Raw genomic sequence first — 72,089 nt, forward strand, 5'->3', positions numbered from 1 at the left:
AATTGAGTTCCAGCTTATTTGTCCTTTGACTCCTTCTAGAGAGATGGTCTGTAAAGTAAGAAACAAAGAAAATTACATTTAAGGTACTGTGGCATTTTTTCAATTTGAGCCAGAATGGAAACATTCTCTCACTCTACTTTTATATTTTCTTTTAAGGGAATATTTACATATCCAAAAAGAAGCCTTTTCCATATTCAGAGATAAGTACTTTAATACAGCCACTTATGTTGTGTATTTATGCAGGTGTTTTGCAAAAGAGCAAAATACCTGCTTGTAACAGGCTGTGATGACATGGGCATCCTGATAATATAGATTTTTATGAAGAATAGGCCCCTTGGTAATTACAGATGTGTTAGTGACTTTCTGCTTTCACTAAGAACACATTTGCTCTGCGCATTTCTAGTTTGCAGGGATTTTTAAAGAGTAGAGACGACATTTTACTTTCCTTCTATAAATTACAGTTTATTCTGGGAAGCCATTTCATGCTTTGTTTTTATTTATTTCTAATACTGCATTTTTTGTCAGGCTCCAGAGTGGGAAGAGATAAATTAAAATTTGGAGCTTCAGAACTTCTTTTCTAGTTCTTTTTTCCTCTGGCTTCTTACTTTGTCTTATAATTGTCATGATATGTCAGGTAGTTGAGAATTCAGTTCTCTGAAGTCCCAGTAATCTGCCTTCCTCACTATGGTTGAAGACCCATAGTTAACTTCCTCTCAAAGTCAAATTGCCAGGTTGATCTCCTCAGTCATGATTTTAGACCTTGTTGATAAAAATGTCTTCTACCATGTAGCCTGCCTATGTCTTGGTCAAATCACCTTTTTCTCTTGGGATTTATTTGCACCTGTGTTTGCTGAAGTAATTCCCAACCCTCTTCTATTATTTTTTATGAAAGGTGGCCTCAGTTCTTCTGCATATATTGATGGCTTGAATATCTTGTTGCCTCTTTTAGACACTGAATTCCCTCTTCAGGTGCGTGGGCAACCTGTAATCCTGAACTCCTTGACAGTGACTGCCCATTTCTAGACTGATCTCTACCTTTTAAAGTAATTTCTCTTTATCCACAATGCTGTACTTCTGGCCCCTGGACAGAGCTGTCTCTTTCCAACATGTTTTGTTGATGAATTCAGTCATTCTCTCCATAAAGCTGTGAATGTGATGGGGCAGAGTGGTATAGTGATTTTTTTCCCTTTTTTTCCTTCTTTTTCTTTCTTTTTTTGGGAGGGGAAAGAATTTATTTGCTGGAGAAATGAAATCGCTGGCAACTCAGAGCTATTTGTGACTTTCGTTTCAAATCTGTGAAGTAACTCTACCTGAAGACACATTTAGAAATATGCAAAAAGCACTGCCATTGACATTTTGCTAACTGATAAGGCCTGTAGCTCAGACTGCTCAGCCACCTGAGGCGACGTGGAAGGAGAAGAGGCAAATTCTGCCCCACTGCAGGGGCTGCTGTTTCACTCCACTGGTCCAGGAAGGAAAATAGCAGTGAAATCAATACGGTGGCCTCTTGGTTGATTGGAATCAGAGCTCTTGTTTTCATTGAGAACAGCATTACCAGCAGAGGATGTTAAGAAACCCATCCTCAAATCTCATATGGTATCGTGATTTTTACAGATGTGACAGAAGGAAACTCAGTCTGCCCAGGCAGACGTACTGATCTGAAATTATGTCTTCCATGACCTGGGGAAATAATCTAAACACCCTGACATTGGATAAAAGGGGAGAAAAAACAAACTGGGATCTCCTTAAACACAAAGTCTTGGAGGATAAAACAAACAGTCACAGAGTTTATTAGTAGTAAAGTCATCATCATGGCTAGGCTTCGCGAACGAAGATTTGGGAAGGGCTCTACCCACGATTCTTGCAAGCGCGTTGGTGGCTAAAAAGGCCAATACGAGAAAGGCAAGTCCGGTTGCAAAAGACACAGCAGAAAGACTCCTTAGATGGTATATTCTGCAAGGCTCGATTCTTTCTGCGTTGTCTTTTCTCCTCAAGAGTGATCCTGCGTGCTTTCTCAAAAGCATCAGCAGCGTTATAAATGGACTGTCTCCAGGCCTCCCGGTTAGAGGCCAGAGTAGACCAGTTATGGTGATCAATATGCCCGAGGCTGAGTTGTTGCTTCAGGGAGTCCTTGTATCTTTTCTTCGGAGCTCCTCTCTTGCAGCAGCCGGAGGCAAGTTCACCATAAAGCAGGATCTTAGGGAGGCGGTGGTCCTTCATCCTGGAAAGTAACATCTGTTAAAATGCATCCCAGTCATGTTCACATTCCTGGTTTTTAAGTGTTCATGGAGAACATACAGCTTAATTGACAGGATAATCAAAAGCTAAAAAGGAAAATACAGACACAAAGATTGCAAAAGTTTTTGCAGAATATGTTATCGCAGGGCAATGACACAAACAGAAGAACAGTTTTCTATTGTTTGCCACAGTTACCAATAATCTTGCCTATCCTTCCACATAGCATTTGATCACTCCTCTTAGATTATCTTCTTATGTTCATAGCACATCCCACATAAACTTTTCATTTGATTCTTCATCCGATACTCTCACCTCTTTGGATTACAAAACACACTCTGAATATTTTGCAAAGGTACATTTCGTGATACAATAGTAATTTAATTGTGATATATGAATGATGTTAGAAATGTTGATGGGTCAGTCATGGACATCAAAAATTCTCAAAAGTCGGGGAGCATTAAATGAAATTAATCCAATTGTGTACTTTTACATAATACGTGACAATATCTGTAATCCCCATGAAGTTTGGATATTCATAACAGGGACTGATCTCGGTGCCTCAAACGGCAGACTTGCTTCTCTCATAAGCTGAAGGTGTTTGTCTTCCAAATGCCATTCCTAATATTCAAACCTGAGCCTTGTAAAAACTAATGTCTTTCCATCCTGGATGCCCCATTGCCTTTGCTCAGTGCTGGGCATAGAAACAATGAACTCACTTTTGGTTTCACAGGCAGGATGAAGGAACATCAATCTTAGTCACTCACAAACAGAAGGTTGCATTCAAGATGTTGGTTCAAGAAAAACATAGAACAAAATGACATCTATCAGTGAAGATAAAGGAGAGCCTGATTCTGGCAAGCACAGTGATGAAATTATTTGTGAACAGTTCATACTTTTTTGTAAGTGACACCCACAGGACTCATTATTCCTGCTCCCTCAAAATACATCTAGGGTCAGTGAAACACAGCGATATCATCTATACTGTCATTAAACTGGTACCTTGTCAGTTACAAAAAAAAAAGTTTTGATGCTTGTATTTCCATAATTGCTCTTCCTTGTCCACTGGGCCGAACAATACCATCTCTGCCCTTCTTCTCCCACTGTTCCTCTTTGTCCCTCTCCCCACTGTCCCTCACACAAATATCTTTTCAGGCTCCTTTTGGACTTGGCAATCCTCTCACTGGGGCTAGCTAGTGGGGTATGCCAGTGTCGTAGGTTAGGAATTCAGGAGAATTTTTCTTCCCCTGCTCCACTACAAGAACCTGAGTGAGTGGGGGAACAAAACCAATTAGCTTCACAAAGGATCTGGCCGAATTCCTGGTTAATGGCCCATCAGAGACTGGGGGGTTGCTGGCCGCCCTCACACAGGACAGTTGTTTTTGCTGGGTGCTCTCTCTCTCTGGAACAGAGTCTGTGCGTGGGCTCTTTTAGAGAAAAAGCCTGGAAGCCAGGCTTTCTGGTTTCTCGTCCTGGTGAAGCCGGATCACTGGTCTCGACTGGTTTTTGCACACTGCCTCGTGACTCCAGGCGGACCTTGCTGTGTTTTCATCGGAGAGTCTCTGTGCTCGCTGCGAGAAAAGGAGGAGCTTTTGGGATGCTATCAACTGAGAACCACAATGAGTCCTGTTGGGGGTGAACTGTTCTCCTTACCCCTTTCTTCCATTGGGGGTAGGGTCCCCCATCTTCTTTTCTGCTCCTCCCGCGACCCGAGAGCAGCCCCCAGACCCCTCTCCCCACGTGGTGACCGCCAGAGCCCAACAGCGCCCCCTGCCGACCGTAACAGAGAACTGCAGGCTCTGCACCTGCAGAGCCCAACAGCGCCCCCTGCAGGCCACGATTAGGACTGCACTACAGGACAGAAGTATTCACCCAGACCTTTTTTTCTAGGATTACTGTCTAGTTTTTTTTGTGTTCTGTTACTGTTTTTTGCTAACATATATATCTTTTAATAAAGGGTTGTTATCTCTTCTGTTTTCCACACTTCCTCGATTAAAGCCCTGTAATTTCTAATTCACAATTGCTGAGAGAGAGGAGTTTTGTCCCATAACTCATCCTGTTTAGCAAACCTTCCAGTCTCTTCAAACTGAGACAACCAGTTTGAGGGGAACTTTAGACATAATTATGCTTTAAAATACACAAAATCCACGCTTATGAATCATAAGAACTGTAATTTAGCAGAGTGGAGACTATACAATAATGTCTGGGAGCTTCATTTGTAGGTGGCTGTGAGTATTTCAACTTGGGTATGTATTAAATCTCTCCAGTGGTGCCCAGCCCATTTCTCCGGGAATGTTTGTATCATTGACTCACAGTATTTTCTCTGATCATTCACTAGCTTTAAGTATTATGAAAAAAAAAGCTTTTCTGCAACTTTCATCTTCTATGCCTCTGCTCTCCACACTGGTTAGACATTTTTCTGTACTTGTTTCCAGTATAAAGGAGTTCCTCTGAAATTGCCACAGTGTTTGAATTTATGGACCTACTCTTCTAAATTACTTGCTGCTAGTGATGTCTCATGCTTGATCAAGGGTGACAGCTGCGTTCTTCAATGGGATGATTATGCTCAAGACGTTCAATAGGTGTTAAGTGAGCAGTTGTTATCTACTGGTGGTGGACAAGACCTACCAAAACAGTAGAAGTGCTGTTGCTGCTGCTCATCTTGCTTGCTGCAGCAGTTGGCAAGCACTGCTAGTTAGCAGGGAATGGTTAGGGGGAAGGAGACCCAATCAAGCACCTTGTAATTTACATCTGATCGATGAATGCATGGAAACTGTGGAAACACCAATAGATAGATGTCAATAAAACTGTGGCAGCAAAGGGTTTGGGATGAGTTGTTTCTCTTGCCTTCTGCCTCCTGAGTGTAACCAAGAAAACTTGGAAAGTCTGACAGTTGAAAGAAATTCAAAAGTTAAACTGTGTGTGTGTGTGTCCCCAGCTCTTTTTGGATTGCATTACGTTGTTTGTAATATTTTACAAAATGGATTGCAAAATGTTTAGTGAAACTTAAAATGAAAATATGATTTTTAAGAAAAGGTAGAAATTATAAACCATTTATATTCTCATTCTGAGTATAGTTCATAATTATAATAATTATCTAGAATTAACTTTTGATGTGTTTTTGAAAATTTTTATTCAACTATAATAGAAACGTGAAATAAATTTACTGTGTTTCTTTGTTTAGAATACACTGCTTTTAAATACATCAAAATAATTTTTCAGATTTTCCATACTGATGGAGATAGTCTTACTATAACATTCTGTCTTTAAGCCAGGATTGCCAGTGCTATGATTTTGATCCATATGACCTGCTTTATGCAGTCTGAATCCTTCCTCTCTTTCTGGTTTTTATGTGTGTGTTCCCAGTAGAGTGATTGATATCATTTATCTCAGTATAGAAGAATTGGAGTTGATATTGATTATGCTATGTTAGATTTTGAAATTCCTTTGTAAATGTGTAAAGCCTGTAAACATCTACCAATCCCAGCACTTAAAAAAATCATCCTTCTTCTGACCGCATAATTGTTAAATTGTGCATGCAAAATGGCTGGAGGATATTCTGTCCCTTTTCCAGCAGGTTATCAGGGAAAACTTGCCAGAGAACATTGTGTTGTTTATATATCCTCCAGGTTAAGAACTCTAAGGTCAATAGTTGCCAAAAGCAGTTTCACTTAGTAACTTACTACTTTTCCCAAGCTCTGCAACCTGCCTCAGCAGTGATTCTTATCATTTATTAGTGTAAGTGTACATATGCAGCTCCTAGAACTTTACCCATAGGCAAGTAATCTTGGTTTACTGAAATAATCTGTCCACTTTCTAGTGTAATTAATCATGATGATTAATTACCTGCATAAGCAAATATTACTCGTAAATACACTGAGCTTATATTGCAGTGTTATAGTTTCCTAACACTTCTAACTGAGTGAATCTACAATGCAACTTGATTGACTGAAAATTTTCCCTTGGTTAGATTTCGCCTTTTTTTTTGTCATTAAATAGCTAAGAACAGGATTGTTTTTTTATTTTGTTTGCTTGATTTTTAAATAAAAAAATCATTATACTAAATTTTCTAGATCGAGAGAGAGGGTGTTATTAAATATTTAAATTACATCTGTTTTCAACAGCTTAATTTTGTCTGTAAATACTTTATGAGACCTTATTGATTTAAAGGAGTTGCTCCCGTTACATGCTGATGGAATTGAAATGAAAATTAAGGTTATCTTTTCTCTTTTTTTTCGGCAGGGAGAGCTTTTTCCTTCATTTACAGGCTTTCTAAACTGTTGATTTAAAAGGAATAAAAAAATCCCCAATATTTCTCATTTTAACAGTAGTTTTAGAGGACACTTCCAGGCAGGAAGTTCTGTTAAAGTTGATAGATTTTTGCTTAACTAAAAGGTATTCCAAAGTGCTGATAATAGTTCTGTCCTTGGCAAATACTGTTAATAGTTCTGTTCATTTCACAGAAGTTCTGCTTTTTTCCTGAGCACTTGCCTTTGGTAATTCTGGTGTTAAGATGAAAGCATCTTTTAGTCAAAACTATCTAATAATTATTGCTCAAACCAATTCTGTGCTTAGAGCACCCAGATGAAAAGATGAAGAACAGAACTTTATTTTAAGTTTTGTAGCTTATAAAGTAAAGGCATTCATGCTAAATAACTTCATAAAACATCTAAGTAAAATTACCTTGGTGCTGAACTTTGCAGATCAAGTGTGTACATAACTTACGGATTTTGGAATACTGCTTTTTTTTAAAAAATATGTATGTGTGTTGAAACAAACAGTCTCCTCAAAACAAAACAAACAACTAAAACCAAACTCAAAAATACAGAAGCCTTTATATTTTATCTAGAGTGCTTACAGAGTAAATGTAAGATTCTGTTCAAATAGACTTGGACTTGTTTTCTTCAAATTGTGATGGCATCATCAAATCAAATAGTATAGTTAATGAACATTAAAACCAAGAAGAAAAAAAGAAAACAAATGGACAGTGATGGGAAAGGAGTAGATGCAGTACAAGACATTAATCTAAGCAGATAAAGCAGATGAAATATCATGGAACATCTGAAAGAAAAGAAATGAAAACAGATTGTCGTCAGATCCTTTTTTGTCCCCAAAAGTTTGATACCATTTCTTTAGGGAATAGTTTGCAAATTATATATATGATATAGGTAACACTAATATAAACAGGCATGCAATTTGCCTCACTTACAATCTTTTTCATGATCTTTGTTCATCAAAAAAAAAAAGACAAAGTGCAGATCTTGGAACAAGAGGATGGGGAAATAAATCAGAGCTGCAGTTAATAGAACATGTTTGGGACATTAGAATTGTAAATTCCAGGATTTATGCTTACTCCTGCTTTTCAGTGTCTTTGTGGAATGTTTGTTAACACATTTTAACATAGGTAATTAGCAAACAATGAAGACAATATGGATAGAGTCCTTCCCAAATCTTCGTTCCCGAAGCCTAGCCATGGATGGTGGAAGATAATTGTGAGAAATTGTGTTATGTATGTTAAAATCTGGATTTTTTTTCAAAAATAGAAAAATTTAAGGTAATGTCATTGTGACATGGGCAGCAAAGAATTCATCCTCTGCTTTTGCTTGGGCTTTGTTAGATCTTTTTGACTGTCGATAAATGAGCAGGAGTAAGGAGAAACCTGTAGTGGAGAAAATTACATATCTGAACTATTAACTGGTGTATTCAGTGCTGCTTACAGTTTCTGTCACCAAACACATATTATTGTCAGGTCTGTAATTGAGCTGTACTTAGAATTTTATGGCTATAACTACCTTCTTTTTAGCTAAAGTTTGCTCTGCACTGTCCATGTGTGAGAGGGAGGGAATGTGACCCATAAGTTGCTGTCAGAGGATGGGAAAACAAAATCCCATCATCTTTGCTGCCCTAGTTCCACTCTTCCACTTCAACCATCCCCCAATCACTCATAGCAACTTGCCTCTGACCTCTGCCTCATGCCATTTTCTTTCCCCCTTTGAGGTTACATGTGTGACTGCACTGAGCAGCACTGCATTTGGAAACTGATTGTACAACACTGTCCAGCACAAGTTGTGCAGAAACAGGAGCAGCTCTGTGAGAACCTGGAACCTTCAGAGGTGGTCAGCCCAGACATGCGGCTCCTGACAAACCTTGCTGTGCCTGTTACAGGCTGCAGAATCACTGGAGTGGAAATGCGAGATGTGCAGCTTCGATGAGAATGGCTAAGGCGATGTTTTTATCATAGACTTTGTGCTCTTTATGCCATTTAAATTCTGCTTCTTACTGGGACATAGCTGTGCCTCTTCTCTACTCTTGCTTTGCCCACACCCCTTCATCGAACAAAACGGTCACTACAATCAGAGAGTATTCTGTGTTATAAAGGCTGATGCAGTGATACTCTTGATTCTTCAGATCTGTTTAGTGAAAAAGTCAAATATTTATTGCAGATAATGAACATTTCAGGGGGGAAAATGAAAATGGCAGCAGACAGTAAGAAATGGTCTTATCTGGGTTACTTAAATTAATTCCATTTTAATATATATCTGAAATAATTCATTAAAAAAAAGTCAGGTGACTGACTCCTCACCTACACACAAAGTAAACAACAGTACAGTGAAGTGATGGTATAAATAAGAAGAAAAACCCATACCTTGTTTAAATTTCTAGATTTGATTATACTGCCCATGTGTATGCACAGTGATGACTGAAGAACAGTCTGAAATGATTAATGCATATGCCAGTTGTTCATTTTTACCCTTAAATAAGGATTAAGGCCTGTGAAATAGGAACAGAAAGAAAACATGCAGTATAGAGCTGATTACACAAATAGTTCACTTACTGTTTTCCATTCATATTTAAGCAGGATTTCCAGATATGTGCTTGAAAATAAACCTACCTCTGTCAGAGATAATGGTAAAACTTGTACAACATTTTAAAAATTAGTATTTGAATTTAAAATATTGGAGTTGGTGCCATCTGAAATAAAATTTTTGACCGTTCATCTGAATAAGATTCAGAAATAAATTTCTGTTTAGCCTCATATTAGAAAGAGAAAAATGTGAAGCATGCTTACAATGTGACAGCTGATTGACTGTGCACATGGATGCTGTGATTTTTGTGTCTGGCTTCACCTGCCGAAAAAAAGAAAATCAAATAAAACGTGAGAATCTGTAACAGGCTAAAATGTAGTAAAAATAATGTCACAGGCTTACAGTATTTAAAAATATTTTTTAAATAACAGAAAATGTTTTATTCCATTGTAATGTTGAACACAGCATTATTGCTCTATGGCTAAACATGCAAGATTCATGAAAAGAAAAAATAACGCAGTTGTCTTAACTTTGTTGTTTTGTGCATATGCCTTACAATAGAGGCATTTAAATACAATCAGCTTCACATATATAGTTACATATACCAGCTTCTCAGCTTGCATGTATTAATGCAAAATATTACATAGTTTTGCATATTAATCATAGGGGCAAAAATGCCGTTTTTGTATGCTTGCAATAGTGTTGTCATAATCATCTATCTGATCTATCTTAATTAATTCTGGGTCTGGCTGAGAGTTGCTTAAAGAGTACAGTGACCCAAAGAAGAGTTGTCTTTTTGCAACATTTATAGACTAATGTAAAAATTATTATCTTCTTTGGCCTGATAACAATTAAACCCACTGTAGGAATAAAGTTCTTTGTGTATGACAGCTACCTTTGCTCTGCTTGGATTCTGATTTTTTTTTTTTTTGTCTTTTGACCTATCTCCCATATCATGTTTCCTCCTATGGTCCTATGCTCTAGCATCTCAAAATATTAAACTTGCTTTCATATCACTTTTTTTTCTGGTGGAAATATTCCTGAAAAAAGTGTAGTTTGGTAACCAGAGATACTAAGGACTGTTAAAATCTCATTAATTTTCCTCACTATTACTCTTTCTTTTGTCTCCCTATCTGAGTGACCTCTCAGTGTCTACTGTTGAAGTATTATTGCTGTTTATCACAGATTCGTAGCAAGTAGGTCTGGAAGGGAGCTAGAAAGAATGTTCAGTCCCTCCTCCTACCCCAAGGCTGGACCAGCTGTAACTAAATCTTCCCCGACAGATGTTTGTCTATCCTGTTTTTAAAAACCTTCAGTCTGGGGATTCCAAAAATTCCCTAGGCAATCTATTAATTTACTTCACTGTCCTTACAGTGAGAGAAACTGTTACTTCTTTTGTCTTTTCTAATGTCTAAACTCAGTAATAAGCTCCATATTGCAGTTTTCAGCATTATTATCTCCTGCATCTTCAACAAACATGGAGTGCAATCTGCTGTCTTTCTCCTTGAAGCCACCTTTCTTGTATTTGAAGATGAGTACTGGGTTTTCCCTGTCTCATTTTTTTGTGATTGAATAAGCCCCCTAGAAACTGGCTTTCTACTCTTGTACATCCTCATTTCCTTCCTTCCTTCCTTCCTTTCTTCCTTCCTTCCTTCCTTCCCTCCCTCCCTCCATCCATCCTTTCCTTGCAACTAAGCAGTTTTTTTGATAAATCTTATGATTTGCATCCAGTATATCCACATGAAGCAATAATTGCATGAGGCAGTACTGAAATTTGATGTGGTCAGTGCAGGTCCTATCCTACAGTGAATGTCTACATCATTTATACAGCCAATGGAAAGGCCAAGCAGCTGGCTTCCTGAAGGAGATTCTGAGTTGGACCTGCATTTAGGTTTTTAAAGAGCAGGTCTTTTGGAGGAGCAGTGGACAACAGTGACTAAAGTAGGAAGAAGGAATGAAAAACATAACAAGTTATGTGTAAAAATAGGAGAGAATACCTACTGGTAACCAATCCTGTAAACAAAATACTCCATGCCCAGAGTCCTGAGAAATAATTGTCTTCCTTGACATCAGATTCGTGTATTGAAGAACAGAGGGGAGAAGATCCATCTGTGGAATCATGGCCCTATTAGAAAGATTCTGCTAGATGCGAGAAAAGGTCTGAACCTTCATTTCGCCCTCTTAGACAACTACAGTCACTGCAGGGGCTGCTAAATAAAGTGATGCTGTGTGATTGCTCAGGGACAAGCACGGGAAGTCCTAACTTATTTGCACACTAGTATTCAGTCCATTGGATTTTTGGGTAGATTTTTGTAGTGTTGTAGTTACAAAAGAAAAATAAATGCCCTCTATTTTTTGTTTTTCCTTTTTAATGCAGCTCACATAAAAAACAATGGAATTCAATTTTTGAATAACCATTAATATGTTACTCGCATTTCAGACGATCTACTTTGTTTTGGGCATATTAGATTGTGTTCTTTTGATATGTTTAATTTTGCAATTGAAGCTTTCTAAACTCACAGTGAGGTATTTGTAGAAAGTTAATTAGCCCATGCAAATTCACTAACATCTGTTTTCTACTTTAAAGTAATTGAAATTGTCTTTTATTGTACAGTTAAAAAAATTAAATAATTAGTAAAATTTTCTGCTATACAAATGACCCAGGCTGTGTTAGAGTCTTCAGATAGGTTTGATAACTTTCTTAGCCTACTGATTGGGAAAAAAAAATCAATTTTACTAAATCAAGTAGCATATTAAAGACCTGATAGATACCTTGACAGATAAAATAAAGACAGACAATATGTTCCCATCCCTTTCTGTAAAACATGTTATCAGTCTTGGAGAAAATAAGTCTGAGGTAGCTGGTGTTATTACAGTTTAAATATTGATCTTGCACAAATTAGGCCATAATCTTGTTATCAAAGTAATATAGGAGGAGGTGGACATCTGAAAGATCAGGGCACAACAGTGTTTTCAGTAACTAATCCCAATACTATTTATTGTCCTAATCAGAACATGTTTGGTCTGAATTTATCCCATTTAACTGCAGACACCAAAGTGAAAAATGTACCATAGCAGGGGTCCCTCTGCAACCTAAGAAAAAAAATATCAGGAAACTTCAGAAGACCAAATTCCAGATGTGAAAAAAATCTGTAGCCTGAGATCATTCAAGCACTCTGCTAACAACCTCATCATATAGCAAGGAAGTCTGTGAAAGCTGTCATAATCCAGGTTAGGGATCCAGGAGATACTGCAGTCTTTTCCCATTACTTGCATTTGAGTATTTTTATAATGTTCAACAGTTTTCCTAGGAAATAAGGCACCAAACTCAGATATTTAGAGATCTGAAGTAAAAGTATCAAAATTTGGTATGGTTATGTTTTCTCTAACAATATATTTTCTGTTGTCTCAGCATAGCATTAAAAATAGACACACTTTTTAGCAATTAAGGGAATTTCCCTTAATCTTTCCAATTTCCAAATGATCTTTCTCAAGGACATTGCTGTGCTATAGGGTTATTTATGCATTTTTATATACCTTGTACAAGATAGCTTAGAGAATTATGTATCTTCTCACACAGTCTTTACAGTATGAATATTCAATATAGGGGTGGCTACCAGTGACAACAAAACATTCACCGAAGTATATGAAGAAATATTTAGAGGTGGAAATCCATAGTGCTGTGGAAATAAATACTGCTGACCCCTGAAGAGTATTTCTGAGGAAAATAAACAACTGTGTTCTTAAATAATTGCAACATCAAATATTATAGCCACAAACAGATGGAAAATGTTCCTGAGAATATAGCTGTGATTGTACTGGTCAATATTAGAAGTAAAAATGCCTTTCAGTTTCTTATGATAATCATTATAGAATGGTAGCAGCAGAAGGGGTGGGTATGCTTGCAGGCACCCCTCCACGCTGTTTGCTGCTAGAGGCTGCCTGTCTCACTACCACCGTCCCCCCTTGCTGAGCAAATGCAACCACAAGGCTGCACATAAACATTCTCTCTAACTTACACTACTTGGCAATCAGTTGCAGCAGGGATCCACCCAGATCACCAAGTTGCGAATGTAACATAACCCCTCTGCCAAGTGTGTAGCACTTAAATGTAAAATCTGCATGGTTCTTAAGAATCCTTTAAAAGACTGTCACCTATTTGGCTCAGTCCCTGATTGATAGATATATGGCTTAGAAACTTTAAAGAATAAACATCTGGAATTTCTTGACAGGTGATTTTTTCCTTACTTGTAAAACACTTGGGAATCCTTCAGTACATGAATAACTTTAAGTTGGAAAACATAAATAACAAGTTGTGTATTAAAATATTTCCTCAAGAAGTACACGAGAGTAATGACAGTCTTCCTAATTTCAGTTCATATTACTGTCTAGCTTATGGGTTAAGCCCTAGAGACAGACAGAGGACACAATAAGGTGCACCCTCCTCCATCCTTTCTGCTGCCATTCAGTATTGGGCACCAGCTGCCTTGTGATCAGCTTCCAAAAAACCAAGCAGATCAGCAGCTATTAGCTCTGGATGGCAAAGCCCCCACATCAGGTCACCTTTGGCCAGTTGTCTGAGGTTAAGATTACTGCGGCCATGGATCTTGCAGTGATGTTTCAGGGATACCACCAGCTCAGTTTTACCAAGGTTTTGGCAAGAAACCATAAATTCCATATTGAACAAAATTGATGGAATTTGAACTAAAATTTGATAAAGGAGGTGAAAATGTATCATACAGAACCAATTTATATGTATTCCTTGTATGTCATCTACATTTATAGGCCTCCCATGTGAAGAAACCCATACACGTATGATTTAGGTTGTCCTGACATTTGCACTTTTTGCTGTGGCTATTCACTTGTACTTGAAAAGTGAATCTTGGTTTCAGATCCTTCCTCTGGAAATAGCCAGGAACAAAAAGATTATGACCAAAGAACATACAGCTTTTGCTGACTTTCTTTTAGGATAAATGAATACTAATATGATCGTATATGGAGCTCTGGAGCATTTAGAGGAGGACTCGAATTTTTTAAGAATATAACTTCACTGGTTATTGATGGAATCTGAAAAAAATGTTACCATCACTCTGTTTGAAAGGAAAGCAAACTTAAATTTCTGTTTGTCGCGCACTGATCCTGATAATTCTGACCTATATTTGTTCTTAAATTCTGATTATTTACTCCTGAAACGCTTAAATAACTTCAGATTTTGGTGTCAACAGATTTTGCAGTGGAAGTTTCAGAAACACAAACTGCAAAGATTTTGGCTCAGACTGCCAACATAAAGAGTTTCTTCAGGCAAGGATATAAGAAATCTTTTGCTTCAAAGAAGAAATCTGACACCTTTTTTTTCACCTTTTATAGAAAAAATGACAGCAACTTCCGAATGGCATACTGAATTTCAGTACTTCTAAAAGTCATGAAGTTAAACTAATTGTAACTCACTTATCCCACTCCTTAACCAGTGCCACCACCTAACATTTAAATAAAGAAGACACAGAATATTTACAGATTATGTCAGTGATTTAGGAACATGACTGTTATTGAATTTTGCATAGTCTTTTGTTCCTGAATCATTGTTTTGCTCTTAAAAATCTTCAGATCTTTCTTCTTTTTGCTTTCCTGTATCTTTAATCCTGAAAAAAAACCCAAACATATTTTAAATACCAATAGTACTAGTCAAGCAGTTTGCAGAAGCAACTACAATATGTCTGTTTTACCACTGAAACTAATAGCATTCTTTACTTAAAGCAAATGATTGTGCACTAATTTCTCAGTGCAAGAAAAAGCAATGAAAAAAAAATTGTCCCAAAACAGCATGGTATCTTAACACAGTAATAATATTCTTAAAAGTTTGTAAATTATGACTTTATTCACTTCGGAAGACAATCTATCTTCATCAGTGAAGATGCAAAATGTAAAATCAAGATTGTAATAGCTACTTACCCACCCTTTCACTCCTACACATACTATTTAGAAACAGTAGAAGCTAAAATTTCTGCCTCTGCTGTGGAATAGATAAGTATTTTTTCTTACTTCAGATACCTGAAAAGGTGATTTATCAAACTCCTTCTTCTTCATGTGATACTATAAAATCAGATAGCATATTGAACTGATTGCCATAATTCGTCAAAGTTTGTTTTCCTGAGCGTAGCAGATGCATATCATGAGCTGTTTAAATATCAAAAAACATTACTTGTGGATATGTTATTACATTCCTATACTTTTGTTTCCCTCTCAATGACAAAATATGCATTTGCATAAAAAGTTGTGGTGATAAAACTACTTCAAGGTAAAAACCTAATTGTTTTAAAAGCATTTATCAACAGATATCATTAGCAAAATATTTTAATCACTACAGTTTATGTAGACTAAATGTAAGCATTTATTAATACAAGCTAAGAGCTTATTATAAATTTGCACAGAAAATGATGGAATATTATGTATGAAATGAATCATTAACATGGACCATTAAGTCCTCTATTTTCTTTTAATTGAATTTGTCACTAGTACCCTCTTTAACTGAAAACCAGTCATAACCACAAAATTAAATAATAATTAAAGAAACAACTATTCAAAGAGTTGCTTGGTAGCTAAGGTACCATTTAACCAAAACAGCAATTTAATGTAAATTGCAGCCCATGTAGACGTAGTTCTGAAAATTATACATCCTGTGGTTCGTATATGTTTGAATTAGCAAACTATTTTCAGCATCGAAGTCTAGATGTTCTTATAGTGGTTCTGTAAGCATAAAGAAAAACTAAATAAATGGATGAAAATAGGTATAAATAGACCTATGGCAATTAAAGTTAATTAAGACTTTACAGAAATAAATTGCTGGCTCTTCAGAAAATTTTAAGCAGATTAGAAAATGCACCAACTTACAGTATAGGCATTCTGTCTCTGTACACAGTCACTTAGTAAAGATGTACTGGATGTGGAACCAAAAATAAAGCTGTGTCCACCTATTTTTTTCTAACTTTACCCAATTATTAAAAAATATAGCATACAGAAACTTTGTTACACTATCCTTTTCACACACACACAAAGAAACCCTGAAACCAAACAACTAACCACCCCACCCCCTTCTTTCCCCACAAGAAAACCCAACCAACCAGCAAACCAAAAAAACTCATACAAAAATAAAACCCCAAGAACCAAAAAACACCACTGGCATGTTTGAGAGAAAGTGGATCTTGCTCTGTTTGAGTAAACAATGACGCAGCTCAGAGGAGGTCCAAGAACCTCCATTGTATATATGGAGATTTGCCATTGGTACTTCATAATAAAGACTGGAACTTTCTTATTGATGATGATTTTCTCACATAAATTGCCTCTAGGAAGATGTGGGTTTTTTTATTTACAGATTCTGTTTTGCACAACCAGCAGGGGGAGGCAAGATTTAAGGAAATAAACTGGGAAAACTTCATGGAAGCAAGTACTTTAAATAGGAGAAGGTGGTGGAAAGCTGTGAATAAAAGAGAGGTGAGTAATACAAGACATGAGGGCTAAGCTGGTATTTTGATTGCTATTCTCATGTAAACCAAACCATAGCATGCAGTTTCCACATGAGAAAAGTTTTAAAGAACTCACATCTGTTTGTCCATTTTCCCAATGCAACCACTTCTGCTTGCTATGAATATACAGCGGTAGTAAAAATGACTTAGTTTCTATTTTCTAGTAATATAAGCTAATATGAAAAAACAGAGCTGAAAGTAAATGATGTTACAAATTTCAAAGACAATGTCTCTTGTTTAAATATTTCACAAAATTGACTACTTGTGTGTAGGAACCAATGAAAGAAATGCACAGCCGGACTGAATGCCCTAAAATTATTTTCAGAAACATTCATTGTACTTTCAATTCTTACTTACACAGTTTTCATTCTTCTGCAGAACAATTTATTAAAAAACTTGCATAGCTATTACGGTTAAATTTTGAATCTGCTTAAAGCATTTCAAGGTATTTTCAGACAGAGGATCAAACATTTTGCTGTATATTCATGTCTTCTCCATGACTGTTATAATTTAGGGACACAAGCTACATGGTAAAGACTGTGTCAATATGTGTACTTATTGCCACATAGAACCTATTTTGCAGAACAAGAAAGGGTGCAGACCTGCTGTGAACAGCAGGGCTGTTCACCTCTATGTTCTCCAACAGCCAGGGCAAAAGGTACAACCAAGCCCTAAGAGCTTCCTTGGTAAACCTCCACATGCAAAGCTGCCTGCTGAAGAACTGGCCCATGAATTTCATCAGCATTGCTTACAGGTTGCTGGGTGAACAGCAAAGTATACCATGTGGACCAGAGTATGCCATAAGTAACCAGATCCTGCTGGTTACTTATGTGGATCATCAATGAGCCTTTCAGCTCATTGCTCCTTCTGAACTCCTCCATAGATCCTACCTGTTATCTGCCTGATAGATCTACTTGCCTCCATGCAGTCTGGACTTCTTTTTACAAATATGATTATAATGTATGTGCATGTTTGTTTAAAACCCTATAAATAATATGCATAATTATTTTAGTTGCATAAACTGTTAAGAACATATAGACTTACAAAGGAAGTATATATTAACATTTTTCAACTGTAGACCACCACAGCAAGAGGGCAGCAGAATGCTGCCCCAAGTCCCTAAAGGTGTCATTTGCCCAACAGACCCTATGTACAGTATGGTATGATATGATACGTTTTGCTATTGTTATCACCTTAATCATAAATTTCTAGTCTCTAGTGATATCCAGTCCCAAAGCATGCAGATATAACAGTTACTTGTAATTACAGCTTTGACGAGTTATTTGAATCAATGTATTCCAGAGCACAGGAAAAGTTCCAGCCTCATGGCTTTGATACTGACAGATCTGGTGCAAAGTGGGTGTTTGGATACAACGCCAAGCATAATTGGTGCCAGCAGTGGAGATTACATGTGCTGACTCTATGGAAGGTTTTAGACTTATACAAGTGTTGTGAACAGGGCCACGTATGGTAGCACACATGAAGTCAGAGAACAGCCTCCATGTGAAGGCTATATTATTAATTTGGTCTTGGCCTTCAGTCTGATTTTTGGAAATAAGAAGGGATACAGACCCTATTGCTTTGGTTCTGCATTTCTGTCAAGTTCTTCACTCAAATCAGAGGGTAGATTCTGGCACCATCCTCCAGATTCAGCTGCTCTTCTTCACCAAGTTTCAAATATAGTATCTAGAAATTTTTATTTTACCTCCTCCGGTAAGGCCATCTGTTCCCATAGCTTTCCCTCAAAACACCTGGCATAATCTTTTTTAGAATTTCTGGACTTCTATGTTTGGGTTTTTTTATCATATTTAGGGGGAAACAAAGATTTGAAAATACACTTTTAAGTAAAGAATTATACATATCTCTTTTGTTGCTCTTCCCACTTGTCATGCAGGAAAGTGGCAGGCCATTCTGGTGAATACAGAAGTCCATTTCACCTACAGTTCTGCCAGGATTAGATGCCTATTTAAGATGCTTTACAAAGTGAAAAAGAAAATTGTTTTAGAATTGAGTGACAAAAATTCTTCAAAGCTCAAACACATGATTATTTTATTGAAATGGTGTTCTAACAGGAAATAGTTGGTTTCATTCCCTTTTTCCATAGCAAGTAATCTTAGCACATTGCAACAGTTTTCCAGAAACTCATTGTCTTAACACAAATATCTTATATTATCACTTAACTTAAGGTCTGGATTCAAACCCACAAATTACCAATCTGGAAGGACCCCACATACTCTTTGTGATTTTGCAGTTGCATGACAAAGATATGAAGGTTTGATGGATCTAAGAAGGGATTTGTGGTCTGGAGAACTCAGTGAAATTCGTTAGCCTGTCTTATGCAGAATGTCAGACTAGACTCTGGTGATCACTTAAAATAGAATAATTTAAAACAGATTCAGTTCCAGCAGTTTCTAAAAGGTCTAGTAGGACTTAGTGAATTAGCATTTGGAAAGTTAGATCATACTCTTGCTTCAAGTAGTCACAGCTTCTCTTTGGCAAACTTTTTGTCTGTGTGAGTAACCAGAGATGAGTAATGTTTCTTGACCAGCAAGAGCATAAGACACCTGAACTGCACCTACTTCTCTACAGTCTGTAAATTTTGAAAAAGGAAGACTTCTTGGCTGACAAGCTGAAAAGTTTTGGATCCAGTGGCTGTCCCATCACAGGTACCATTTTCACATTACAGTGCAAGTGAATCTGCCTGAAGCACAGACTTATTTCAGGGATAACATTTGGGACCAATGACAAATGCCTGGCTGATCCAGTTGTATAACTTATGCTAAGCTACAGAGACAACCTCAAAGAAATTGTTACAAGCTTGTGTTACAGCACTTCTAAAAAGAGGGAAGGATGCTCGAGAGCCAAACCCCATCTTTATAATATAGGATTATAAAGATAAAGCACTAAAGTAATTTATAAACTGTCTGTCACTAGTGGCTGAACACCACCTCCTTTTCAAGCAAGCTGAATTTTACTTGAGAAAGTATGTCCTGGCTGAGGACTGAACATCATTCAACTTGCTGAAGCTGGGCTTGAAAGCGATATGGGCACAGATGTAGTGTTCAAAGGCCAATCAGCTGTGTCTGACACCATATACCACCAGATGCTTTTAGACAAAATACAGCACATGAGAGAAAATCAATGCAAAGTATGACTGATACAATCTCTGTCTAAAAAAGAACGAAATTCCCATAATCAGCAATGATTTCCATGCTGAACTCTGCAAGAGAAGCCAATAGTGGAGGCTACAGTATGACCTATCACAGGTCAATGTGCTTGAGTCTGTATTATCCAGCACACACACGGAACAACTGAAAATCCAGTCTCATGGCAGAAGCAATATTTCTTCAAGCAATATTTGTATCTTCACCTAAATTAAGAGCTTCATGTGAGTCCAAGCCAGATTTAAGTCCATGTTCCTCAGATTTTCAGATTACACTACCAAAACTCAATTACACTTTTTTTTTTTTTTTAAATGAAATCACAAGTCCAGTAAATTTAGTTTGGAACAGGGTGTAATTTAGAACAGGGTATAATGCACCCATTCTTGCAATCCTCCTTATTTTGGGCATATGTAGAAAAGAAAAAAATATAAGGTCTATGCCCATAATTTTATACTGAAGAATCTCACAAATTCTAAATGGACACTAACCCAATAACATCATGAATAACTACACTTACCCTCTCCAGGGGCTTAATATAAAAACAAGAAGGGGTTGTTCATGAAGAGAAGTTAGGCAGTGTTAAGAGAAAGTGGCTGTTGGACTATTTAATGTCTTTGACTAGCTGAATGGAAAAAACTACCTGGGCATTTTGGGATCACCCCACTGAAAACCAAAAGCACAGTTGTGAATAAAGTGGAATCCTTCCAACAGATTGAAGACTGAGGGAGTGACTGCTGGGCCATGCTGCAGCTGTTGGCCAGCTGCTGTAAAATTTCCAACTACAATGGAACCATTTAATAAATCATCAAGAGTTCTGCATCCCATTGAGTTTGTTTAGTGAAAAAAGGAAAAATGATCACTGACTTTTTCAAATACCTACTTGGGAATTCAAGAGTAGACTGACCAGTCTGAACGTGTTTGAGTTATGTTCAAAAACTATTGATGGCACAGAAGAATTATATGAATATAACCCATAGACATACCAATGTGGAAAATCACGTATCAAAAAATATCTTAAGGTATTGTGGATGATAATTCTTCTGTGAAACAAGTCATAACATGCAAAGGATTTTGGAAAAACCACACAGTCACCCTAGAAGGACATGGGGAGAAACATCCTTGGTGCTCAGAAGGTTTAACTTAAACTGTTTTTTACTCTATTCCCCTGTACTATAGCATTTCAGCCAGCATGCATGTCTCATGTTCTAAATAAGAAGTATGAAAAGATTTTCCAGAGAAGTTCATAGAGGTGAACATCAACAAAAAAAATGCTGTCCTGTATTAGATCAACTCTTTCAATAACAAGTTTGGTGTGTTTTTTGGGTTTTTTGTTTGTTTGTTTGTTTGTTTTATTCTGGGTTATATGCATACTTTTATCAGAGGTACCACAAGAAAATTCAAGAAATACTGTAAGACTTTTGACTTACAGATCACACTGATTCCCTGTCTCAGGTAGACACTGTTGATTATTAATTTTATTTTCCTTTTTAAAAGGAGCTGTTTGTTTTAGAGTGATTTCAGATTGCTTGGCCCCAGACAAGTTTTTATATCTGTCTCTGTGTCTCTTGACTTTGCAAATATACATATCTTTCCTTTTCAAATCTAAACCATTCAAAGATAGTTGTTCTTCAGGTTTTGAGCCAAATTAAGGATATTATTTTATTATATTACATAATAATTTTAATTATCTGAAGATGCTTAGGACGGGAGGATTTGGAATAAATTTTATGTGGGCTTACCTCAGTGAAAAAAAACCCAAAAAAAACAAAATCAAAAAAACCAACCAACCAACCAACCAAGCAAAAACAAAACCAAAACCAAAACAGAACATGAAAACCCCGAGTTTTACAGTTTTATGAATTATTTGCTTGCATTTTTGTCAATGCAATATTTTATCAGTATAAATTGCTACTGGTTTTATGTATTTGAGCTTAAAATTTGATAATATGAATTCAGCTCAGGTGTTATATTTCTTCTATTTGTTTTTACCATTCCTGTCCTGAAGATTGCCAGCTGGATTAAATTTAGAGAGCGTACTTTCAATGCATAGTGTTGTGCAACATATTTATTGCAGCAGTGTGCGAAAGGTCTTATCAAGACTGACGCACAATATTAAAAGTTTTATAAGGCCAGATTGGTTGTGTTGTGCCCCTCAGCGTTTCATAAAGCACAAAACAACAAATAAAGAGAGAAAGAGTTGATGTTGGGATCAAAGCGGGAAGACAACTCTGTAGTGAAGGATATGAAGTGGAAGCATCACTTGATACAGAACATGTCAAATAGTCAGTTCCTTAAATAATAGGAAAGAGTTCATCCAGAACTGGAAAGGAAATAGAAGCCAGGCGAAGTTAAAGAGTCAGAGAGGCTATCAGCATGGAAACGGAAGTGATCAAAGACGGCAATTTGGCAGTATGTTACAGAAAAAAAAAGAAGTTGAAATCACTTGCAAATTTATCAACGAGATTTCACTTTGTCAAGACAAAATATTTTTCTCCATCATTATATATATTATATATGGAGGAAAAGGTACATTTGACAACTCACCCTCCACACCTCATATTCCAGATGACTTTACAGGCATTGATAAAGCAGATCTTTTACTTGAAAAACATTTTGATTTCAGCAGTTGGTAAACTACCGGTAACAGCCAAATTCCCACACAAGCACTCACCCACTTCCTCCACCTCAGTAGGATGAAAGGAGAGAAAAAGAAAGTCAGGTAGAAGAATGTAAAGGTAAAGACAGGAAGATTGCTTACTAATAACCATAGTGGGTAAAACAGACCTGCCTTGAGAAAAAATTGTTTATTAGCAATTAAAATTGATATGGGTAGTGAGAAACAAACAAAAATTAAAAACATTAAAGCAATAACTTTCCTCTTCCATTTCTTGGGCTTAATCTCACTCCTCTGCTCCCATCTGATTTACCTATGTCATGTGGTATAGTGGGGAATGGAGTATGAGGGCTATGGTCAGTACATAAGGGTTTGTCTCTGCTGCTCCTTCCTCCTCACATTTTTCCTCTGATCCAGTATGGACTCTCCACGGGACTCCTTGTCCTTCATGAAATATCTGCTGTCTCCACCATGGAGAACCTCCTCTGTCTCCTGCTTTGACCTCAGTGTTCACTTTGCTTTTTCACCCTCTTGGGTTTTGGATTTTTTTTCTCTCCTCCTCTGCTGGTCCAAAATTTTTGTGATTTATTAAATATGTTTTCCCAAAGGTAACACTAGCTTAGCTGCTGGGTCCTGTCATGGATCTGTTGGAGTTGTCTGGCATCAGCTGTGTATAGCACAGGGCAGCTCTTGGTCTCTTCTCATCCCTGTAGACCCCCATAACTAATAAAAGGCCACCTATGCCCACTATGGCTTTGCGCTGTGGTATAGTGATGCTGCTTCCATTGGAGGCACAGAAATCTGAAGGACTCAATTAGTATTTTGTAAGTGAGGTGTGTGTGCTTTTGTGAGCTACTGTGTCAGAGGTGAAAAGTCCACACCTGGAAAAGAGAGTAGGAGGGAAGGGGAAGGACCCAAATGTCAAAATCATCTACTTTTCCTCTCATAAACCTTCCTGGGTATCAGTGTTAGTTCTTAAATGATGATTGACATGGCCCAATAAAAAATTTTTACTTCCTCAAGACAGGGGGAGCTGGCTGGGGTGAATCATGACACAGTGATCTCCTCTATGTTATGCTGCCTTCAAATTTTCAATCCAGGTCACAGAGTGTGACCTTCAACATCTTTTTGCCTTTACTCAGGACGTTAAGTACAGGTCTGACATTGCCATAAGGCTGTGCTCTAAAAGCAAGAACTTGCTTGACTAGCACTTGAAAAGGAATACTATTAGCAAAATCATTAATAAAACTCCAAACATATTTTGCAAAAGACAAGAAGTCCTATATTATATATATATATACACACACACGCAAATGCAGACAAATTCAGAGCAAGGAGGTGAAATAGAGCAGGTATTTATATGATTGTAATTATTATTATCCTTCTATGGGAACACAAGTGGACTGAAGAAGTGAGGAATAATTTTGCATCTCACTTCAGCCTAGCCATTTCCTGGTTTCTACTCCCGCAGCATTGGAGTGGGAGACATCTTTATGCTTCCTTGAGGATCAGCAAGATTGAGATCTCCCTTAGGTACTGAAAGACATTGCTGTGAAAATACCTAATCCCAATCCAGTATAATGACAGTATACTGTTTCTTGAGCAAAAACATATTCCCCATGATGATGCATTTAAAAGAAAAAAACAAAAGAAATAAGACTTAGTCTCTAGGCATTTTGTCAGTAATTAATGTATTAATGTGAGTAAACGCAAACCTCCTTTAATATAATTCCTGAGTGTGTGCTCAGCTTGTGTCTTTATTTTAAAAGTTCACAATACATGACACAATATGTCAAGCAGTCACTTTGTAAATGTCAAGCTCTTGATGGAAGATAAGTCTTTCATTGTTTATAAAGATGATCAGAGAAGATAATCATGGAATATATTGAGTTGGAAGGGACCCACAAGGATCATCAAGTGACGATCCTTAGCCCTGCACAGGACCATCCCCAAGAGTCACACCATGTGCCCGAGAGTATCATCCAAATACTTCTTGAACTCTGTCAGGCTTGGTGCTGTGACCACTTCCCTGGGGAGCCTGTTCCAGTGCTCAGTCACCCTCTGGGTGAAGAATAGCTTTCTAATATCCAACCTAAACCTCCCCTGACACAACTTCCTTCCATTCCCTCAGGTCCTGTCCTTGGCCACCACAGAGAAGAGATCAGTGCCTGCCCCTGCACTTCCCCTTACAAGGAAGTTGTAGACTTCTCAGTCTCCTCTTCTCCAGGATGAACAGACCAAGTGCCTTCAGTTCCTCCTCATATGGCTTTTCCTCAAGGCCCATCACCATCTTCGTTGCCCATCTTTGGGTGTTCTCTAATAGCCTAATATCTTTTATTCAATTAATATCATACATCCAGAAATACCAGGACCAGATTTGTCCTGCCTAGTTACAGGTTTACCACAGCAATGTCTAAATTAAGACCACTGTTAATTTAAAAATTTATTGTTTTTTCCCTAAGAGTACTAGGGAGGTGAAAAGATTGTAAACAATCAAACGGTCTGACTAAGAGCTGAATCACCTTCAGAACAGTTACTTTTCTTTCTTTTTCTCTATTTTTTGTCTGTAATGAGGGCTAGGGGCTATGTTTCTAACTTAATCTTATGGATAGATTATGAATATGGGATAGTCTGCATAGTTGTGCTTATTATTTTGTTTGTTGTTTCTGTTTCTTCTTGGATAGAGAATGGTGTTCTGCTTGAGCTCAAGAGGATGTTTCTTACCAGAATATTCTAGGATTTTAGAATTAGGATAAGTATCTCCTTTTCTCAGAAGTCTTTGAGAAAAGGATGTCATGTAGGGGGTCTTTCATTTATGTCACTTGATATCTGAAAATAGATTAAAAGTATTAACATTTTGGGCATTAGCAACAGTGAATGTAAATTCTCGGTTGGCTGAGTTTTCTGAGATTCTTAGGAGTTAGAATAGCTGAGCAGAGGCAGAAAGAAACAGCTACTGAAACAGTCTGGCAAGCAGATGTGGATAGAAGGCAAAACATAACAGAGTGATGTTTGCTAGTGGCACAGTTATTATGTGTAATACCCTACTCAGAGTAAAGCATTCTTACTCAGGAAAACCATAGTAATTAATATGTGGTTGTGAATGAGTTTCTAATAATGCTCACAAATTCTCTGGAGTTTGCAAAGGAATTCTGGCATTGTTCATTAATAAAAACCAACACATTCCCTATACTCCCTGACCAGCACAAACAAAACTGTTTCTACCATTATTAATAGAACCCATAATGAAATTACTTATTTGGGGTGGGTAGTAGAAGTAGTAGCATAATCAAGCACAGGAAATATAGATGATCATTGACCTAGGAGACTAATTTTAACAAAATAATGAATTGCTTTCCTCAAAGAAAAAAAATGGTAACCAACAGTAGAAACATGTTAATTAGAGGCAGTCCAAAAAAATCAGGTCTTTCCTGCTTTGCATGATTTATACATTTTTCTTCTGCATGTATACATTTAATTTTAGAGCAAACACTTCAAAACCCAAACAATTGGAAGAAAATTTAATGTAGAAACATCAAGGCTTTGTGGTTTGCAAAGAAATCTGTTCCAACAGGTCCGTGTCTCTCCTGTGCTGAGGACCTCAGAGCTGGACATAGACCCCACTTCAAGTGGGGTCCCATGAGGGCAGAGTAGAGGGGGAGAATCACCTCTCTTGTCCTGCCAGTCACATTTCTTTAGATGCAGCCCAGGATACATGGCTTTCTGGATTGTAAGCACACATTGCTGTCTTGTATCTTGTATCCAGTTTTTCATCTACCAATATCCCCAAGTCCTTCTCTTCAGGGTTGCTTTTTATCCATTCATCTTCATATCTGTATTGATACTGGCGATTGCTCCAACCCAGGTGCAAGACCTTGCACTAAGCCTTGTTGAATTTCTTGAGGTTTACTTTGGAATATCACCTATATATACATAATCATTCACACATTAAGTAAATCTTTATGTCATAGATAATTTCAATTTATTCAGCAGACCAGTAAGGATTTCCACAAGAACTTTCCTTGTCCATAGTTTTGTAAAAAACAATTACTAATTTCCACAGATGGCTACAGAGGTTGCTGTATTCTCCTTTAGCATCCTAGTATTTCCACACTGTGATTTTTTTTCCATACTGTCACTTAAGACCCATAGGACTGTACTGTGTTTGCCGTGACTCAAATAATTTGCATAACTCAGTTCCGAGCACAACGTTGTTTTCAGGATCTGTGTTTGAATATAGGAATTGGATATTGCCCCCACTTTGGGAGAAACCCTTAAGACCATACAACAGGTGAAAATTGGAAAGGCAGCTGCAGTTGATGGAATTCCACTTGAAATCTGGAAAGATGGGGTCCTTGCACTCCATGCTAAATTTCACGAGTTTGTGGTGCGCTGTTGGGAACTGGGCGAACTACCATGAGACCTTCATGATGCAGTCATCATCACTTTGTATAAGAAGAAAGGAGTTAAATCAGACTGTTCAAATTACCGTGGTATTACTCTGCTCTCCATTGCTGGCAAAATCCTGACAAGAATACTTTTGAACAGATTAATACCCGCTATAGCAGTAGGAATTCTACCTGAAAGCCAATGTGGTTTCAGAGCCAGCAGGAGCACCACAGACATGATGTTTGTTCTCAGACAACTGCAAGAGAAGTGTAGGAAACAGAACAAAGGTCTCTATGTAACCTTTGTTGATCTCACCAAGGCTTTCAGTACTGTGAGTAGAAAAGGTCTATGGCAGATTTTGGAACATTTAGGATACCCCCCCAAGTTCCTTAAAATGATCATCTCACTTCATGAGGATCAGCACGGCCAAGTCAGATATGGTGATGTACTTTCTGAGTGCTTTCTAATTACCAATGGTGTGAAACAAGGTTGCGTTCTTGCACCAACTCTATTCACAATCTTTTTCAGCATGATACTCCAAAGGGTCACTGCAGACTTCGATGATCAGGACGGTATCTACATTCGATATCGTACTGATGGAAGCCTATTCAACCTAAGGCAACTGAAGGCCCACACTAAGACCTTAAATCATCTTGTCCGGGAGCTACTTTACGCTGATGACGCCGCCCTCCTGGCCCACACAGAAGCAGCTCAGCAGCGTTTAACATCCGGCTTTGCAGACGCTGCTGAGCTCTTAGGGCTGGAAGTCAGCTTAAAGAAGACAGAAGTTCTCTATCAACCTGCACCTCAGGAAGTCTTCCATCGGCCAATCAGAGCTCAAATCAGTCCAGCAGTTTAATTACCTAGGTAGCCTCATCTCCTCGGACGGTAAGATTGACGGAGAGATAGACAACAAGTTAGCAAAGGCATATAGTGCCTTCGGAAAACTCCATAAAAGAGTTTGGCGAAATAAACACCTGAAGAAAAGTACCAAGATCAGTGTTTACAAAGCCATTGTGCTGTCTACTCTTTTATATGGTTCCAAATCATGGGTCATCTACTGCCACCACCTGTGTCTCAGAGTGCTTCCATCAACACTGTCTCCGTACAATCCCAAACATCCACTGGTCGGATTATGTGACCAATACATCTGTTCTAGAATAAGCAGCAATCACAAGTATTGAGGCCATGTTGCTGAGAACACAGCTGCGTTGGGCAGGGCACGTCTCAAGGATGAAGGACCACCGCCTCCCTAAGATCATGCTTTATGGTGAACTTGCCACTGGCTGCTGCAAGAGAGGAGACCCAAAGAGAAGATAAAAGGACTCCCTGAAACAACATCTCAGCCATGGCCATATTGATCAACATAACTGGTCTACTCTGGCCTCCAATCGGGAGGCCTGGAGACATACCATCTATAATGCTGCTGCTTCCTTTGAGAACGCACGCAGGATCACTCTCGAGGAGAAAAGACAATGCAGAAAGAGCCATGTCTTGCAGAATACACGACCTAAGGAGTCCTTCTGCTGTGCCTTCTGCAATCGGACATGTCTATCTCGTATTGGCCTTACTAGCTACCAGCATGCTTGTAACAAATGTGGATAGAGCCTTTCCCAAATCTTCGTTTGCGAAGCCTAGCCATGATGATGATGATGATGATGATGATGATGATGATGATGTTTGAATATAGGCTGACCTCCCCTAAGAGATATTTTAGGAAAACCCTGGTAGTTCCAAAATACTCCTGTGAATTTGGTTCCTCAAGGTCTGCTTGGTGGTGCTTTGCCCTTGTCACAACGATAAAACATTTCCCAACAGCCTAGGCAACAGTGGTGACTAATCGCTGGCTACACTTTCACATGGCATTTCAGTCATGTAAAATGACTGTGCTGGCATGGTGGCTTCCACATATCACAAGAAGGATGTAATACTTTCCAATTAATGATGCTTTTACTGAACTGTATGTATTATTTCTGGATGTCCCAGACTTGCACCTTCATCTTGAAAACACTCTATTTTGGTGCTGGAAAATCTGAAGCTGTGAACAGAGTGGAATTAGAAAGAGCACACATGTAAGGTTACATAATCTTTTCGAGGTTTTAAGTGTTGTCCACTATGTTAACACCTTGTATATTGTTAGATCTCTTGGACTAGCAACAGGCTAGTGGAGAGTGCAGGTTGGCAGTAGAGTTAGTCAGAAGTTTTCCAGCAAAGCAAATGCTGATTTGTTTATCCTAAAAGATTTTGTTTGTGGCCCAGTCAGAACTAACGTACGTTAATACCATAAATTACAGCACAACCTCACCTTTGCTTCAGTGACACTCTGTGTAATCTGTTGCTTAATAATTTGAAGTGACGTCTGAGCTTCCTCTACAATGAAAATTACTGATATGTAGAAAAACATGTTAACTTGCCAAAACCCCTCACAGTTTCATTCATTTATCCTGTAGAAACCAGAGAGATTTATTGGCATCTCTTTCTCTGAGTAATGCTTGGGGCAGGAATTCTGCTATACTGCTATTGACAAAAAAGTTGAAAATTATGTTAGACTTTACTTGCTTGTCTATTATGTGCCAAGGAATATTTATGTGTGTAACTGTGTTGGAACCTCTCAAAATAGTGTAAGACATATTTAAAAAGAGGAAGTTTCTTGTTTCATCAGCTAATAATTAGGCTGTATGAACAGGTTCTAGACAATTAGCCAGGAAGTGTTTTAATTTTCTAAGCCAATAGAACCTATCTGTGGTATTCCGTAATAAACCAAATTAATTAATTTAATTAAAACCCCATAAATTCTTAAATGAAACATGATTTTGAGTGGGTAAGTACCCATGCCAAATAGTGTCTTATAACAATACAATCTTATTCAACTGGTTGGACAGATTACTCATATGGCTTCACGCTTTCCTACTTGCTGGCAAGCAATAGGCATGCTCAGTTACTTTGAAACTTGAGCTATATAGAGAGGTTGCCATTCAATTATAGAGAAACTCTGGTGTCATACCTACTTTTCTATAACATTTTTAGGCTTTTCACATAAGAGGAAACAAGTGCTTTCTATTTCTCTGTCTTTGAAGCGAAAATGCCAGAAAGGTGACAATTCTCCTGCTGTTAAAATCTAATGCAACGTCATAGGTCCATCTTTACATGTACTTTTTTCCAGGGGTTTACAAACATGAACACGAATGAATTTTCCCAGCCCTTGATTCATGGGGTAAATCTATCCAGAGACATCAGACCACTAAAATGAACCTGAAGGAGCAAAAGGTCTACCAGGTCACTGCAGCAGTTCAAAGCATGCTAGTGCCGGTCCCAGTGCACTTACACCAAACACAGAAATTACACAGATATAATAATCCTATTGTTTTCACTTGCAAATTGTCAGTGATCTAAGTTCATTATAGAATGACACTCTTGTAAAGCTTTTTCTTCTGATCTTGTCCCAGGTGCCTGATTGCAGTCATCAAATATACCATACTAAGTATTTATATAAATATATCATAAAATAATCAAATATGATGAGTTATTCCCTTTGTTCTTTTATGTTGATACACTTTTCTCAAAATATTTAATGTGCTTCTGAAAATGATGATGCCAGTGATAAAGCTAGTTTGCAGTTTCATAGATAATTTATGGAAGTTATAAAAAATGAACCAAATTGTCATAACAACATGACAATGTGAACATTCATGTTTACATAGTGTCCACATACAGTACAAATACTGAATATTAATATGAAATGAGAATTTATAAAATTTGCAATAAACATAATGTAGAAAAAATAACAACTTGATAAAATCTCTGCTTGTATTGCAACCTATAAAGAGATTTTACTTTATGAATGACTTTGACATTTCCTTTAATGTGTATTGTTTTACACCTTTAACCACAAATCCTGGTATATTTTAAATGTAAATTAGATCATATCTATCCTGTTTCCCCTTTCAGATAGACAGTCACTCTAATTCAAGAGAAAGAAAGAGAGTCCATAGACAGCATTTTAAATGTGCTTGGCGCACATTCATCCCAAGGGGTGCAAGTTGCAAAAATTGTCTAGGTCAGATTCTGCTACTTCCGTTATCATAAGGTAGCTATTTGTTCAGTGATTCGGTTGGCTTGGAGGAAAGCAATACACAGTCTTTTGTCTAAACATAGGCATTTATTGCTGTTTTGAGATACTGTAAGGCATTCTCCTGGAGCTGGCAGATGGTACACAGGATCTATGTGAGACCCACACCTTCATGATGCTACTCTGGAACAGCAGTTATGGCTGGGCAGGATACAACAGTGTATCTCAAATGACACTCGATGCTTACTTTTAGGCAAGCTGATCACACCTATATTGATACCCAGTAACATATCTCTTCTGAGGACAGTCTTTGCACACGATCATTGCCTCACAGTGATGACAAAGCATGCAGTATTTGTCTAGTAACTGTTTGTTCTGGTGGCATCTTCTCTGTGGTTCATTGATATCTGAAGAAACTGAATGAATCATGAGGCCTGTGCCTTTGTACCATGCGAATACCCTGAGAGTATTACAGTTATAATTATAATACTTGAACTGTGTTTATTTCAGTAATCTATTAATTACACTACTAGCAACTGGGAATGAGTCCTGAGGTTTTCATTTTCCTAGCAACTCTAAAGCCCACTTTTTCTACTACCTTTTGCCAAGGAATGTCCTTAGGCATGCTGAACTGTGGGTTTAAGTAGCAAATCAGAAGTGCCATAGGCCACTGGTTGCCTGTATGCATCAGTAAGTTTGAAGCTTTGGGTCAAAATGTGAACGTCGTCTAGTCTAGTATAAGATAGCACTTCACAGTTCCTCCTCAGAGGTTAGAGTGAAGTTAAATGTCACATTCCTTCATGGCAGAATTGCTCTTGTTTTCTGCATCTCTCTCTCTCTCTTTCTCTTCATTGACTCTGTAGGGACCCCAGACAGTTATAATCCTGAAGTTAGATACCCCAAAATGTTTTTTAAATTTAGATGAGATAAAAGTAACCCTTAATGACTTGGTTTCCCCATTACATTGATGAACCACTGTTATGTAAATATATTGCTGCTCTCTCATGAAGGGTTAGTTAAGTGTATAAAAGTGAAGTTGTGAAGTCATGTTTAAGAGTTTAGTCATTTTTATCATTGATACCGGGAATGTGAATGTCGGAATTTTTGAAATACAAAGATTTAATCTGGGTGTTGTAACCCATGTCTTCTAAGGTGCATAGTGCACATTCTTCTTCATCTCTTGGTGCAGCATCCACATATTACCATATCAGCTGAGCTGAGGGTATCATAAACATATTTTTAAAAATATCCTCTGTGCCATGCACTATTCATGTCTACTTTAGAAAGCCTGGGCAAAAATGCACAAAATTAGATGTCCTTCTAGTTTACAGAGGCTTTCTAAAGGCTAGAAAACTTTCAGGTACAAATCAAAATATCTGCAGCAGTCTTTGGCTTATTTCTGTCTTGGCAAGTAGAAATAGATCCATAGTAATCAATTCAAAAGGTATTAGAGCCATTATTGGTTGTAAGTATCATGACACCTCTTTCCAGACTTGTGAAATAATTATTAAAGGCATCATCAGTGTGCAAAGGTTTTGTTAATTGTTGGGTTTATATCACTAAGTGTTTAACAGATTTTGTCACTCTTAATATGAAGCTGAGTGTCCGTTTCACTTGTACAAAGTATCAAAAAGAAGCAAAATAAATAAAACACACACACACATTATCATAGAGGCAAGTCAGAAGTAAAGAATTAAGGTGAAGATACTATTCTCCTTTTAGAATTCCAGGGTTCAAAATCAAAGTTGACTGGTTTGAAAAATGTCAGTGTTATATATTGAAATAGATTGTGCCAAATAAAATATATGCAAGAGGATTTATAGCAAGAGATTAAGGAAGGGGCCTTGAAGTCTCCTTTTTCTTAATGCTGTATGTGTTCTTGAGTTCTTTTTATTTATTTTTTTGCAGCTGTGACCCTGAATATCTGAAACTGAGTCACTATTCCTTCTTGTTGCTCCCATTATGGAGTTAGGGAAAGATATTAGCAATGGGAGTTTAGAGTCATTTGCCACATTCTCTATAACACAGTTTTTCTCTGGACACCTCCATAAGAGTTTTTGCTCCCGGGTAATCTGTCTTTCTGCATTGAGGGATTAGAAAAATTGGCTTCTAAGTTAAGAATTCAATGCTAACAAGTATGAATACCCCCTTCTTCTTCCCTTCTGCCTCCCTCATATGCTGTTTTGTTCAATATGTTACTGCATATGCTGTATTTGGCCTAAAAGTGATGTATCCATTGATCTTCAGTGGTGATGAATGAAACAATGATGAATGGGCATCCTACAGAGGTTAAAATCATTACACCTGTGGAAGATCAAACATATCTAAGTCAGGGAACTGAGGTCTTTTAACACCTGTCTTCTACGCATTCTTGACATGTAGTGCTACCTGCCTTGAGCAGTGGGTCAGAGTCTTTTATTAGTTAACTCTTTGTCTTTTGATTGTTTTGGCCTATTATAGGCCTAGTTAAAACTGGTTTCCTGCAGTTTCTGTAGCAGAGATCAAAGGGCGCATTTCACGTCTAGTGTGTGTCAGTCCTGAGGCTAAACAAGTGTAGGTGACTATAGCTATGGTCACAGATTATACATTCTAGTGGATGGTCAAAGATATATAGCTTTATGAGGATACTAGCTCACACTCAAAAGCATTTGTTGTGCATACAAGATACCTGATTAAAGAGTCAGGTCTTCATTTGGCCGTATCTTCGAAAAGGAAGATATGAGGCGTGCATCTAAGGTTCAGCAGTTTTAACATCACTGATTCAAGAGAGTGAATCTAAGAGTTAGGAAAAAAACCTTGTGAGTAAGGGATGATGGCAAGTAATGAGATTCTCCTGGCTAGCCAGCAGAGAAAAGTTATATGGGACAGATTTTGTAGCAGTGACTGAAGAAATCCAGCTCTGTAGAAATAGCAGTAGCAACATTGTTGTCTTCTAACTATGTTTAACTAAAGGTCTAAATAGAAATAGAAAATTAAAAAATAAAAAGCAAAAAATTGTCCACAAAATGCCTAAATAAAGCCCATCCTTGTTTTATACCTTGTCACAGGATGACATATCTGAAACTCATCATGATGAGCTGTGTCATGAGAGAAAAATGATCCCACATGTTTGAGCTACTTCAGTAACAAAACATATTAATTGTCAAAATGGAGAATAGAAGAGAGGAAGTATGAGTCAAAGTTTTAGAAAATATGTGAATCTAAATGACTGCTTATGTATATCAGGCTGATTATATTATATAGCTCCTTTTGGAAGTGATGCAAGTTCTTGCACAATGAAAGGTTGTGCACAATGAAAGGTTGTCTGATATCTAGTGATGAAATTTTGTAGAAGTTCACCCATGCTGTCTCTGTGTATGTATATTCACAGATATGAAACATATATATATGTGTGTATATATACATATATGACATATATGTATTTTCAAATACCTGTATTCAAAAATGCCCCTCCAGAGGGAGACAGTGGTCTAGATCCACCTTTTCTTCTGGATTGGGTTCCAGAAAGTATTTTCTCCTCACCATCTGATCTGTTATGTATGGAGACATCCTGTCTCCTGTGTGAAACCACTTGAATAAATTACAAGCCCTGGACAGTGTTAATGTAGTGTTTTCATAACCAATGATATCTTTGATAAGAGATGCAAAGGGTGACACTAGGACTCTTCTTTATTCAATCTCACTTTCTCCTCTCCCCATGGTGCTGAATTCAGCTGAGCTGCTGAGATGGAATACGTTCTCCAAATTTTTTGTACTGAATGTTTTTTAGTATGCCCTTCTCTATCTATTACACATTTATGAGAGCATTATTAAAAAAAAATTAAAAAATCACAGTGATAGCAATAAAGCATGGCTTACTGAAACTAATCAGAAGATAGGACCAAGGATAGAAAGAATTAAATGAGATTATATCTTTATCATATCTTCCTAATAAGCAATCTGAAAATCTAAATAGCCATTCATTTGCTATTATGTACCATGCAAAGTGGCAACAGTATATACAGTGCATGGGTTGTTGGATGTAAGTTCACTAAAGCAGAGGAGGAAAATCCAGACAGGTTGTTTAATCTATTTGAGATTGTTTACCTTGAAAAATAAAAGGTGAAATATTTTCCTACTTTAAAAAAAATAGTTTAGAAAAAGGAATTCATAATGAGGACAGGAATACCCCTTATTGTGCAGTATTTCTGTTGAAAAGAGTGACAGAAATCCATCTATGCGCGTTTGCAATAGTAGTGGATTGCACCATGCAAAGAAAAAGAAACGCCCATGCCTGAGGAAGATAATTACACTAGACGGTATGTTTGAGTACATCACATAGGCAAACAGTAAAGCAGTGGGAGTAACACAGTTGGAGAACACCTACAAGGAGAGAGTTTTAGCAACAATGATACTGTTTGGTTACAAAACACAATAAGGAGAAAGAAAATGATGAAGCAAGCTTAAATGCCTTGGTTCTCTGGTTCTGGTAAATAGTATCTTCCTGGATAAAATTTCTGGAAGAAGTAATACTAACATTTACAGCTGGCACTGTGACTGAATGAGTGATGTTGCAGAACAAAAACTATAGGAAATGTCTACGTTTTCGCTCAGCAGAAATATTGTCTGCATCCATGGGAATGGCAGGATGGGTTATAGCCAATTAGTAAATGCAAAGAAAATAAAAGAGACTAAAAGGTAAATTTTGTTAGCAAACCAATACTGAGACTTGATACTAGATTTACAGGAAGGCATTGTGCTTTGGAGAAAAATCAGAAAGGATTTTTTGGAGTAAGTCATGTAGTATCTATGAGATGTTACAGATTCAAGATTGTTATGCCTATGCAAAAAATTCTGTATGTGACAATGTCTTCAAATGTATGGAGAGAAAGAGAACATATGAAGCTCACAATCTTCTAGTAGAGGAATAATATAATGGAGTAGCACACCTTAGCAAATCCTGTAAAAAAATGAGAAAGTCAAAATATGCATCAATCCTTGCAAAACTAAAACAAAATCAAACCCACAACTGGTCCACCTTGAATTCCACAAAGAAAATTTATTTACTGCTTTTGGTGAGACTCGAATAAAGTTCAGCAATTGAACTATTTTCAACATTCCTTTCTGAAGTTGATGTTTTATCAAATAAAAAGATACATGAAATACAAGTTAAAAGATGCAGAAAATTCCTATAACAGGTTTTGAACACATACAGTGTCAAAGAATTACATGAAAAAGTCATTTGCGGTCAGGACTCTCAGAGACGTAAATGCAGGCATAGTTAAATTACAGAATTTTTGCCATAGGATGTTGCCAGTGTGAAATGTTTAGATTGGTCCTATTCTTGGAAGAAAAATCTATCAAAGTCTATTAAGCCCAAAGCTGCCATCCATGGCTCAAAAAGTCCCAGTGCTGGGAGCTGGGAAGTATCACAGTCTGTGTCCCTGTTCTTATGTTGTTTTCTAGGTGTCTCCTGTTTTGCACTGTTGAAGATGGGAAATAGGCCATTGATCTGACCCAGCTGAGCCAATTTTGTTTGTACAGGTAGAGACTATTGGTGCAATACAGAATTACTGATTGTTTAATTAAAAAAAATATTCTCATTGTCACTGAAAGTTGGAAATTTCATCAAGTCTCATCTAGGTGTACAGATGAGAATAGCGAGATCTGTAGAATTTTAAAAAATCTTAGACAACATTGGGGACAAAAGCCTCTTGAACTCTGACAGGCTTGGTGCTGTGACCACTTCCCTGGGGAGTGTGTTCCAGTGCCCAGCCACCCTCTGGATGAAGAACCGCTTTCTAATATCCAACCTAAACCTCCTCTGACACAACTTCAGGCCTTTCCCTCAGGTCCTGCCCTTGGTCACCACAGAGAAGAGATCAGTGCCTGCTCCTCCTCTTCCTCTAACAAGGTATTTGTAGACTGTGATGAGGACTCCCCTCAGTCTCCTCTTCTCCAGACTGAACAGACCAAGTGGCTTCCCTCAACCACTCCTTATTCTCCTCAAGGCCTTTAGTATCTCACTGCCCTCCTTTGGACGCTCTAGCTTAATATATTGTGGTGACCAAGACCAGACACAACATTCAAGGTGAAGACAGTATCTGCTCATCACTGAAAGTTTTCACGGAAATATCTGGTATATCAAAGTGAAGTTCCAATAATTTGTGGCATGGTAGCTGAACACACAACTACATGGGTTGTATGAAACATGGACAGCAAGTTTGGCTAAGGCCACAGATCCCCAATGGATCACAGTCTGCAAACAGGACCACCTCCAATGGGCAACAACAGCATGTGAGAAAGCCAGCTCTTACCCTATAAATCTCTGAAAATCCAGTTACTTTGGAGATAAAATACATTTCAGATAGGAGGCAGTACAGATGTTAGAAGAAGATACTGTGTACCTACAAACATTAGGAAAGACTTGCTCTAGATAAGGCAAAAAATTCAAAACCAAAGAGTGGCAGGGCCACAACAGCTGAGATTATTATTCAAAAAGGGGGAAAAGGTGTCTCGAAGCTCATTTTCACCACAGTGAACAGCCCAGACAATGTAGATAAGTGGAAGAAGCTTCTTGAAAAGACGCATCCTGAAAGTATGTTTTCTTATTTTTCTTTTTTTAGGGTTTTATTTTATTTTTTTCTTTTTGTGCATAAGCAACCCACAAATTGTAAATAAATAGGGTGGAGAGATGGGAAGTTCTTTCTAATTTACCCTTTGCTTTGCCTGGCCGGGAGTAATCTAAAAAGAAGTAATAATGGTACAGATCTATGTGCTGTAAAGATGAAGCTGACATACATGTATTTGGTATTGCCTTCACCCTCACCAGAAGAGCCCAATGTATGGAAAACATCATCCAAGAGAGGCAGAGCAGTTGGCTCAGGCTAAACTAAGGAATCCGTTTAGCTAAAAGATGGGAATGTTTTGAATTACTTGGGAACCATTAGCTGCCAGAGAATCAGCCCACACGACAGCATCAAACATTCCAGGTAATAGAAATTGGGGACAAGGTTAACTCGCAATGAAGTTTTTCATTTTCCTTTGAGGAAATTCTGTTCTTATCTCAAGAACTACCTTTTCTTGAATAGTCCAAGCCTTATTTGTAGAGGATTAAATGAAAATTAGAGGATTAAAAGAAAGGTGGGAACAGTATGGTCTGTAACAGTTCATCTCAGAGCAGCAAAACACATATGCAAATACATGTCCCCTTTTATGTTAGAATTTCTGGATCAGATTTTATAATGCTTTTCTCCAAGGCTTTCTATTAATTCCTCCATCATTGAAAGATGTGGTAACTTGGGACTCATTCCCCTCCCTCCCTACTTCAGCCCACTTTACAATGAAACCAGTAAACTGGAATTCTGGCCTGGCTCTTGGTAGTCCAAAACTGAGGGTATTTATGTAGAGCACAGTGCAATTCTGCAACAAAATATGTGATTATAAGTATTACATAAGTTAAAATTGTAAATCACCTTTGAATATAAAGAAATGTAAATCCAGAACTGCAGAGGGCAAGTTACAGAGAGGCAAGAACTTTTTGAATGTGAAGTAAAGAATTGAGGTGCAAAAGTTTCATGAGAGAGAAGAAACAAAATTAAAAGGATTGAACTTCTCCACAACTGAATTTTAATTAAACAGTAATAGCTATGTATTTTAAGACGAACTGTTCATATTTCACATAGCTGAATACTCTGTGATTCCTGAAGAGTTAATAACAGATAAAGGATTGGAAGTAATTTATTTCAGAAAGTCTGCTAGATGTATCAATTCAAGCTACCATATCAAATTTGTACTATTTACAGTTTATCAATTTATCTTTAAAAGTCTGTGAAGATAACAAAGCTCTTCATATTTAAAAACCCACATAAGATTCAAAAGATTGTTAATGCTTACTAGGGTTGCAAGTAAAGTTAATTGAGAAATTAAAAAACTGACAGTCAGGAAAAAGAAAAAAAAGGAAAGACACTTCAGCCATTCTTTTGGCTGCCTTTAGTTAGAATATCATGATGCTTCTTAGAGTTATTCATTAGTTTTGTCATCGTGTGTGAACTTCATGGAAGGAAGAATGAAATCTTTAGTGAGAAATACCTAACAAGCTTCTGGAGCCAAAGACCTGTGCCTGCCAGGGAACTAGAAGAGGTGAAAAAAAAAAAATTATAAGCAGGGAGCAGGGTTACCCATGTTGTAAAGGAAAAGAATGTGGGACTGGAAATCGGATGTGAGTGGCAGTCTGCCAAGGCAACAGTTACGCCATCTGCAGCAGGGTCAGAAGTCAGAGCCATCTTTGAAAGTAAGCCCCATGGAAGATATCTAAACAGAACCAATGAGGGCACTCCCTCTGTTTTGTGAGGACACCCAATATGCTGCTGACAGTTTCCTGCCAGAGCTGCACACAGGCACAGTGTGCAGTGGGAATGCTGCTGCATGGTGGAGGAACTGCCTCTGATCCCTCTCACAGGGCACTGAACACACATCGTGCAGGGTGCTGCTAGCAGGACCCTGAAACACGCTGGGGGCAGCTGCAGTATCTTATCTGCTCTGGAATATATCTGCTTCAGTGCCAGACTGAAAATGGAACAAGATGGCATCAGCAAATGAAGGAACCTACTGGCAAGCACATGGTAGCAGCAGAGGCAACTTGGCCAGAAAAGACATTGCCTGGAGGGCAAAGGAGGGCTGGAGTGTCCAGGAACATCATCCTGCCTTGATGGCGTTTGTGGTGCAGGTGTGCCACACAAGGATGTTTGGCTTCTCTGTTTGTGGATGTTGCAAAGACAGATTTGGACATTCTGATTCTGGATTATTGCTAGGTTTTACTTGAACTGAGTTTTCTTTCTCCCCACTCCCCAGAAAAATTGATACTGGAAAAAAGTATAACATCCACCTAACAGTGGCCTCTATCACATGATCTGTGTCAAATGACAGGGACAACAGAAACTACTCTCAGGAACACTTCAGTTTATCATGCCTGGAAGCCAGCCCTTTGTAAATATTTTAGCTTCTTTTCTTTTTTTTCCTCTTTCTTTTTTCCTTCTTACTTTTTCCTTTTTTTATCCCCTGTTTTTCTCTGGTTTGTTGCAGGGGTTTTTTTGTTTAGTTTTGGTGGGTTTTTTTTGTTTGGTTGGGTTTTTGTGTTTGGGGTTTTTTTCCTCTTAAGGTGCACAAGTATTCCATCATGTTCCAATACAGCTATACAAGGCATATGAGGAGGGGTCTTGAAATGCTTCTGTTCTAATAATCTTCTTCCACAGAGAAAGAACAGGGCAAAAGGCTAGCGAGAAATTTATTGTCTAGCAGGCAGTGTGTAATTACCATAACTTACAAAAAAAAATCCACATGTTGGTGTGTTTGATTTAATGCCATCAGAAGTGTAAGGTTACAAGAAATAAATGGCTAATTGGGTTAATTTAATAGCAGGTTAAATCTTTCTTTTATTTTGTGCTAAAGGAACATTAAAATGGTGCAGTTTTCAAGTGGTCTTAGAAAAGTAAAGTAGAGTTTCTTGATAAAAAAATATATATAGTGTTCCTACTGCTAGGTTTATGGTGGGAGCTTCTGGCATTCTTCCAGTTCACCGCATGAAAATCTAAGCTGCCTGTATAAGTACAGAATTTAGCGTTGGGTCTTAAGGTTTTGGTTGGCATGCTGCCAGAGATGTTATGTATTTAGCTGGGAAAATTGCCTAGAAGTTAATTGAGAGGAAAACAGCAATATACAGCCTGCACCACCTTAAAAAATGCTATGCATGTGCATATGTTGCTGATCCTTGATAAGAGATGAGTGTTTGCAGTAAAGAATTAGTTTAAAAATTGGTCCAAAAATTGACTAGATTGAGTTTTTCAAGCTTCTCCACTCACCACATTCACAACTAATATTATTGTGTCTCTTCTCTTTTTAATCTCCTTGCTTGCACCATCCTTAGATGGGCCAGCAGCAGGCCATGTCATGACCACAGTCTTCTTTGGAGTGGGCAGAGCTGGAGCACAACAGCTTTGTGCCACCTCTAAGGACCAGGCAAGAGTAACCCCCCACACCCTCACCTCCTATTCTTTTTCTTGTGACAGCCCCAAAGCTTATGGTGTGGCCGCTTGTCTTACTATCATCACCATCCAGTAAATTCTGGAAGCTCTAATTACAGGATGGTCATTGACACTTAAGCTGCTTAGGAACGGCAGATGACTGTTTCCTTCCACACAACTAACCACGCTGCACGCTATCACCCAGCACAGCACCAGGTGCCTGGAAAAGCCCCTTTGTGCTGGGCAGCGAGACCTCAGCAATTTGGTGATTTTTTCATCTTGCCAGAAAAATTAGGGTTTTTTCATCTCAGTAAGTGAAACATTGTCTTTAAACTGTACTGAGCCAGTCTGCAGCAGCAGACCTTAAGTGGTTAATGATTACATCTGTAAGTAGTCTCCAGATCAGACAACAGGCTACATTCGGAGCAAGGAGGCTGGGGGGCAAGAGGCATAGGAAAACAAAACTAGGAGCTATGCTGGAAGTAAATGAGGAAAAGGCTTTCTTCCAATTGTGTCCAACTGTCTTTTGTACACCAGTGGATGCTCCTGGTGCACTGATCTAGAAGAGACACGAGCAAAGTAGAAACAATGACATTTTGCTACTGTATGAATTCCCTCTCCCTTCAGTTAATCCTGTTCTTACTAGGGCCTTGTGCTGAAAGCTGATAATTTTGATGGCCCCTAAATAAAGCCGATAGCTTGAATTCCTGCCACCAGCCCCCGTATAATGAATAGGGCTAATGAATGCTAGTAAGTGGTAGGAATCTGTGACCAGCTGCATCAAGGCAGGTAATACAGCTCAGATTTAATTGGGAGCAGGTATTGGAAGGCTGTATTACTTTAATTGGTGAGGAGGTTTTATAAATGGAAGGGACAAAGCATAATGGATAAATTGTGCTGTACAATAGCACTTAAGCTGGGATTGTATGCATTCGTTAATCTGTTGAGGAATGAGGCAATTCTAAACAATTTTCTCAGTGAAACCAACTCCAGAAAGCTTGTCCCTTTTGTTCTCCCTTGGGAAAATGCAAGATTGAAACAGAAAATACCTTTACCAAGGCAATCATTTGCCACGTGTGGAAAGCGGATACAGCTGTAAACTATGAAAGAGGGATCTTTGTAGTACAATAAAGGATAGAAAAAGAGATAAAGCTGGGGATAAGAGTGGGCCTGTCACTGCATCCGAAGAAGGAATAAAGTGATGACATTTACAGTGACAGATGAGACTGTAAAGAGAACTCAGGACAATTTAGAGAGGGGAAATTTGATATTTAAAAGAAAGGGCTCTGATAATTAAAAGTAGCATTACATTAAACTGTTACGCATGTCATTAGTAACAGAAGGGAACTGGTGCCTTTTGAAAAGTTAATGATTCGCACAGACCTGCTCTTGAAACTTTGTATGTAGTAAAGTTCACTTGAACACAGCATACTGTATGCAACACAGCATAAATTTTCTCTGTGTTTCATAGTGGGAAATAAGAAAGTTATATGATAATATGGAAGGTGTACTGTAAATACCATATGCCAATGTGTGTACAGTGTGGGTGTGTATGTGTAGAATCGTTGTACGCTGGAGGTCCAAGGTAGAGTTGAAAACCCAGCATATATAAATATTGTCAAAAATGCTCATTCTGTGGAATCCTTGGAAAAGGCAGGGTGTCTTTTTCTCAAGGCACAGGTTCACACGTTTTATTTTTGTCTTGTTTGTGTTTAGCTAGATCTGTTCAACCTAGTGTGCCTATGGCAACAGAAGATAGCTTAAAGAGTAACCTCTAAAGGTAGAGTGAGTTTAAAGTGAAAGAACACAGCGTATGCAGCCAATTTACATGTCTGGTACAGCTGTAATGGGTTAAGAGAGCATTTGTGGCTGAGTTCTTCTAGCAGAGCTTTTGCTTCAGTGTACTTGGTTACAGGTAGGAAAAGAAGAAGGATTGTATGTCCTTCAGAGTTCATGTAGGCTGGGAAGTGGGAGGAGAAAAACAAAACAAAGCTGAAAATGAGTGTTGAATGGGCTTTCCCAGGATCCCCAGGTGGGTTTCATGTATTGCCTAATGCTGAAAATGAGACAGATTCAGCTTTCTGTACTGGTTGTAAAGGCTGAATTATCTTACTCTTACTATTGTTCACAACTAGAAATCAATACACAAAGCTGGAGTTTATTTCAGAAATTCTTTGTCAGTAAGAACTATTTTGTCTTCTTCAACATTTTTTCATTTTTACAGATAAGGATAGAATTTGTTCTCAAGCTCACAAAACATTTGCATATATGCATAAGATAAATTCTAAATTAAAAATGATATGCAAGAGTAACATAATTTAATTCTAAAAAGGAGCATGAAATTAATACTTATCAAATTGTGTGAAGAAGGATCATAAATGTTTTTGCAGAAATCTGTGGTTAGCACTGTATGAACTGTAGCAAAGTTTACCAGAGAGTAGGTGAGGTACACAATAAAATAATCTATAAAAAACCAAATACACACAAGACTACCTATGTGATGAGCTATCATTCCTTAGCTCTCTAAATAAGATGTTTGAACAGTGAGAGACACATGAGAAAGCAGCTGGAAAATAACTTAGATTTTAAAATAAAACATTATTTATGTGATCAGAGCAGATTCCTTTGAAATCCTAAAAGAGTGTACTGATCAATCACTGAGGGTGTCCTAAGATCAATTTTATACAATAATAATGTTTATTTGATATGGAGAAAATTAGGCAGCTTTATGTCCCCCTCTCTCCTGTCATATAACGTGTTATCTCTGTAGAGCTTCTCTGTCCCTAATCACACAACATTAAAAGACATTGAGGGAAACTCCCTTCACAGAGGAAAAAGGAGTTTCATTCAAAAACACCTGTGTTCCTGATCCAAATAAAAAACAGATTCAGAAAGTGCAATGACTTTAGTAGGTTGCTTGAATGTTTTTAAGGAAGTTGGGCCCACAAACTCCATGAAAATCCTGATTATCCACTCTCTCTGAGACTCAGACAAATATCTAAATACAATGAAAAAGAAATCTTTTCCTTCTTTAGCCTGAAGAGAAATAGCCAAATTTCATTAAAGTTTGGATTGCTTGCTTTCTCCGTCTATGCATGTGTGTATATATATATTTATGTATGTCTTTGAAATAAAAAAAATGTTTTCAGAAGCCAATTCTGAAAATAGTAGCCCTGTCAGAGGGTTTCCTTATCTACATCTGCTTGCTACTGCCATTAAATTCTTACTCTTCAGATTAGATTCTTGCATGCCCTGCATGACCTAAAGGAACCTCAAGACAACCCAAAACCAACAGTTAATTTACAAATTGAGAAAGGTCACAGATCACTATGCCTTGGCATTGAAGTCCTTTAAAATAGGAGCATATATTGTGTCCTACTTTTCCTAGTTAATGTGAATTAATCATGACTTTGAAAAGACAATTCTGTGGTCTTTGAGGCTGAAGTTCTCCCTGGCATCCAGCTGGAGTGCAGAGCTGGGAAGTCCCTCTGACATGCAACAAAGCCACCACATTGTTTCAGTCTTCAAGAAGTTGCTCTATGCCATCTCTATGGCACCAGCAATAGCTGGTTATTACTCGTCTCTGTTAGGTAAGGTTGGAGGAGAGGAACCAGTGCTGACCAGTTTGTGGTGCAATAAAGTACTGGTTGCCTGTCGTCTCACAAGATGCCCAAATAGAACTTGCTGCACTGCTCTGTGGTCCATGGTCATCCACAGAGTTCTTCTGCTTCTGGAACACCTGTGGTTTTCTGTGCAAATTGGAATATAGGGTTGCTCACCTATACTTGCTTATCCAAGGAAGAAGACATTAATTCATAAAATAAGTTTATTAACTATCTGCTGGAAATAGCATTCTTCAAGAAAAATGTTAGTCTGCTTGTGGGATTTGATGTAGGTGGGACTGAGGGGAGGCACTACCAGTGTTAAGATGTGGTCTGTATGTTGGAAGAATTTAAGGATACAGTCCACCGCTTGTGCAGCTTAACACCTTTTGTGTACTTCTACCGCTGTTTCTGGAAAATGGATGGTTTTGACCTCCTTCTTTTGATAGCTGCTCCTGAAAGGTCAGACTATTGTCTAACCTTTCCACTAGTCAGCATGATTAAGTGATTGTGTAACTTGTGACTGCTTGTTCAACTGCAACTTCTGCAGCTGGGGCAGCAGCCTCCCTATAGTTCCCATCATGTCTGGGCTACACGGGGGAAAAGCCATGAGAAAACAACAGTCTGTGCCCTAATCATCTCAGCTGACTGAGCCCAGTAGAGAGAGAGAAGTGAGTGCCCAAGCCAATATCTCATGTGACTCCCAGAGCCAGGGTCCTCTCAGTGGTCCCCCCAAGGAAATACCGCACTGCAATATGCCCTGAGTAGGAGTGTTTGCTAAAGGCCTGGTTCGCCTCAAGTGACTCTAAGAAAGCTTCAGGTAGTAAAAGTTACACAAAAGAGAATAAATGAAATCTGACAAGCAAATGGTAAAGAAATCTATTGAATGTAAATCAGTCACTGGAATTTACATCCCAGATTATTCTAATTGCTACAGATATTTGAGATTTTGCTATATTTGTTTTGCATCAGGAGATTCTTAAGATGAATAGATACTGTTTCTACCCTTAGATATATAAGACTAAAACAGAGAGGAGATCATAAGTTAATGTATATTTGTTTATTCCTCTCTCTTTATTTTCTTCTAAATGGCAGAGTGACTTCCAAGGCTTATTTTAGTTGCTTCTCTCCTGATTTCACACTTTAAAAATAAAACATAAAATACATCCAGCTTCCTATGGTAGCTTTGGAGAGAAAGAAAGAAACAGAAAATACCTTTGCTCTCACAGAAATGTTTTCTCTGTCTATGCAGACTATTCTAGCAGATCTAGTGTATGTAAACTCTTCAGAAAATGTTATATTCTGTGCAATTGAAGAATGGAAAAAAAACATGCAAAGAAGAATTATTCTTTAGGAAGTACTCTCTTGTCAAATTACACGTTGAAGCATAAGTAATTGGAGAGGAAAAGAAAAAAAAAAGAAAAGCTTTACTCTACTTCAGCTCCAAGGGTAAAACTGAAGAAACTCTAGAAAGGTCAAAGGAGTTGTACATAATATGCTTGGAGTTCATAAGGATCCAGTCAAAACTTCTACAATGATAAATTTTGCTCAACTTCAGTGTCTTTACTGGAATTTGGAAGTTTGCTTTCACAACTAATAGACCCATTGGGCCCCCACTCACTGTGTTCGAGCTACAAAAGCATGAAGCAATGAATTGGAAAGGACGATGAAATATGCCTGAGTATGCCTCTGTACTTTGCAATCTAAACTGGGAAAAGGCTCTGGTTACATGAATGAAAGCCTATGAGCAGTTTGGCAAACTTACTGAGAACAGTTTACTTGTCAATACTACAAGGAAGGCTCTTAACAATTGACTTTTTTAGGAGATTTCCAGGTCTGCCTTGATTTAATTTTAGTATTTATCTTACAATTTTATCTTCTGCTCTAGCTTAAACATAACTTTATAATGCAAAAGTACAGCTGGTAACACTGATAAAAATATAAAAGAAATTAAAATCCCTAAGCATTTTAGACGGAGTTTGGATTTTGAAAAGATGTCCCCTTTTCAGTTATCACTAAAAAATTGTTCTATCTCTCTTTTTTTTCTGACTCGTCAACCTCCTTCCCAGAAATAGAGGCATTCCAGACACAATACCCCACAAGGAATCAGTGTAGAGTTGTCCTGCCCACTTGTATCTATGACCAGAGAAATGGAAAGGTAAAAACTACTTGAGAATCAAAGTAAGTAGATGAATTTTGGAAACCTCTGGAACCAAAAAGTGCTGTGGGTATTTTAACTGTGCAACCCATCTTTGAAAGAGCAGCTATTGCCACATGAAAGTTAATAAATCATGAAAATGTTGACAACTCTGCTTCTAATGATGTTGTAGGTGACATTTTATTTAAAGCACTATAAGAGCTTTTTTCCCTATGTGGATTAGTCTAAATTCCCTCCCCTCTTACAAGGAAATTATTATTGTGATTTTAGATAGGAGTCTGTTTTTTCACTTTTTGGCCAGCATAATTTAAATCAGTTCTTGCCTGAGCTTTCTCAATGTAACCATTGCTGATTTTTTTTTTAGAAAATTTTTTTTTGCTCATTGCTTACGATAAATTTTGAAGCTAACAGATGGAAAAAATAAAAATTAAAAAAAAATAAATAGAAAAAAAGAGAAAGGAAAAAGACAAACCCCATGTGCAATAGTTGCCCATCTCCAATTTCCCAACAACTAAAGTTTTTTGTAAAATGATCCTGAGAGGATCCCTCTTGGCATGAAATACATTATCTGAGAATCCCGAGCATGGACTGTAGTAAGTGTCTGAGCATTTTGATAAGCCAAATCACAGAATTAACTATAACATTTTCACAGTTTTTCTTCTGGTAATTTCTTTCTTGTAGTTTGGGAAAAAACATCATTTCTCTTCTTGGACCCTTATTAGTAGCAAATAATTCTTATTCACTTAGGTGGACAGAAAAGACTAGTATTAAAATACGCAGTAGAGGTTATTCAAATTTTAGTAGGCATGGAGGTGGCCTGTTTTTTTGCCATGCTTGGGCATTCTGGAAACAAAATTCACTGAGATTATTCGGCAATAAAAATACACTTCTTCGGGCAAAGGCATTCGATGCTGCATCAGGACCCTCCAGCCTTTTACGTGGCCAGCAAACATTCCAGTCAGGAGGGACACTCACCTCTCCTCCCACTTTTGAATTAGCACCAGAAAAGGTGCCTACTTGGACGGAGAGACAAGCTCATGCTTGCTGGAACCATTTTTCTCATTTTCTTTTTGTTTTTTCTTTGTCTCCCCAGGTTCCATTTAGATTCATTTTAAATGTGAAAGTTTTCCTGTTCCGAATCTTTCATGCTAGCTGAGCACGTACAGCTGGTTGTATTGGAGCCTGCATTGCAGTTAGTGGCCAGCTGCCGATGTTTAGCACCAAACATCAGCTTGTTTCATCTAGCGCTCAATATCTAATTCTTCAGTCTGTTGGAAAGCAGAGTGCTATATACTATAGTGCTCTATGGTTACATATTTATCTTCCATTTCTTAAGGCAAAACTCACTGATGTGCTCATAATCCAAATACCATGTTGGCTGTCAACAAGTCATCTGATTCAAAATCCTTCGAATTTCTTTTTCTTTTTTTTTTTTTTTAAGAGGAAGACAAGAAGCAGCAACCTTGACATCTCTATGCCTCAAAGGGACTGGTTGTTATCCTGCAGTAGGTATTTCAAGTTGGCAAATCAATGTAGAAGATCAGGGCTGAAGATGAAAGACCCAACTAGTCTTGACCCTTGCCACTTCTATTTTTTTAAGCGTCCTTCAGTGCTGATCATGCAAAGAGTTGCGCTTAGGCTTAATGTACCACCAGCCAAGATGGAGAAAACTCATCCTTCTTTTGAACTTATCCTTCTTTTCTCCAAAGGCGTTTTGAAATAGCCTCAGATTTAAGGTTAATGTTTTGTCTGTCTCTTGCTCAAGACTTTATTCTTTGCCTAAGGAACTTGTGAGAATATTTCTTTCATCTTGTGTTATAATGACCATCATGTTATGACAATAATGACAGACATGATCTGGTTTTACATCCCTAGAACTAGGAAAATGAGTGCAGGTATGTCTACATAGGAGCTTTTGTTCTGAAAAAATGCTAAGCATGATAAATGAATAATTTACTTTGCAGATTGCTGGAGAGGGTTCCTTTAGTGCAGAGACATATCCTGCTTTGTAGTGAAACCTGGAGCGTGAAAGTGTGTCAGTTATCATGAAGAGGAAGGTTTCCCAGTATGGAAATAGGAAAAGTTATTTTCTCAGTTGCTCTAAGTAAATTTAAAAGGTACAATCCATCTTGTAACGGATGAAGGTTACCTCCTATTTTGCTTCTATTAGGCAAACTTGTTGCAGTTATCTATATACAACAGCAAGTCAGTAGCATTTTCAGTGAGCTAAGGTAAGAACCAAATAAAATGTAATCTCTGTCTTTAAAAGAGATTACTATACATTATTCTCACTGTGACAAACTGAAAAAAATATTTTAATGACAGCAAGGAAGATCCCAAAATAAGGTTTATGAAAAGTTCAGGAAATAAAGATTTACTGACAACAGTGTGTTGAAAAAAGAGAGATATTTTAGTATCTCATTTGAAACTCCTTAAATTTGCCTGATTTTAAAAAGTATCCAACACTTCTGTGAAAACATAATGCCTTCCGAAATGTTTCCTGTAAACCTCCTCTTCTAAAGTTGTAGTTTAGAGAGGTTGTTGGGCTTTAGGTTATTAAAGTTGTAGGGTTTCAGGTTATTTTAGTAACCAAAAATACAGTCTTCTTGTGACTTTTAATACTAACCTGGTAAAGAGGTAGCCATGCTTTCCAAGCTAAGTCCTCACACTGTGCACACAGAACTCTCTTTTGACATTATGAAGGAAAAGACTTCATTGTTTCCAGAATTAATTCCACTGAAGAAGGAGATGTCTTCCCATAATTAGTCCACTTCCTCCACACATGCTTTCTCAGCAGAGACCAGCTCCTAACAGTGCAGTATTTAGACATATTCTTGATCATGTAAATTTTAGCATATGCTTTAACATAACTGGTGGAACATTAAGTCACTGAAGTCCATTAGTCACAGGTTTAGATTAATCCTTAGATTAAACCTCAAATGAGGGTTTAGCAATCTCTTAGATTCCAGCTTCTTCATAGTCTGTAAAGATCTTAATTTATGAGACTTTCACCACTCTCTAGTTTGCTCCTCAAAAGATGTGACTTGATCGCTTTCTCTATTTGTACCAAAACTGTACCTTGATTAATCAGTTTTTAGTATGGAAAGATGAGAGGAACATAGGGCAAAGGCCACTGAAGTCTTGTGAGTTTCCCATCAAGGTATGCTTTCTCTGGTTGTCGCCAAAATGCCACCTTCTATTCTTTGAAGATGAGCAGAAAGGATTTTGACTGTAAAATCAAAACTCAAACCCCATATTTTTGCATTACACACAAATATATTCCATCAGTCATAAGAACTGAAGTTAAAGTCTAAAGCAAAGAAATAGCTGTTATGAATTAAGAAATGTTAATCAGGATTAGTTTTACCTCAAACCTAATAATCTTGAAAGATGACATTTTGGGAACTGCTTCAGTTTTAGAGATAACCCTGGTACCTTACTTATTTCCAAATGTGATGAGCTCTACCTGGCAATCAATCCTGCTGTAGTTGCTTGCTTTAGGAGGTGTTTGAGTAACATATTAGTGGCCTCTGTTTGATAAATCTGTATTCCAATCATGCTTGATCTTATGTTAACACGTGAGGGCTGGTTATAGACTTGAAATGTGCAACTCCTCATGCTATTATCAAGATAGTTTGGGGGGTTAAAACTGAAGTTACTGGAATGTGAGTCAATGCCCTGTTTTGGTGATACTGGAATATAATATTTGGCAAATAGTGTAAAAAATAAATCAAAGCAAAACTGTGTCTGTTCGGAGTATTTGAAAGGCCATTTCTTTACATTTGTTTCTATCTTTTCATGTACTTCTCAACAGAAATCTGCATAGCTATTTACATTTCTGTAGTCTTTTCTTTTTGGTTAACTTGAGGATTAAGTATTTTATTGATTCAATTTGTTAATCTTTGGTTCTTAGTATAATTGTATGGAAAGAAACACACAAACAACCTCTTCTTATGTTTGAGCAGTGTGAGTAACAATGCACAGTTGGTACTGTGAAGACAGAAGACCTCCCTATGAAAGTATCTCATTGTCACCTCTGAAATGTAGTTACACCATCAGAGAATTTGGAGGCAGCATTGTCTCATTGAAGAACAAAAACACTTAGATCATCACTTTAGTTCACAGTTTTACAGTTTAAGAATAGCCTTTACTGCTATATCCACACCTTTGTTCCTTCAGACATGAGACTGAAACAGGTAATGTTTCTTTTGATTTTTTTTTTTTATTTTTACAGGGTTTCTTTCTTTAGTGCTCATGTTCAGTACACATAATCTTTTACAATGGGAAGTTTGCTGATTCCTTTTTGTAACTTCCTGTTGATTCCCATGAGCTTGTTGGACAAAGACTTTTACTTAATACTGTCACAAAAACTTCATCTTCAGCTGACAGGAGGGGTTTAAAAATCTAGAAGCTGAAACAATTATGTTAATAAAGTGTATTTACTTTTTAGACATGATAAGTACTTTATGACCTGGGAAAAATCAGATTTTATCATTGAGCCTGATTTGTTGAGCACAGCAGCATTACTAGTTAGGAGGTAAAATTGATCTGGAAAAAATAGTTTGCATTATCAGTTTATTCTCTGTCAACCTTCTATCTCTCTTGACCAAGAAATGAAGTCCTTGGAAAATGAATGTACAAAACAAGATGTTCTTTAATTTACTTCCTTTTGTTTAAAAGTGATGTCTGTTTAGCACATTGGTTTAGATATGATTTAAAGCAGTTGACATGACAGACTGAAAACTTAAAATGTAGCATGAATAATACACAGTAAATTTATGTTGGGATGTTTTTATTCACTAGGGAGCCCTGAATAAGTTAGCAGCACTTCCAGCCACAACTTGTATACAGGGGAATAATTTGTATTTATTCCATTATTCCATGGAGTTAATGTGTGTGTGTGTATATATATATACACACATGTATGTATGTATATGCTTGTGTGTGTATATGCATGCATAATATATGTGTATGTGTATATGCATATAGTCAGCTGAGATTCACACACACACAATCCATGCAGTTTATTAACAGCTAGCATATCATCTCTAAATGGAGCTTACTGCAATTTGAGATGTGCCCTGCTAGGAGCTAATGAGCAAACTCCTGCCCAATATTGACAATTAATCAGGCATAAAAGCATCTAGGATCAGGACCTATTGCCAAGCATGGAAGACTCATACAGACTTCAATGAAACATGATATGTGAACAAATTTGTCTAATTGTATATCAGTCCTACGAGGAAATTCCCACCAAAACAGTTAATTATCCACAGTACAGAAACAATGCATCCATCTCAGAATATGTTAGTGGCTTTTTGGTTTGTTGTGAGCCATTTACCGTAACTAATAAATTGAAGGAAGTATCATTATGTTTTCTTGCCAATGTTCCTATTTTAATTGGTCTTGGATACTCGAGCCAATATCTGTGCATCGACTAGAGTAATCAAGTAATGACTGCACAATAAAAAGTGATCACTATTGGCCGAATACTTTTCTTCTGTTGATGTGGGAAGTTTTGGTCTCAATCTGAAAAACTTAATCTCAAAAGTCAAAGGAAACCCCAAACCAACAAACCAACAGTGCAATAAAAGGCTCAACTTTGCAGTCTATAATAAAAAAATTAAAAAATAAAAACTTTATTGCTAATAAAAAATATTACTGCTAATACAAAAAATGTATATTTGCTCAGGTTCTATGGGCTTAATACTGATAATATGTCTGGTATACAACTCTTTTTTTTCTTCTAGAAAAAAAAGTGTACGTCTTTCTAGTTTAAAGTCGTGGTACAGGCTTTTTTTTTTGCAACATCAGTAGAAAGCTTGTTATGACACACAACAGAAAACCACTTGAAGTATTGTTGTTACTCACTACAGAAGAATGATTTTTGCAAAGATAAGATGCTTTGGCCTTGAGACACACACGAGTAAATTGGGTAGTTTTCCTAAGAAACATTCTTGTTGAACTGTTTTTCTTTTCCATTTCAGTTGACAATATGGATCTGTAGTATATTGTTGGATTTGCTGTGTGAAAGCACAACAAAGCCTGTGTTCTGCTCTCAACAGTGCTATTTATACCTTGTAACATTTTTCAAAGTACTGCTTTAGTGTTCTTCCACTGTTAAAAAAAGAAAAAAGAACAACAAAAAAACCCAAACAAAAACCATGAGATAACCTGTGCCACAAAAATATAAATAAATAGATAAATAAAAGCAACCTGGATATTTCCCAGACAATAAAGCTCATTTTTTAGCTTATTTTGATTTACGGATGAAGACCTGCATCTTGCACGTGATTTAATATGAACCAGAGTCCACTCCTTACAATTGGAGCTTACAATTGGAGAGCTGCTCAGATCTTTTTCTTTAGCCTAATACTTTGAATGGAGAACAAGGACCATCTTTGGCATTGGGCTGAGAATCAACTATGAGTAGTTGTCATCCAAAAATCTCCACAGCAGTCAGGGCATAAACTGCAGTCTCAAGTGGAAGGGAAGAGCAGTGAAGACAGCATGCTAAGCATCTAATAACTTTTATTTGAAGATGGCTAATAGCAAGAAAGCTCAGTATGACTTTGAAGTGACTATATATTGAAGTGTATCTTCATGTGGTCTCTGGAAGAGACTCTTCTGTCCTGGATGCCAATCAGCTATGATCAGCCAGAAGCTGAAGTGATACTCATTGTTGGAAATCAGGGACAGAAGCTGGAAGAAATTTATGCTAGGCAACAGCACAAGGCTTAAGTCATCCTTAGGCAGCAAAGAAAGGGAAAAAAAAGACTGCTTAAAAATTTAATACTGGTATATTTTTGAATACACAAGTCACCAAAAATAAAACGACTAATCATGATTTTTCCTTATACTCAGAATTTACATTTTCATAGTCAACGCTGCACTGTTTGGCAGTGGCTAACTTTTAATATTAACCATTTGGTGCGGTTGTATGATGTGTCTGTGCATGTCAATTCCTCAGCTAAAAATCAAAAGAAATATGATGGCCACTTGTTAAATGCTGAATTTCCCTTATGGTTACAGTATATAGTGGGATTACAAATCAGGAAGAAATACAGTCAATAACCTGTATTGGTGGGGGAGGGGGTGGTGTTCAGTATGTGTTATTATTATTTCTAGTTGTTCTAATAAACAAGGACAAGAAAAGAAAGAAAAAAAATTGAGGAAGAAAGTACAACACTTCATTAAATGTCCACTGCTTCCTTTAGCATGACAATGTCCTGATAAAAAGGCTGGATAGCCTCTGTGGCTCCAATACATATAACATGCTTTTTCACGGCACAGGATGAACATGTTTTTTGAATAAGTGGAGGAAACAAATTCACATGAAGGAAATTATATTTTTGGGTATAAACTTAGGAAGATGTGTTACCTTTCTATTTAGAACATCTCTCATTTTCTATAGGTAGATAATTTCTTCTCTTTTTGAAACATTATTTGTCTGGGCTAATCACAATCAAAGGAAAATATATTAACAGCTGTACTGTCATAGATCTGCTTTTCTCTTAATTCACAGTAAATCAGCAGTTTCATGGATAATTTGCTACACTCAAAGCATGCAGACATAGAAATACAGCCATCATAGAAAATGTTCTGCTGGAAGGAAAAGGAAGAAAAACTCTTTGCTAAAATCAGACTTAGCACCTTCAGGCTTCTCTTTTTCCCCTTCTATCTTTCCTAAATAGAGTCTTTAGAACTCATAGTATCTCCCAAAACAGTAAACATTATTTTTTTTCTCACCGTTGAAAGTCTTTCCTCACCAAAGTCACAGTCTTATAATAGAAGAGTCAAGGTGAAACTATGCTAGATTTAGGATTATGGGCAGCATGATGAGGGAGGAGGTTGCTGAAACTTTGATCTTTCCTTTACTTCCCTGGCAGCTCGTGTTTGATGGAAGTTTTTGGGATGGTCACAGGACTACACAGTGCTCTTACTTGAAAAGGAACAACTGCCTTTACCCAGCTTTAGATTCTTCAGTTTTCCTACATCTTCACCCTCTTCCCCATTGCGATGCATGAATTTGAGGTATGTTTTGGAGCAGTCTGAACGAAAAATATTGAAAGCACTTCTATAACGCATATATTGCGATTGAAAAAGAAAAGACTGGTAAGCGTGTGTATATCTATATATACACATATATATAAATATTAAAAATTATAATAACAAATACATAAATATATATACAATACATATAAACACATGTATCAAGATGACATTTCAAGATAGCATAGCATGGTTCTGTTAATTTCTGGATGTTTATTTTCAATATGTTAACAGATACACATTTTTAAATGTTTGGTAAAATTAATTTACTATCCCTCTGTTCACCCTTGTACCTGAGCAAGGCTCACTGGGACAGAGCAGCTACATCACTGTAGACTGTGAGGGAGCAGGTGAAATCATGGTGGGGAGCAGATCATCTCCCTCAGTGCTTGGGAGAGCTGTCACAAGTTCCTGTGAGAACAGTCCTCGATGCACAGTATTTCTTGAAAAGTTAAAATTATTTAGCAATTGAATGCAAACTTTTAAAAGCAGTCTTGTGTTGTTTTTTTTTTACTTTTCTGCTGAAAAAATTAATAGAAAAAAAATCATGGAAGCGATCCCTGTGTCAGAAATGTTTATGCTCAAAAATATATTTGCCAGCTGGAGCGAGGCTGAGCTGTTTTTGAGCCTTGCCTCCAGGTTCTATCAATTGTCCTGAAGGCTGACGTAGAGCTGTGTGTGAAACCTGGAGACAGAAATCTGCAGTGCCTACCTACATCAGCCAAATGTTTGGGACACCTATAAGCTTAAGATACCTGTTGAGTCACCTAGTGCATTAGGCTTTTTTGTCTGTAGGCACTGTAGACACAAAGCTTTAATTTCCTTAGTTCTGCCTAAAATAATTGACATTTAGAGATGCAAGTATGCACATGTTGCTTTTCCTATCTAATAATGGTTAGTCAATATAACATACAGCTGCTCCTGCTCATTTTCCCTTGAAAAGTAACCAAAGCAGCATTTAGTAGAGGCATCCACTGATACAATAAGCCTAATTTTAAGGCAACCAAAAAAAAATAAAATAATGAAGGTAAGACACAGGTGAAGTGGCAAACTCTTGAGATGACTACAGTTTGATGGATACAAAAGTTCTTGGACTCTGAAAGGGAAAATAATGTCCCTCCAGACTAGTGAGCATCTTTGGAGAAGCCACTGTAGTAAAAGACTTCTATGCAAGCAACACAATGTTCCTGTTCCTCCAGAAAGCCTTGAAGTACAGTCTTAACTGAGAGGTTGTAATAAAAATGTAAGTAGTGCTGGGATTAGAGGCAAAATTCTTTCCTAAGTTTCAGTCTCATTAAAAGGGAGCAAAAATAAAGCCTAGCAAAAACTGATTAACTTTCAAGGTGGAAGGAGGATTTAAAACCAAACCCTTTTCATGCAGATTGTTTTCCTTTGAGCTCAGTGTGTAGTACCTGGTCTTCAATGCACTGCATGTGTTTACAGTATTAAGTATACATCACGTGCTATTTTATTTTGTTTAATGTGCATCTTCTTACAATATGATACTGTTAACAACCATAGAGGAAGAACTTTGTCAAATTACTGAGACAGTTACAAAGCACTGACATTTTTTCAGAAGCATTTATGAAGTTCCTGTATTTCAGAAGTTCAGAAGGTTGGTAAACAGAAGGTGGTACTGTTTGTTCAAATATTCAAAATTTTAAAGGCCAAAAGAATAGTATAGGAAGGAAAAAGTAAACCATGCAGTAGGCAGCATAAAACTGGTCCTGAGAGAGGCTAGGAATACAAGTCATGAAAACTTTTTAAAGGTACATTATAGCTTTTGTTTGATCAGCTGATAGTTGGAAGAAATAGGCAAACTTTTAGATATACCATTCTCAAGTTCAAAGCAGAAAAAAAATCTTCATAGTAACACAGTCACAAGTAAAGTAAAATGTAAATTTCACTGTTTATGTGCATTAGAAAAGGTTACTAAGACTGAGGGTAATATGAGAAAAAAATTGTGTTAGCATTCATTGCAGTGAAATACCATTTTTTTCCCAAGTTAGAATTATCAAGAAATGCATTGAAGTTTGAGGAATATCATTTGTCATTACATATCTTCCTTTTCATATGATAAATAACTTTTTAAAAATTGATATGTTATGCTTGTAAATATCCTTTAAATCTCCTTCAAACATTTCTTCCATATACTGAAGATAAAGGAGAAACTTGACTTTAATATTTTCTTGATTTTAAATGACATAAGAAAAATGTGCGTATATTTCATGGTTTAAACATATATAAGTTTACATTTTCTTTAAATGAAGACATTAAAAGCGCAGATGACATGTTTCTTCAGTGTTGCTGCCACAGAAATAGAAAAGAGAAATAATACAAAATTTAATATTTCTGTCAGTGATAACTTGGTCATTTTGGTAATTTAGATATGAGCATTCCTAATTTTAAGCACAACAGTGCAGCAGCTAAAGGCAGATAGATGCTGCCTTGGCCCTTAGTGGACTATGGGAGTTGTTGCTCCATGCACATGTTCAGTGGGCGTCCCCTTTGTGTGCAAGAAAAGCCAGGTGAACTTCAGGTTAATGAAACTTCAGCTCACAGCACACACAGCCCACCTGAATTTGTCAACCAGCGAAAACGGTTGACTAATGGAAAAAATGTCAGCAAGAAGCAGGGCAACGAGGGAAAGGGCAGGAATAAAAAGAGAAGTCAGCATAAGCACTGTCCAGGGAGGTGTTCCTTCCCTGTCAAACTTCATTACATGTAACTCAACAGCATAAACAGGAATCTGAATTTTTGAAATATTTATTGAAAAGGCTACTTGATGCTGTGTTATGCTTTTAATTTTCTTTACAAAATTGCAATTGACTAGAACTAATTCCTCTTAAAATGGTCTGAATTCAACTTCAATTGAAGAAGTGTTCCAACATTTTTGATTAATAGCAGAAGATTCAAGAGATACATTTGTAGCTCACCCCATTGTAACAGAAGCTGTATTTAAGTAATTCCTGATGAAAATACAGGGAAAGAAAACAGAATTTTTAAATAAGATTTCTTTAAGTCAAAATAGAAGCTCTCACAACTTAACATTTGGTGAAGCAACTGTCCACATTGTTGTTTTGTTTTTGTCAACACAGATAATACATTTAATGTTTCTGGGTTCAGTTGTTCAACAAGTTCTAACAAAACACATGGGAGGAGACTGGAGAGAATATATCCCCCCCTTCAAAATTCATCCAGCCAAAGGTGGTTGTAGCAAATTTCCTTGCCCCTCTTTAGAAATGAAAATCATCTTTGGACTGAGAAAAAGAATCTCAAATGCCAGACCCTGAGGAACTGATCGAGAAAACTCAGAACAACTGAAATAGGTGATAAAACCAACATTACTCAAGTCTTCTAGAACTAGTGAAAAAAATTCTGTATGTATACAAAAACCCCTTATGGTACTATATCCAAATAATCATGTCAAATATAATTTCTCATTAACCTTATATAGGTAAAAATGTTTAGTAACACTAAACAATATGGTATTCAAAATATAGAACATCTAGTTTAATGCAGATTAATTTTTAACAAGAATTCCTATGCAGTAGGCAGATAGTTCCCACATTCCATTGTGATTGACAAGCCTGACATATGGAATAGTTCACAAATTCCCAGGTGACTGACAGATGGAGAATAGAAAGGCGGATAAAGTTGCCTAGAGAGCTGAGGACGATTTCATATTCAGCGGTTTTGATCAAAAGGATTCCAGATCTCACACTAAATTTAGCACCGCTGGCAATTAGTGCATGATTTATTCAGTCCTTTCATTTGCTGGTTGACAAATGGAAAACAAGCACAAAATTAAAAATAAGTTTATTTCCAGCATTTCGGATATTTAAAATGTGTGTGTCTTTGTTTGCACATAAATTAACATGAGATGAATTTATAGCGAGATTAAATCTGAAATGGAGATGCAAGCAATAAATAAGAGCTTTTTTTATGTATCTTTCAGGCAGAACAGGTGTTTGAATTAAGAAATACTAATATGTTTAGCAGCATGACTCCACCTTTAACATTAGGGAGTTGATGTTTCCCTAAATTTAGAATAATCTTTCCACAATTTAAGATTCTTTCATAAGCTTCCAGCATAGGTGACCATCTGTAAGTCAATACTAATGCTTTTTAGACCAATAATAATCAAAAAAAGCTATCCCCATGTTTTCTGAACACAATTGAACAACTGTATTTTTCCTACTGATGTGTCTTCTTACAAGTGGCAGTTAAACACAAACACAGAGAGTATGGGAATCTTCCCAGTAGTGGATAACGTCACTCTTTCATGAAAAATATACAGGAAATTCTTCAGATATGCGAGTAAAACTTTTTGAGACTAAAATCTGGTTTCTCATCCATTCTACTCATTTTGGAGTGAAGAGTCATTTGCTCCAAAATAATGAATTCATATGAACCCTTTGGAGAGAATATGCCAATATCTCATCCAAAAATGGAGAGCACAGCATGGTACTTCATTCCTAGGGGAATCTACAAGCTAGGAAATTTCAGGTACGTGCTTTCAATTCAGAAAACAATCTATCGTATAATGTGAAGAGTGCTAAGAAATGTTCATTTCTAAATCTAACCCTGAATCCAGTGTGAACTTGTGCTTATCTTCTCAGTGATGATGCAGGAAACGTAAAACTCTGGGTACATCTTTTAAACTCCCAAGTACAGTTCTAAATCACTTGTGGAAAATACCATTATTTGCAGCCTGTAAGGTTGTAAGCCTGTAAATCTACAAAAAGCTCTCTTTTACAACAGAGAGATATTAAGCCGATCTGAATTAAAAAGAAAAAAAGTTACTGCTCCTAGTGGAAAGGTGGAAACTACTGATGGTAAATGTTTTAAATCCTAAGAAGTAGAGGAGCCTGTTATGAACAGAAAATAAAACCTGCATACCATAATTTAAAATTATTACTTATAACTGAAACTATTTCATTTTTTTTTTCTGGCTCCATAAACTTGGAAATAATAACAGATGCAGTGTAACTCCATAGCTACACCCATTTCCTAAGAAAGAAACATGTGTTTCCAAAGTCTCCATGAAGATTCAGCCCAATTTCTAGCTCTTTGCTTTAGGAAGTCAGTGAGTTAGCATGGCACTAGCACAGCCCAGCCTGAGGAGCACAGCACACTTTGTGCTCCACGGCACTCTGTTTCCCCTCTTTACAAGGACCTGTGGTTTATTAGTGGCATTTTCTCCTCCTCTGCATATCTTCTCCTAGCTCCCAGCAGCAACCCAGAGTAATTCCCAGACAAGCAGCCTCAGAGTAGACTTTTTTTTTTTTGCAGATTTCCCTCTCCACTCCTCTTGTGTGCTACAGCAAAATACACCTCTGAAAGACAATAATTAAGTCTCCCAGCTCCTCCCCTTCCCTTATATTTCTTTTTACATTTAAAAAGAAAAAAACACCCCGAATCAAGTGAACAACTGTTGCATTGCCAGTACCTGCAGCTGTGTGATCTAGATGGCAACATCTTGGGGGAACGGATGGAGGAGAACATCTCACAGACAAAATACATATAGTAGATTATGCCTAGTGAGTCTAGGAAGATAAACTTTGAGTCTGCTCATGTAGGTTACGGTATTTCCTCTATCATCTCCATATCCTAAAAGATGAACATTTCATTCACTGAATCACTGGGGTTTGCATGTGTATAAAACTAACTTGGTCCAAAACAGTTTTCTTGTCCTTAGGGACGGGAGAAAAGACAACAGGACTGAAAAGGGAAGTACCATGTGCTCACTAAAGCCTTCTTGTAGGTTGAGAGCCTGGAATATCTGCTCCACTTGGGAAAGGTAAAGAGCAGAGCTGCATCATTGTTCTTTCCTCTATTAGATCTAAGCAGCAAATGACATCTTCTTCCAAAAAAAGACAGGTTGTCTGCTTTCATGAGCAAACCCACAAATCCACCATTGTGTAACAGGCTCTAAGTGAATGGTAGCTACGTGGGTATTATTTAAGACATGCCCGTTTGGGGTTTTTTTTGGTTTTTCTTCATGTCCCACTCAGTTTTTGTCTCTCTTTCTGATGGACAGGAAGGCAGAACTTATTGGTTTCTGCTAAGGCAACATCTCCTTTTACTACAGAGCTACACAAACTAAAGACGTGTATTTAATATGTAATGTGAAATTCTGTAAATTCAAATTATTTCAGGCAGTTTGGATCCAGTCCAGACACTGAATTTTTTACGCTTCTGTCTTGTGGTTAGTGGTGCTTCAACATTCTTCATTATTCAGTGATGAGTATTATTGCTAGCTTTTTACTAATATGCTAGAGAGTTTTGCTGAACTGGAAATGGAGTTGATCCAACGCCTCATAGGCTCATCCCTTCTTTGTTGCCACCATCACTATGAGTGGTCTCAGTGACACTAAAGAGTTCTCAACATACACATCATGGTAAATTTTTCCATGTGTTCTTCATAAACCAGGCACTAAACCCTTGAGTTAAAGATCTCTCTAGTTCACCTTTTGCTGGTGAAGCCTGGCACCTAATGAGAGAATGCTCACACCAGAGGTAGCTGCGTAGTAATAGAGGAATCAGAGAGGCAAAGAATTTGTTTCCTTGTGAGTTACTTCTCCTGCACTTGAGTGATTACTGATAAGGAATACTTAATTTTTTCCTGTGTGGTTCAAATGGTTCATTTGGTGAATTGTTTACTACATTTACAGTTTTCACACAGCATTGTTTCTTCTCCATGAATAGATGCCTAAACTTTTAAATAAGAGACTTGGAGAGTAATGAAGGGAGTGAATTCACTGGTAGCAAAAAAGTCAGATTTGAGTCACATCTTCATGAATCTGTCTTTCATTATTTGTCCAGCTGGAGTTTATATCCATCACTATTTCAGCCTCTGCTGATTTTTCACTTCATCATAATGTTTTGGTTAAATTTAATCATCCACTTACTGGGCCAGATTCTGCTTTCAATTATGTTAGTGTAAATCTAGAAGAACCTCATTGAAAGCCACTAAAGTTATTTTTATTTATTCCAGGGCAACACAAAATGGAATCTGACCCTCTACACATGCTACTAGGTCCCTTCTATTAATCTTTCAAATCTCTCTATTTGTTTACAGACTTTAACAATTTTCCCCCAAAAGCCCTTATCACGTGCTCCATGTGTGTTGTAAGGAAGGAAAGAAGGGTTCTTGCCTGATATTTTTTACTTAGCCCTTTTATTTTTCTCTCCAGACACTATATTATGTGTTTAACTACTTAATATTATTTCCTCCCTGTCCACCCATCTGTTTATTTTAGTTGCTTCTTCCTCTTGGCTGGCTTCTGTATAGACTCTCCCCATATGCCTGCTAGGAATGTGAATGAATATGATTAACAAGCACTGAAATGCACAAATAAGATCTTACTTGAAACTCTATTTCAGGATCTGTGTGTCGTGGATGTTTCAGACTGTGTCTGCTTCTCAGCACATTAAATATACTGAACATAGGTGTACAGACAAGAGCCAGTTCACATCATGAGAGTGTTTTCTTGCACCTGATGAGTAAGTCTTGTGAAGTGATCCTTTCTGCCTAATAATCATCTTCATGCACTGTAACAAGACAGTGGCTAACAGCTCTATGGAAAAGCATGTGCTGTGCATTTGCATCTGTGTAACAGATACGCACAATGGAGTCCTGCCAAAAGCCTCTGGAAGTGTCACATCTTACATGGGTGTTGCAACTTCCTCTGCCTCTGCATAAGCCCTACCGCTGTTGAATTCTTCCAGAGCTCTGCTAGCTTTACACATATAATTTAATCCAGTGTTACTACTCTGCATGAAAGTACCCTGTGGAGCTCTGCTTGCCCAGGGTTTCCTGTTGTAACAGAGGTTGCAGCAGCAAGCCAGAGACCTTAGGAGTTGAGATGAAGCAACAGGTTGAGAGAGCCAAGAAATTAAGACTGTGGGAAAAAAGGATGGCAAAGATGAAACCTATTGAAGCTTAGAATGTTGAGTTCTGTGACTAGAAAAAAGTCTCAGCTAAGTTAATTATACAAAATAAATCCAGAGTCTATGTACCTTGCTTTCTGTATACCCCACTTGAGTCATCTTAAGGCTAATTTTCAGAATTATTTAACTCAATTTAGTAGATTTTTCTCAGCTGTGGGCAATCATGCAAAAACACACAATCTATCCCAAAAAGAAAGTATTCTGCCAGATAAGGGGTGCTCCAGATCCCAGCCGCCCTTTTTCTGCATTAATACTCAGTCAGCCGATAGCTATTACTCATAACTTTTCTGTCCAAGGAAACGACAGTACCTGTCTTTCACACACTTTGAACTTATCTCTAGCTGGCAGAACATGTATAAAGCAAATGAAAACAATATTTATTTAGTTTTCAGTTTGACCAGGAATTTGAAAAGCACTCATTTTCAGTTGACCTGAAAAATCAACTTATACAAATGCTGCCATAAATGGTCAATTCATTGATCGCTGCGGATAATACTGAAAAACCCTTGCTACAAATAATTTTCAGTGATTATTCATTTACGTTTTCATAGTAAATTTGTTTGGCTTTGCATCTTCTTTGTGCTTGAACTCTGCAAGTCTGGTTTAGTCTTACTGGCACCACTCTTTATGGAAAAAGACATTTAAAAGCAGCTGCTGCGGAGTGCTTTTACTAGGAAGCTCAGTCACAAGGGCAACATCCGTCCAACAGCAACACAGAAATGGTTCCAGCAGGCTCATGACTGCTCTCTGTTCAACTCTACAACTTTAACAGAGATCCAAAGACATAAAAAGTTTGGCTATGTTTGAGAGGACAGTGTGTATATTTCATAAATGTAAAAGGAGGTAACTAATAAAAAACATTATATTTCTGAATAGAATAGGAAGTGAAATTAATTAAACAGACTATTCACCCATGAATAAGTCCTATATGTTGATCAAATTCCAGAAAATGCTCAGGGAAAACTTGGCGAAAAGCCAGAATGCAGTAGGACCTCAGGTCTACAAGTGTACATAAGTCTAAATAGGGGTACAGCTCCTTTGACAGGGCTCCCAGCCTGCTGCACATTACAGACCTTTGGAAAGAAAACTTGTGTGCACCTGAGTATGTGAAAGTAGTTACATATTTGGAACCCAGATTTTATCATTAATAATAAAGTCAGAGCTAAATGGTTGGTGATAAGTTGCTGAAAATCAGAGGAAGAAATTTGAAAACATATGGTAAGATTTGGTTGAAATCCAACAGAATAAAGTAATTGAATTTTGTACAAAGGCCACAGAAGGGAAATGGAAAATGTACAATGATAAATTAATGTGTGGCCAAGGGTTACATGTCCTATCCGGCAATATACACACTAGGAAGTAAAAAAGGTCAATGTGGGTAAATAAAGATGTGAAAAAGTAATTAAAGGTTTGAGACACAGGCATATGTGAGGTATAAAACACCCAGGTATGAGAGAGACCTGGGAGTATTGGAGAATGAATTTCACCAAAAATTATGAGGAAAGCAAAGGTGAAAAATGAAATGAGGATCACAGAAATGTTTAGATATATATTAAGGCATTTTTCAAGTGTCTAAGGAATGGGAGGTCAGTGAAGGAAAAGGCAGCGCCTCAAAGAGAATAGAAAGATAATTTATTGAGAGGTAGACGCTTCAGAAGAATTAAATGTTTTCTTTGATTTATTGTTCATAAAAGGAATGGGGGACATATGCCAGGAATAGACAAATACCAAAGGAAAACAGGATCATGCCAGAACAAAAAAAAAATTGGAAAACTTTGGCATAGGCTCTCAGCTGGTGAAAATCTGCCAGGTTCATTTGCCCTCAGTAGAGCCAGTTAACCCATTAAAGTGGTTAGGAAACATTTATCCTAATATTTCCCAGTTCTACTTAGAATACCTTAGTGAAGTATATAAGTGTTTTATATTCTTTTTACCCTTTCTTTTCACTGATTTAGCTGAGATCTTGTTGCATGGGTTTTAGAGTAGACTTTCTATTCCATAATTTATTCACTGCATAAACTTATGTAGAACTTGAGGATGCTAGCTACAGGTTTGGTGTATATTGCCTTTTATCATAGTTCTGCTGATAGTGGAAGTAATATATAAATAGAAAAAAAACAGCCATAGTTACTTCAAGCTGGGGATTCACAAAAATGGAGAGACTGTTTTGGCCAATGCCAGGGTGTATGATTTATGGGGTACAGAATATGTTTTCCTTCTGGCATTTTCAGTGCAGGGACTGACTCTGTAAGTCTGCAAGTTTGATAGTGTAACACTTCATCTGTGAGCAGCGAGATGTGCGATGGTGGAGGAACAAGTTAAAAGTTCTGTAAAAGAAGATTTCTGTGTGAATGTAACAATTTTTGGTAGCACATTTAATGAGTCATCATACTGACTCGTAGGACTTCAGGATTCCATAGCCTGTTAGGATCAGATATACTTCAGTACCCCCTAGGAATCCAACGGCAGAGCAGTTTTAACAGAACATTTAGCGTATGTAGTACCATGTGCGCACCAAGAAGTGTCATCTTCTTTTTTCCATCAGTCCTGCTGTTGGAGATGAATCTTTTTCTTGTGACCAAAATCCTGGAGTTTTTTTCTGGTTTTCATTGGCATGTTCATTTTTACAAAGCTCTAACCTTAGTCTTCCACCTATAATCATAGTATTTTTTTCTACATTTTCTTGTTATCATTTTGATGGATTGACTTAAGCAAAGTATTTCCATTGAGTAGTAATGATTAAAATCCTGATGCTAGTGACATGTTACTGCCAGATGGGAATCTATGGAAAAACATTTTGTGTTGACGGCTGGGTCAGGACTTCGCAGTCACATTCACTGGGTCAGGCTTGGGAGGAGGAACTTGAGCAGGCAGGAGGAGGGTAGTCCTAGAAACCTAACATGATTACTTCCAGTTTTGTCTTCCTCCCTTAAGGTACTCAACGGGAAGGCAACAACAGAGCTACCTTGCTTGCTTCCACTTAATAATTAAAAAAAATGGTGTGAACCAGTAAACAGAGTAAGCAGAAAAACATATTCTGCAGATGAGCCACTGCCAGTAACAAAATGGAAATCTACAAGCCAAATTTTTTGTGAAAACATTTTAATCATTTTCACACAGCTCTAAAATTAGCCCCAGTGACAGAAAACTAAACTTAGTTAATATATTTGTAGCTGTAAGGTGTGCTGATTTATTTATGAACAGTGAATATTTTATGAAGTTGAATGACTATTGCAAAAAAAAGGAGATGAATATTCACTTCAAATTTAGAAAAGGGTTGTTGTGTTTATGAGTTCTCTATGATCACTTTTTATGAACTTTCTAGTGATTGAAATACGATTCCCTTGAACTGTTATCAAACTGTACTGTCTGAGGGCACTCAAAGATAGTGAATATAAATATAAAACTCAATCTGAATGAATCACATAAGGACCTGACCAAATCCATTGCAGCTAGGATAAGGCTGCATGCAAATGTACAGTGACTAGATTTGGAAACACATTTTCTAGCAGAATGCTTTTATGTTTATTTTCTATTGAAAAATTCTATTTAAACAGCAAAAAACATTTCCAGAAAGCAAATTTATTTCTTTTAAAATGTAATTTCGAGAAAACAGTATTTCAGTAAGGTTGACATATTCTTGTTTAGCACTTTCAGAATACAAATTTTCATTTTTTTAAACTTTCAAATTATTTCACATGTAAAAATATATTCTTCATGTATTTCCCAAATCAGTCACACCCAGGAGAAAAAGACAAATGAAAAATATTTTTCTTTTTTTAAATTCATTTTATAGAATTAAAAAAAACCAAAAATCAACCTTCTCTCCTGGAAGTTTCAGAAGTTTCAGATCTTTCACATCCTTATTAATCATATTCTGTCAGCATTTGAACACTCAGAAAAAGAAAAAGGTAAAGAAAAAGTTATTATTTTTTATCATTTTTTGGTACAACATTGCTATTCAAGCTGATGAAAATATTCTCCATATATATGATGCACTTGTATGTGAGCTTCTAAAAAAATCTCCTAGACAAATTTTTGTGACAGGATGTCACTCAGAGCATAATGTTTTTTCTTACTAGGTCAAATATTTAAAGACTTTCCAGATCAATAAAGCAGAGGCAAGCTCTACTGAAAGTGCTTATAGGAGACAACAGTGGGAAGAATAGCTATGGATACTTTTCCGATAAATTAACATTCCCAAGAAAAGGTCTACCAGCAAAGGAAACTGTCTGGTAACAAGCATATTTTTTCTCCAGCACTATGCTCACTAAGAATGAAACAGTTTTTCTGACTCCCATGTTTTTCTCCCAGTTCTTATACACGAACTCATCTGCCATATAAAAGGAATACCAATAGTAAAATAATAAAGAACGAATATGTCCATTTGCCCATGTCATACTGAAAAAAAGGTGAAATATCAATCACTGTAGTTCATAGCCCATCATGTTAGTGCAAACCTACTTACATACCTTTGCTGCAACCCTGCTCTAATATGCTTAGACACAACCTGAGGTGAAGGGAAAGGGGAGATCTCGGTCATTACTTGCTGCCTTGGCTACCTGGCAGCCTTTGGCACAGGGATGGAGTGAAAAGCTCAGGCAGTACTGTCCAAACCCTTTTTGCTGAAATGCCTGTTATTTTGGGTTTTTTTCTTGACTATTTAAGGCAAACAAAATCTTTGCACAGTCTGTCACTGCCCTTCAACAAGGAGAATTTCTAAAATTACTTGCCGAAAACTGGATATATAGGTAAGTTAAAAGATAAAAATACACAGGGTTTGGTGTCAAGAACTGTGCATGCCTGCAACATATGGAAAAGGGGAAGTTATTAAAGACTGTAGTTCACCCTTAAAATTAAGAGTTAAATTGAAGATCCTTGTCTTAGAGAGAACAGTGGAAAGAGGGACTGATTCTGCATGACAAAAATATGGAGTTTGTCCCTCCAAGCCCTGGAGCAGCAAGATCAGCAGTGCCAAGCAGGCTTTGCCTCTTATCTCACCCCTAGAGTGTTTCTCTGCCTCTGGAACATGCTGACCCTCCAGTAAAGTGACAAGTAATCTGAGATTTCCAGCTTAATTTTTCTCAGTGCCTTTTTTTTAAAAGTTGTCAACACCATAAATTTCTGTGACGCCCTGATAAAGATACATTACTACAAAGGGAGTAGGCTGGGCTTCCTCAGCATAGACCTCAATTGAATCCTTTTTTATGATAAAAATAGAAAAAGTGCACCATGTGTTGACCTTGGCCACTAGCCTGTTAGTCAGCATAATCCTGGCAGAAACACCTTACTAGATATGATCATCAAAAAGCGGTTTATATAGCTGAACTCTACTCCAATGATGAAGCATTCAAACCTATTTGGAAAAGTGTCAGCAATATAGTGTTTGTATCCACTAGAAGACCCTGACAGAAGCTTCTGAACAGGTTACTGTTCTATCACCTGAAACCAATTGCCTGAAACAAACTAAGTTCTTCCTTAAAACACCCTACTCTGAATTCTCATTAGATGTTGTGACTAGTTTAGCAGCTGTGTTCAGACTACCTTACAGAAACAGAAAGATGACTTTAATTACTGGGCAGAGGGCTGCATGAGATTTTTTTTCATAGAGTTTTGCTTTTTTTTTTGGCTGTCCTCAAGTAATGAAAGCTTTTGACTTTTCTTAGAAATTACTGATAAATTCCTATGCATTGCTGTATTTATTTAATTTCAGTAGTCTAGCTGTTGATAGGATAAAAGATAAAGCTTTAATATAATGATGCATAGCTATGGTCAAGCTTCTTCATTAATTAGAAATAGAAGAGAAACTAATGGCATGTTCACAACATGCAGTGAAATATGTTTAATTAACATGGAGAGGCCTCCAAAAATAGTATCTAACTGAGCTAGATCCAAAAGCAGTAATATTGCATTTACTTGGCAAACCACTTAAGCTAATTAGCCTTGCAATGAGAGGGGGCTGAGTAGTTCAGTTATATTGTCTTTCCTCTCCAAACATATTGTTTCTGGGGCCAAGCAATGGACATCGCCTAGCACTGCTTTTCACCCTTCAGGTCTGCTTCCACACTCCCGCTTGCCTTCTGGGTTATGCTGCATTCTCTGCTCTGTGTGTAATGAATGCACCTGCCCTCTCTTCTTTTTTGGGTTTAGGGAAAAAACAAACACATCCTTCATCCTCCCCAAAAATAATCCAAACTCAAGTTCAAAAGACAATCTTGCCAGTCACCAAAGAGAAACAGACCAAAATTGATGTTGTCTCAGACTGACCTTGCTAATATTGTCAAATTCAATAATGTGCCTAAGTATTCGGTGTATTATGAAAAACTACAGCTGTAATTAGTCCCACTTAAAAAAATGCACTGATAAAGGCTGGAGAAATAAAAAATAAAGAAAAAATATATTAGAAAAACACCTGTAAGAAGAATAACTGATCGTGTAAGATTACGCAGTTTGTATAGGAAAGGCCTATTTGTACAAAGTTTGGGGGAGGAAAAGGAACTGCTTGTTCAAGTGTCACACACTGAAATGACAATATGCATTTCATATAAGATAGCACTTGCACAGTTGTTGAGGCACTTAGTTGGCAAATAGAAGAGTTTCTCAAACAGAAGAGCATAGGACAACTGAAGCAAAATTCATAGGAGGAACATGTAGAAGTGTGCAGAGAATTGCAGTGACAGGCTTCTGATGTCCTCAATGTCTAGATGTTTCTTCAGGGAGACCATAAACATACTCCTAGAGCTTTGACAGCCTATCCTATATGGGGAAATGTAGGAAACTTTAAACCACTGGGTCATCAACATATAAGTTTTTAGGAATGTACGCCGATGCACTTAAAACTATCATGTTAAAATATACTGTTCAGGATACCTACTGTGTAGATTAGGGATCTTGGCTTATCATAACAACTTTGGAACAATAATCATGGACTTATGCAGCTGCATAAGTCATGGATTGATATATGTAATGTCAATGCTGCATAGGCAATACCTGTCCTGTGAGGATGGGGTTTGGTTTGGTGTGTAGTGAGCATGCTACCTGTTTTGTGTGGAAGCAAGTGGCTAAAAGTTTTCATTATAGCAGCATTTGCTTTGGAAAAGTGAAAGCACTACATTTTCACAGTGATCTCAAATTTGTGTAAGTAGCACATTAGGCAAGTAAACTGAAGTGTCTTTGCTTACTACCTAATGGCTTTGCAAAACAAAGTCATGGGTGTGAATTAAGATCCTATATAATTTAATGGTTTACCAGAAAGACACAGAGGTGTCATTACCTACATAGTATATTAGATAATAGAAATTCTATACAAAGAGTGTTATGAATCTTCCAAAGCTTTTTCAGTTGTTCTCTGTTTCAAAAACCCATACAGCAAAATAACAATAATAAAGAAAAAGTATTCTAATGTTTTTCTTATTTTTAAAGGAGAGAATTTGTTTTCATTCAGATACCATGTTTGCCAGATTTCATCCTTCAGTGGATTTTTAAAGGCTAGTTATTTGTTTGTCATAGAAACGACGGCTGAAACTGAACCATTACAACTCTTGTAGAAACACTATAATAAAGTGAGTGAAATACCTCAAAAGATAAGGAGAACTGATTATTGTATTTATTACCTTGAGACCAAGCCCAGAAATTAAAGTAAATGGGTTTTGTTTAAAAAAAAAGATGCGTAGGCTGTTCACTTGTGGTGACTTCATCTCAGAATCCCTTGGGCATGAGAACTGCAAATCAGCTGGCTTGTAATTTGATGCCAATATTCAGAAAATTACTGAAAAGACTGAACACCACAGCCTTATCTCAGGTGTCCATATCCTCAGCACAAGGGGGTAAAGAATAAAACTTTTTAGAAAGTGTTTCAAAATAGAGTGACAGCTGTCACCACTAGGTTGTGGAGATCTCAGTCTTGCTGGAACTGGTGAATGACTAACAGGTTGAGACTTCTAATATATAGACAGAGAAATAAAGTCAGTGTAAGAATTATGAAAACAGCAGCCTTACTCTACCAGAAATATAATCTGAGTAAGAAGGCAAACCATTTGGGTATATAAATTATATTTTTGAAGGTATTTTTGGTGTATTTGTCCCAACTGTGAGCTAATTTTTAGTTTGAATAAGGACATAATCATGGGTTAATTTTAATCAGCATACTTCTCTTTTGTAAGTAATGTCTCCTGCACGCATAATCTACACTACAGTTCAAAAAGTTTTGCTTCAGCAAAAGAATTAGCATGTAGGGGTAATGTAACTGAAGACTTCTAAACTGGAAAGACAGATAGTTTCAACAGGATGAGCATAGGCTATCAGAGTATTTTATTTAGCTTCTAGCTCAAATTTTGCAGCATATGTTGACTTTTATGTTAACTCAGATGGGCTGCTACTGCTGTCCAAAACAGAAATAACTGATGATGGTAATACTTAAGGACAGCCTAAAATTTTCAGAATTCATAGTAAGATATAAAAGTAACACTTAAGTAGAACTTAAGACTTTTAAAATGCATTGTAAGATATTGGTCACAGCTTTCAAGCCCTAGAAGTTTTAGACAAGTGAAACCTAAAGAATTTGGCCTTTCAGCTGACTATCTCTGAAAACAGCATGAAGAAACAAAGGAACTGAAGAATGCTGAAATCTTGGCTGTATCTTAAAGAGGGAGTTCATTGTTCATTTTGCAACTATCTGTTTCAGTACTAAAAAGAGAGAAGATAGGATAACATTACATTGTTAGTTTTCTGGGTTTATAATGAAGTTTCTGAGCTATCAGAGAAGTGAATTATATCTGAGAAAGAGGTAAAGAAACTCCTGTATACAACAAGTAAACACCTGATTGTTAAATTTTACTTTGAGTTCTCCAGATCAGATTTTTTTTATCAACCTACTTTGAAATCCAAATAGCTAGAAGTTTTTAAAGGCTCACTAGGTATAATTTGCCTGTGTTCTTTCTAAACTGCTGCATATTTTGACAGTATATTTCATGGTCCGACATTAAAACATTGAAATATTTTTTCCATTGTGGTTGTGTATGTGCTTGAGTACTGCATAGACTAGTGGCTTTTTCAGAGCCTGTCTTTTCACTTGTACTTCAAGCTCCTCTAAAATGAACAGGATTGTACTCTAAGCTTTAAGCGTACAGAAAAGGGATAGCCTGGAATACAAAAGGTTAATTTTGTATCCAGTGATTATTGCCCTTTTAACACTGCTTTTTTCTTTAATCTGGTATTAATTCCACCACTAACCTTGCTCCTGAGATCACTTATTGCCAGTGTAAAACAAGAATCCCTCTTTGTCGTTTACACTCTGTTCTTTGAATTAAACTATTTGGACGGGGTATGCACAAGGTATGGTTCCATAGGGTTTATTAAAGGAAATTGTCTTAGCAAATATGTCTGTTTCATTTGATTCTGAGAAATAATTGGTTAATGAGGGAATGATTACTTTGTTCAGACATGATTACTGAAGAAATGTTTGGTCCATATGTTGCTGAATAATGGGAAATTCTCCAGTGAAAGGGGACAATGATTAGAAGAA

Source organism: Neopelma chrysocephalum, unplaced genomic scaffold (assembly GCF_003984885.1).
Source record: "Neopelma chrysocephalum unplaced genomic scaffold, ASM398488v2 Primary Assembly neopelma1_25, whole genome shotgun sequence".
In the NCBI taxonomy this organism is placed as follows: domain Eukaryota; kingdom Metazoa; phylum Chordata; class Aves; order Passeriformes; family Pipridae; genus Neopelma; species Neopelma chrysocephalum.